Source organism: Tauraco erythrolophus, chromosome 13 (genome assembly GCF_009769465.1).
Source record: "Tauraco erythrolophus isolate bTauEry1 chromosome 13, bTauEry1.pri, whole genome shotgun sequence".
Lineage (NCBI taxonomy): Eukaryota > Metazoa > Chordata > Aves > Musophagiformes > Musophagidae > Tauraco > Tauraco erythrolophus.
This window is the reverse complement of record NC_141477.1, coordinates 8,510,090-8,572,530: the sequence shown is the minus strand read 5'-3', so window position 1 is coordinate 8,572,530 and position 62,441 is coordinate 8,510,090. Positions and strand designations below refer to the sequence as shown.

The 62,441-nt window shown below is 47.7% G+C and overlaps 1 protein-coding gene across 1 annotated transcript; it reads left to right on the top strand.

The window, feature by feature from the left end:
• The first annotated feature begins 4,393 nt into the window (after positions 1 to 4,393).
• Positions 4,394 to 24,131, top strand: HPRT1 (hypoxanthine phosphoribosyltransferase 1). The gene is made up of 9 exons (XM_086619562.1): positions 4,394 to 4,440; positions 6,479 to 6,585; positions 8,068 to 8,251; positions 13,751 to 13,816; positions 14,803 to 14,820; positions 17,131 to 17,213; positions 19,517 to 19,563; positions 21,777 to 21,853; positions 22,495 to 24,131. The coding sequence occupies exons 1-9, from the start codon at positions 4,414 to 4,416 to the stop codon at positions 22,540 to 22,542; spliced, it is 657 nt and encodes a 218-aa protein (XP_086475688.1). The 5' UTR covers positions 4,394 to 4,413; the 3' UTR covers positions 22,543 to 24,131.
• Positions 24,132 to 62,441: the final 38,310 nt, after the last annotated feature.

Genomic DNA, 62,441 nt, shown 5'->3' with positions numbered 1-62,441 from the left:
TCAGAGCTGTCGGGTGGAAGGTGAGCACCCCATGTGCTCGGTCACGGCAGCGGGGCTTGGGCTACTCAAAGTCTTGGGTGCCTCCAAGGGCACAGGGCCCCATGGCACGGGGTTGTGCCAGCTGCTCTGCTTTGGTGATGGGATCTGCCTTTGCTTGTTTTCTGCCATTTTAGGATAATCCTTGTTTACATTTCTGCAGGCCCTCAGGCTAGCTGGACCTTGGCAGTGCAGGGGTACTCAGTAAATCCCATCGGGCAGGACTTCGGTGTGTCTTTAGGTATGCGTAGTGCCAAGTGCCAGCCTCTCCGCTGTGTTGTGACAGATGCTGTCACGTGTCTGGTCCCACATGGCCGTGCTGAACCAGGACCACTGGGATAATTCTTAACGGATGTCTGCAAACGAAAGCAAATAAATGCCATAAATACCAGCCCGAAGCTCGGCGTTGCCTGCGGCAACCTAGGGCAGCGTTTCTGAGGATGGCTGATGTTTTGTGATGAGCCAACACGGAGTGTTTTGTAGTCATTGTGTAATTGTTGTGACAGTGACCATTCCTTGCGCTACTGAATAAAGTGCAAAATGTCTGTATTTCCTCCAACCTCCTGCCCAGAGTGTGAAAGCATTTTTCCAACGAAGGTCAACGGAGGCAAAGCTGTACATGAAAAAGGAAGTTACTGACAGCTCCAGAAGAGGAGTGCGTAGGGTCAGAGGTTTTACTTATTTTCGTTTTGACAAGTAAATTGTCATTTATTAGCTGGGCAGGGAGAGAAATCTTGGTAAACTCTCATCATCCAGGAAGTCCCAGTCTTGACACAAATAGTTAGATAGACACCATTTTCCAAAATCCATGGAGACTGTCACCACTGAGAATCACTTTGATGACTAATTTCTGCAAAAGTCAACAAGTCAGAGAACAGGAATAACATTATTAAAAAATACATTTTGCAACAAACATCATCTATTCCCTATTTCTTAGGAAGGATGTGTCTCTTTTTAAATGTTGTTTGGGTACACTTGGTTTCCTCTGCCATTTGAAACATTAGGCTAGAAAAATAATTTTTGGCTATTTAAATTACTAGTCAGAGTGGAGGGATTTCTCTGTAGCCACGATGAAGATGGGATGCTTGCATGCTAAATTCATATTTTGGTGAATGCTCTATGTATCATCTAATGAGACATTCCTTTTTGATATTCCTCTTGATTAAAAATGTTGGTGCTCATCTCAGGACTGGTTTAATATGCTTTAAATTGTTGATTTTTTTCCCATTCTGTCTGCTCAGACTAATTTCTGGTCACAAGGAAGTCCTGCTGGTCTCAGTTGTTAATCTGCTGAAAAATCATTGTGCTTTTTGTATTTTTAGGCAGCTTGTCTCATGAAAAAAAAAAAAACAAACCAAAACAAAACGACAAAACCAGCAGATAAATTTTGCAAATTCACTGTGAGTCACCCAGCAGCAATGGCAAAGCTGGGAGGAAAAAATGGGGGGAAAAGAGGGATCGGTGAATGGGTGGTGACCTGAAGATCTGACTCAGAGCACACTATTTCAAGTGTTTCCAAACAACGAATACTTCTTAGTTATTATCTCCAGGTATCCCACCACTGGGGGCATGTGATTACCAAGCAAGGGGTTTTAAAAGTCTGTTAAGGAAGTTACCTACAACTGGCACTCATATCATCCATGGTTCACTGGGCCTGAGCACTGAGATATGCCTGACTGGCAACAGAGGACAAAATAATCATAAAATCAAGGATCTACTCAGAGACACAACATATTTATGAAATTATTTTGCCTTCTAAAAAGCTGTGTGTACCAGAGAAATCAGAACATTGGCTCTCCCACCTTATGCATCATCTAGCCAGAAAATGTGCAGTTCCCAGATACCTCTGAACCCCCTCCCTTCACCATGCCCTGCTAACCTTGGTGGCTCCCGTACCAACAAGAGCAAAACCAGTCATCTACTAAATCTGCTGCTGATCTCAGCTAACCGACTTCCTGTAATATCAGCAAATATTTCTGCTTTTGCAAATCTGTTCTTCCCTCCATAACGGGGTGCCAGCGGGACCAGGAATGCTTTGGATGTAGAAATGAGCTGGTTGGCAAGAGGAACAAAGAAATTGCTCACCCAGAAGGGCAAAACAGGACTAATGCTTTTGTCTGCTGGGGAGAAATTGCACAGGAGTCAAACCAACAACTTTTGCATGTGATCAGGAAAGTGTCATTGGATGCTACTTTTGATGGCAGACATTAATATCAGTCATTAATGAGAATGTCTTCAGTAACTAAAATAAAAGCAGATCCTGAAACGCTTCTGTGGTGGAATGGTCTCTCAACAGATACTGCCCACTGCCCAATAACATCAGGCTCTCCCTGAACTTGACAGGGCAGCTGCTGTTTTTCCCAGCCTTCTGGAAGTAGGCCAGCTATGACATGTTCCTGATATTAGCTGCAGGGCGTATTTCGTTCTGCTGCTTTAGGCAATTTGATAAAGGCTCCTTCCTCCCACTCCAGAGTTAACCCACCCAAACTGTAGCCGAACACCTAGCTGCACCAGTACTGCGTTTGCCAGGGATCGTGCCTATTTGCTTAGTTAAAACTTGCTTAAATTGTTTGATTCATACAAAGGAACCCTAAATTGATTTCATCGTGTTTTCTGAGCTGACTGTAATAATGCTAGATGTATATAAGGAGATGATTGCTACAGCTCTTTATGTATGAAGTTATTTTTAAGAATCATTATCCTTTTCTCGACACCAAGTATTTATGCAGCATAAAATAAAATTTGGTCTCCACCCCTTAGAGAAAGAAGGGGAAAGTCTTCAGCTGATACATAATTGTTTAAGCTAGAATATAAGAAAACGTGAATTTCCATTTGTGCTGTTGCATTGTCCTTAACTCCAGACCTACAGGAAAAGTTAACACTGTTTTGGTTTTGTTTTTTTTCCCCACATTTGAGACCACTGAAACTATCCAGGCATTTTCATGCTTTATTATTATTATTTTACCTCAAGATCAAATTTTTACCTCAGGTAATTAAAGATATGGACAGCATCTGGAGGCACAGTTCAGCCTCATCTTCCATCAAAAGGAGATGTACTTAATAAATGCACTTAGTAAGTGCATTTTCTATCCACCCCATGCGGGGGGGGACAGGGGTGCAGGGGATCCCTTGCGCGTGGGAAAGTGCCGCCTGTCACTTTCTTTGCTTCGTGAAAGGCACAGCCATTACCGACTCGGGCCCACTTTTAAAACACACCAGCTCCTTGCTCCGTCCGCTGTGGAGCGGCATCCGCACAGGCTTCCCCGTGCCACGCCAGAGCGATGGCCGTTCGCTAGCTGTGACCACACCAAGGCTGCAAAAGGAAGGGGAGGAGAAAAATCCCACGATATCTTCAGACAGTTGCACACCCAGGGACTGGACCCCTGCAAGCAGTCAACTGGAGCCCTGAAGCATGAGATTTGGTTATCACAAGTGTCCCAACACGACGCTGCCAGCATCGTTAGCGTGCCAAGGTCACGGCGGGTGACTCTGCCCTGCCCGAGGCCCCAAGTGCTGGAGGTGCCCTGACACCCCAGTACCCCCGTGTGCCCATCTGATGGGCTTTTAGGTGTATTTTCCCCATGTCCTCAGCTGCCTGGGGTGTGTGGGGGGGTGGATTTTCTGTGCTTGGGGAGAAAGGCTCCAGCACATCCTGTGATTCCCAGGAAGACCCAAAGTAACGCAGACAGTTCTTCTTTCCTCCTTTGAGGTGCACAAAGCCGTGGTGGAGGACAGGCCTGCCCTGGCGATGGAGAGGAGCCTGGGCAACACCTGGCAGGAGGGCAGCGTTCCTGCCATGCGTGGGGGGTCTGTCCGTGGAGCCCCTCCAAGGAGGCGAACACCCGTGGGAAGAGAATCCCCCACCCCGTTCCCCTCTGGGGACAGGAGTGATTTTCCCAGGGAGACAAGAGGGGACAGGGGACACCCCCACGTCGTGCCGGGGAGGGAAGATCGAATCTGAAGAGCCAGGGCCGGGAGCAGGGGCCAGCCCGGGGGACACCAGCAGCGAGCAAAGGGCACCCGCCATGGCATGGAGAAGGCCTCGGCCAGGAGACGGAACCCGCCCCGTACCTCGGGGGCAGCCGGGGCTGAGGGCGGCTCTCCACGCCTCTGAGGCGGTGGCTGCCGGCAGGGCCGCCCCATCCCCATCCCCGTCCCCGTCCCCGTCCCCGTCCCCATCCCCGTCCCCAGCCGCCGCCGCTGCAGACCGCCAGCCGCGGGAGAGGGCGGTAGCGCCGCGGCCATGTTGAGGGCGGGGAGCGGGGAGGCGGCGCCGGGGCCGCTGCGGGGCGCGGCGCCTCCCCGTTCCTCGCCGCCCGCCGCCGCCGCCGCTCCTCCTCGCCGCCCGCAGCCGCCGCCGGCGGGCCGCCCCGCTCCATGGCGACCCCCAGCCCCTGCATCGTGGTGAGTGCGGCCCCCGGCGCCGCCACGGCCCCTCTCCGCGGGGAAGGCTGCCCGCCGCCGCTGCGCGGGGCCGGGGGCTGCCGGGGGCAGCTCCCGCGTTGCCGCCGCCGGCTGAGGACGGGGGGGGTCCCGCCGGCCCCGCGAAATCCCGGTGATCCGTGAGGCAGCGGGGCGGGCGGCGGGGGGGGATGGTGTCCCTCAGCGGCGGCAACCGCCGCCCCGCGGAGTCACCTTGAGGGGAGCCCCGGCCTTCCGGCGCCGGGCACGGGGCTCCCTCCGCCGCCCCCTTCCCCCAGCGGCGCTGGGGCTGCCGTGCCCCGTCCCGCCGGCGGGCAGCGCGGAGGCGGTTCGCGGTGTGGGGAGGATTTCAGCGCTGGGGACGGCGTCGGGAGCCGGAGCTGCCGCCGCAGAGGCGAAGGTGAAACAACTTCCCAGCGGCTGCGAGCCCGGCGCGGTACAACTTCCTATTCCTGTTGCTTCTCGTAGCGCGGCTCCGGAGGCACCGGGGCGGCCGCGGGAGCCGGGAGCGCCGTGCCGGCCGCTGAAATGTTTGCGTTAGGCTGTGTTTTTGGAGGAAGAGCATTCGGGGGATATTTTTTTGCGTCATCGCTGTATCTGCTAAGGCTCTTACATATTGATTTTTTTTTTTTTTTTTTAAGCCGGTGCCGGGTGCTCATGTAATACATGTGGTGTCTTACGGGTGAGAGCTGCGCCTCTAAATCCCTGCAGTCGGTAAAAAAACAGATAAAATCCGTAGGAAGGGCCCGTTTCCTACCAAATGCAGAAAGAAAGGTTCAGCAGACGCGCTGGATGTAACGATGGGCCTGAACGACAGGAAAACAGCGCGTGTTTCGGGAGGGAGCTGTCTTACTACTTAAAATAGCAGCCCGCTCTGGATTGCAGGGACCTGATTCCCGAGCCGGGTGCGTTGAGAGCTCATCCAGGGTCCGCTTTGGGCGGGAGGGTCAAGTACTAATGAAATTTCCCATGTGGAATACTCATTAGGGGTCACACAACAAAGAAAACATGTCATCACTTGGCTGATGACAGGCCAGGTAAGTGCTTCCTTGGGTACAAAAATAACTGTCCTGCAAGGGCAGCAGTAGCCAAAATGGAAGCTTAAAGTGCCTGCCCTGGTGAACTGTCAGTAGTAAACTTTGGTTTTCCCTCTGAAATTCGTAACTTCATTTTACACGTAGTAGTATTCAGCCACTTAACCAGAGAGTGAAGTAATTAAAAACCACATTGTCGCTTTCAAGTTGCAGCAGGGTTGAGGCTCCGGGAAGGCTATTCTTGATGCTATCGCGACAGGATGCCTGAACCTCAGCAGTGTTTGGTATAATTATATACTTATGCTAATCCCTTGTCCTAATTAATATACACTTGCTGATATTGCAGGCTGTTTCATACAGGGAATATTCCCATGCAGAACAGGTTGCAGAAATAGAGCTTTAATTTCAGATTCAGAAAGATCTTGAACCTCTGCAGCTTGCAGATGGTGGTCTGAGAGGGCTTGCTTTACAGCAACGGAACTTGTCATGCTCATGTAGCTGTTTTGTCTTGTCCCGAAAACTGGCTCCTGTGTTTTGTTGTGATTTGGTGTTTGGAAGGTGTCCATGTCAAAACCTCTGCTTGCTTAATTGCAAATGCAGGTTTTGCATTACACTAGGAAAATCAAAGGTGTTAGAAAGCTCCTTGACTATTTTCTTAATGGAATACAGAGATTCGTTGAGGTGTAGTAGTTTCATTTTCCCACTTTCCAATGTAGGAGAATGTCGTTAGGACTTAATTTCTTCCCCACATTGTACCGCACAAGAGCTCGTGGTATTTCAAGCAACTCTTGTGACCTGTAGGTTCTGTTAGATTACACTTTATGCTGTGTTCAGTGTGACTAATGTTTTGTAAAGAGGGAAAGTAAGGTGATCCCGATGAGCATAATGGGTTCAATAGTTTACTGAATAACGCAAAGGACATGGAGTCTCTCAACACAGACTTTCTATAAGGCTTTGTAGAAATCTCAACCTTATTTCCTTTTCAGATTGGCGATGATGAACAAGGCTATGACCTGGACTTGTTCTGCATACCTAAACATTATGCAGATGATTTGGAAAAAGTCTATATTCCTCATGGGCTCATCATGGACAGGTTGGTTTGACTTCAGACAGTACACTGCTCCAGCTGATTCCACGACACTGGAATAAACAATCTTCCGGTGATAGTTTTGCTGCTTGGTGACTGCCTAAATAGATTACATTTAATTAGAGACTAAGAAGTACAAGTGCTAATTAACTCTTTCTTGTTTGGCTTCTAAGAGTTTGTACATTTGCAGTTATGCTGTTGTTTGGAAATTTGTTGTAATTCTCAAGCGAAATTTTGTGGTACGTAGCAATCTACGACTTTCTTTCCAGCTTTTCTTTGATGTTTTACCTTCTTAAAGCTTAATTAGAAGATGTTATTTGTTGTGCCAATTCAGTCTGAAAACAATTGTAGTCTCTTGCATTTCCTAGGATATTAATAAAAATAAACTATTAATTGTGTCATCTTAGACTTTCTCTCGTTTGTATGGTAGAGAAGTAATACCCAACTTTCTTCTACCTTCTGGAATGACATTAGCCTCTGTAAATACCAATCTGTCACTTCTGTGGTTGCTGAAATCCGTGATGTGCTGTGGAAGTTTTACCTTGTGTGATCACAAATGGGTGCATAAGCCTATAAGGCTTTTTTGTTTTACTTTGTGGTTGATAGTTGCTAATTCCCTTTAAGAAAATGAACAACAAATTCAGTGGAGGAGTTGTTGGAGACACACAGCCGTTTAAGAGTGGTGCTGGGTGGATCTACCTGGAGGTGTTGTAGAAATGCATCTAGATTTTGCCTGGTGCTGTTTGATTAGATACAGTCAACATTCCTATATATATTTTTTTTTAATGTTGTAAAAACCTTTGCACTGGAAGTCCATATAGAGGAAAAAAATGGACAAAGTACATGTCATTAAGTAGTTGAGGAAAAGTTTATAATGATAGGCATTCTCTGAGAAACCTGCTGTCAGCTGACACATGATAAATACATACCATGCTTTCTAAAATAAATTGCAAGATAAATTTAGAAACAGTGATTGCAGAAAAACGGTGCAGTGTTCTCTTGCTCTGCATCTTGGTATTGCATTTTGCGGTTAGGACAAATTTCTGGTGTTCTAGCTTGGCAAATAAAGATAAGCTCTTTAGTTTACAATTTGACAACTTTCCTGCTCCTCAGTTAGTGAGTTAGTACTGCCTTTTTGGTTGTGTTAGCTTATGTTGCACTTTGCATGGAACTTGAACGTGTCTTTGGGAGGAGAAAATATACCTTCACGTCACATCTGAAAGTGAAACAGCTTCAGGGTATTAAGGTTTGCTTTGGCTGAGTGTGACGTATGAAAACAAAGGTGTTTGGCAGTGCAACTGTTAGATTAACATTGAAAATCAAAGCTTTGTTGACCGATAATGTGTAAAAGTGACTGAAGTGGTAGACAAATATTTCTAAGGAAATGTGTTTCCAGGTTTGATGCGTCTATTTGCCACTGCTGCTAGCAGTATAAAATAGTGAGCAAATGAAATGTGTTACAACTGACTTTTCCTTGATTTCCTATAGGACGGAGAGGCTGGCACGAGAAATTATGAAGGGCATGGGAGGACACCACATTGTAGCACTCTGTGTACTCAAGGGTGGCTATAAATTTTTTGCTGATTTATTAGACTACATCAAAGCACTGAACAGAAACAGTGACAAATCAATCCCCATGACTGTCGACTTCATTAGGTTGAAGAGTTACTGTGTAAGTATCTCTGCCATACTGTGCAATTTTTATATAAACTTGACTAACTTCAGATTATTAACAGAGGTGGTTTAATATTGTTACTGCCAGAATGTGCTAATATTAAACTAATAATTAAGGGAATTAGAGTCACAAGCTAATTTACACTTTCTCTATCTTATTATATAATGTTTTTTCTTAGACCTCGATATCTCCGCAGCCCAGTAAAATCCTTATGCAGAACAGAGAGACTCTTTCCATGTCCTTTACTTGTTAAACAGTTTCCTGTCTGCCCTCTACCCCATTTCTAAAGCTGTAGTTCCAGAATAATACAGAGGATTCTCCTACAACTATGGTTAGAAAAATTTAATTCTAAGGATCTTTGTGTAGCTTCGACATTATTCATTGGACAGGAAGGCTTGAAAGCTGCAAAAACTGTTAAACTCGAGTTCCTTATCTCATCTTTTGTTTGACTCAACCAAACAATGAACAAAATTAGTTGTATTTGGCCGTGAGTAAATACTGGATTCGTAAATCTGGATTAATGAATATGGCACTGCCTTTTCAAGACTAGGCATAGGTTGCCTTGGGTTTACATTTTTGGAAAATAATTGGTTTTCATTCTGAACACAAGGATTTAACGAAGGATTTAACTCTATAGGGAAATTGAACATTTTGTAACGTGGGGTAACGGTGTGTTTTATAGAAGGAAGCGCAGGTTATGTTGTGCAGGTCAAAGGAAGAAGCAGATGTATGTTAGTACTGTATGCTTCCTGACCTATCGACAGCCTAGTTTTGTGTTTTCAGAGTGGTATTTGTGATTTTTTCCGTAAGACCATCTATAGCATGGAAATAATTACATTTTTTTTTTGTTTCAGTTTAGAGTGTTTGAATAAATTGTTTTGTAAGGCTATGCTGTTAGTTCTGTCTCAGCAAGTTTGTATTCAAGTCAGCAGTATAGGCTGCTTGTCACAGTTGTAGATGAGTACCTATGCCAGTAGAAAAAAACAGGGATTACTAAATTGGAAACTCCACCTCATCCTTAATTTCATTCAACTGTGAAACCAGAGGTGGAGTTATTTGCAGAGTTAGTTTGGACTGTTGAAGTACATAATAAATTCATGATTGCTGTTGAGGAATCTGTTAACATTTCCCAGTGAAGCCCAGAACTGTGTGGGGCTTTGGTCAGGTCTGTTTGCAGGGCGAGCGGCCCTGGCTGCCTGAGGCATACACACGGCCGGCCATCCAGGGGTTACCTGGAAACCACGTTCACGTTTGCTGAACACGAGGCAGTAATTTAGCTGTGGTCTTTAACAGAAAGGCTAAACTGGGCAGAAGGTTTGTTACAGCCTTTGGTTGTGTCTCACAAGACACTCTCTCTCTTTGTGCGCCGTGTTTAAATCAGTGGGCGAGAGCCGTTTGACAGCCTTTCCTTCCACTCCCCCCCAAAGATCCAGGCTTCTGCCACCACTCTAGTTAACCACTAAGTCACCGTGCCTGTATATTCTGCCTGTAAAAGCCACAACAGAAAGCCGAGTGTCTCTGTTACAGGATTATATGTTAAAGAATAGGAAATGATGACTCCCACCTTTTTTTTTTTTTTGTGAGGAAATTGTGTTTCTTCTGCTTTCTTCAAGGAACTCTTCCAATAGCTTACTTCGTTTGTTTAAAAAGCAATGTGAAGACTACACCCTTTCGCTTTCTCCACTTTCTGACTAACTCAGAAAAAACTATTGGAGAAGCAGTTTGAAACACCTGAAAAAAAACCTCTGTTAAAAACAAGGCTGCCTTATAATATGCATGTTTTCTTTGCTATACTGGTGTGCTAGCCATGCTTTGGTTCATTTCTTTCCTACAGCTGCTTTTGTTTATTACTCCCCAGAACTACAGTGCCATGGTATTAATAGGGAGTGAGCAGCAAAATAAGTTTTATGGAAATTAAAAGCCTGTTTTTGTAGTAAAAATGCGTAGATGAAGAGAGAAGTGGAGAAGTTTAGACCGAAAGCTGTCTAAGCAGAGTGTTTTCCTTGAGGTGTTGCCTTCAGGGTTTTTAGTTTTGTCAGCTAATTCTATAAAAGAATGTTTTCTTGTTTTAGATGAGTGAGGAGCTGTTACCTGATGCCTTCGCTACAGTATTTATGAGCGTTTCATTTCTGTGGACTCTCTTGGGTGGTTATTAATATCCAGATTTATGTCCCTTAGATTGCATAACTTGATTGACTGGATAAGATTGTCCTAACATGAACATCTGTGACAGATTGACTAGGTCTTCTGTCATTAATAGTGTCAGAATGCTAAATCTGCTCTGTAGTTTTTGTTGGTGCTTTACTAGGTGGAGGGATCTGCCTTTAGAGATGTGAAAGCCATCACAGACTGTAACGGACAGCTGGAAGTCGAGCTAGCTCTCTTGCTGCTGTCTTTGGATGCGATTACTAGATCGTGCTGCCTGCCTTTATAGGCTGGATAAAAGATGTTAAAAATACCCTGGTCGCATAAACAAAGCAGCTGAACTTGTGTAGCGGTTCTGAAATGAATGTAATTGAGGCTCTATTCTTGTTTCGAACCGATCATTTAATATTTACAAGCATATGGGGGCTCTTTGTGTTGCAATGCAAAGTTCATACTGTTCTGCACTCAAAAATAATTCTCTAAGAATACTGACATGATCAAGCTGTGATTAAACTTTTCTCGTAACTCCAGCTTTCCGAGTCCTTACAGATGAATTCTAATGATCTGGCAAGCTGTTAGGAAATGGAAGGTAGCGCTTGTGAACATACCCAGATCTCGCTATTCTTGACAGACAGTTTATTTTGTTTGTGCTACAAGGAGAGTGGCTTTTCACCAGTCTCCTGCATTTAAACTTGGGAATGAGCAAACGTTGCTTATGTAGTCGTGAAGGGCAGCCAAAAGACAATGGATGTGTTATACTTGTCACTTGGGAAAATAGGGATTTTCAGTGGAGTATGTGGTAAACTCTCATTAGGCTGGTCACGGCAGTGTTCCGAAAGATCTCTGTTAACCAAGCCTTACAGCAAATACTGTAACGAACTTAAAATGCCTTTTGAAAAGGTGATCTTGGAGTCACTTGAGTCAGGAGTTACGATCCCATAAAGCATTATCGTTTTCCAGCAGTGACGATGGGGAGGCAGTGAAAACGGATCTAAACAGTAAAACTCTTATGTGTTAAACCACAAAGCATTAAAGTCTTACCAGGACTGAAATCAGAAATAATGCTCCTGAAGATAATTAAAACATTGCTTAATTATTAAACAAAGTTCTTTCCAATGGAAATCTGGTTACAACCAGTGTCGGAAATTCTTTAACTGTTTTTTATCCTTTAATTGCTTAGGAACTTCTGCATAGGAATGCCAATTTGTATGCCAATGAATATCCGTGTTTTGTGTTAAAAAGTGTAGCAACTTGTACGGTTTGTGGTGGGAAGGAGAGTTTCTGGAGGTTAGATTGTTTTTTCTCTGCTGATCGTCATATTTAATATGCATAATCCAAAGGTTTACAGTAACCTACAGTTTTGTGGTGTTCTTGTTTGAGTATAATGTGTTGCTTTGTAGCCAGACAGAAAGAACATCAGGAACCTGATCTGCATATTCCAAGGAGTACGAGTCTGTCATCTATGCATATAGTTTTGATAGAACAAACACCTGTAACATCTTCTCTGTCGTCATTTTGTGAGGAATGATATTTTTTTTACATCCTTCCTTGGAAGGAGGATGAAATCCTATTACGTAGGAACAGATAAAGAGAGAATCCAGTAACATAAACAAGGAAAAATTTGAAGAAGCTGCCATTTAAGATAATTTTAAGATAGGGTGAACACGGGAAATGTCCTTTAGCTTTATGAGTACAGTGCTTAACTGAATCACATTTTCGTGGTTGATCTAGCCAGTATCTCAGGCATTCAGTAGCAGTGTGTATATCCACTGGGTCAAGCAGCAATCATTTTGGACACCTTTTTTTTTTTCTTTTTTGACTATTTCAACATAGTAACATTAACGCTATTCAGTTTAGTTATTGTTTGTGCTGTTACGGGAGCACTGAAACAGTTGACTATTTTAATAATCAAAAAAGAATGTGCCTTATGGTAATGAACCATGGCACTTCAGTGTAATTTCAAAGTGATACAACTCAAACTGACGTTTTCTTTAAAACACATGGGTAAGACTGAAAAGATACTTTTTCTAATAATTTACTTTTTTTTAAAAAAAAAGTTGTGTCTTAGGAATCTTAAAAGCAAAGTGGACTTATTGTCTGGTTTTACATACCCAGAGCTGTCAGTGCTTTTTATCCTGGATCATTGACATCACTGTCCAAAGGATTTGAATAAGTTTTCTCTTTACTATCATCCCAGAGTTACTGATTGTGTACTTGGTGTGTGCCCCTCTCAGATCATCTGTTTCCCCTTTTTTGTGATAACGTTTCTAGTTTTTGCCTGCAAGTCGTAAAGCATGAGTATCTGTCTTCACATGGCTGTAAAAACAGGAAGCTGTGCGTGACTGTCTCTGTTCCCTTGTGGTCCCCTCTCCATTGCATCTGTCATTTCTGGGAATGTTTCAGTTTTGGGAAGAAACTGCTGTTTTGCTACGTGTCTGCGTAGTTGCGCAGCATGCTTGGGCTTCAAGGTGCAGCAGCAAAACGCTGCTGTTTTTCTAAAGGGAAGATATGTGGTAACGAGCTGCGAGAATAAAGTTTGATAAGTGATATTAACCTTTGGCTGAAATTATTAAATTGTAGGGGAATGCCATCATCCGTAAGTAGTACAGTAATAAGCGTATTGCATCTAATACGAACTATGAGACACTGTCAAGGGGTAAAGTCAGTTGAATGACTTTCGTTCCACTGAGCAGCTGGTTTTAACTTTCTTATATAACAGTTCATTTATGTTTGTATCAAAGTTTAGTTTTACTGAAGCAAAATGCTGTGTTGTAGTGATGGTGTACCAATGTTGCTGTTCAATTACTATAAAAAGTAATCTGATTTGTTACTGATACTTGTTGTAAACTAGGCAAACATGAACTTTTATGGCTATTTTTGTAGCTTGTATTTCTAAATATTAATATGTGCCTTGCTTGCTGGCTATTCTTGTTGGTTTTATGATTGCTTATTCTTATTCAAAGAGAAAGTCTTTCTAAAGCATTAAAGTTTAGAATGTAAATTACCAGCTATATAGCAGCATGCAGCTTGGAAACTGAAGTGCTTTTTGTCTTATTTCCATATCTGTAGGGAATGCATGGCAAATCGTATCTTTTTAGATACATATGTATATATAATGGTCGTAGATGAGGGGTGGTGCCTGCATTTATGCAGATTTTTTGTCAGACAGTCTAATCTGAAATAGCATCTTTGAATTTGATCACTTGTGATTTCTTAGTTAATAGAGAGTTGGTGCTGCGTTTCTGAAAGCGTTAACATTCACTGGTTATGTACTTCACAGTTTTGATATTTACTGGAAGAAGAAATTACTTTAAGTCCGGTAATACTAATGCTCACCCTCCTCTTTCTTAGAATGATCAGTCAACTGGAGATATAAAAGTCATTGGTGGAGATGACCTCTCAACCTTGACTGGAAAGGTATGGCTCTTTGTATGTTTAAAAACAAACAAACAAACCCTCTAAAGAACCCACATACCTGCTTTAAGTCTGCTCTTTTATTCTGTGAAGATTACAGAGCTCCAAACAAAGGAAAACGGAAGAGTTTCATTTAAATATTTGCCACTGCGTAATAGGAGAGTAGATAAGGTCCACCAAAGCATTCGGTTTAGTCTGAACTTAACAAAAAAAACCCCTATCCTCCGTCTTCAGTGTCCGCAAAGTTTTAGGCTGTTGGTTTTTTTTGCAGTGCCTGAGAAGAATAATCTTGTGGGGGTTGTTGTCCACAAACTACCTTTAAAAGAGGGCAGCATTATTTATTTGCTGTATTGGTGTTTCACTGAAGTAGTGATAGGAATTCATATTGTCGAGATGTGTGATGTGCAGCCCAGGTTAGAAACGGAGGTTCCAGTTACAGGCAGTGACGAGAGAGGGAAATGGGATGATGTAAATGGGGAATTGCTTCTCTCCAGTGACTCTATGGAGATCATTGAGCCAGATGTCTGAGGTTAAAGCATCAGTGTCATCCTGCCTCTGCACATTACTTTCCCCTTTTCCTTCCACATATGTGATCCTTAAGGCATGTATGTCACAGCTCAATGTAGAGGGTGTAGGTGTGACAGAATTGTCCGTGTCTGTATTGTATGACATTATTTGCTTTGGAAGGATACGAATTGTATAGACTCTCTTTTGCGTATATCTAGAATTCTCAAAGTCTAAATTATTTAAAGACCACTTTGCACTCAGCATGAGACTGTGAGAATCTCATTGCCAGCTAATTGTTATTAGCTGTACACTATATACATAGAATACGCTGTTACATATGTAAACATACGTAAGTGGTGGTACAGATACTGAACTGCAATGAAAATAAGTTATAGAGATTAATATATATAAGAAATGGCATATTCTATAGATATTAATGTTTTTCTTTTTTTTTTTTCCTTTCTTCTTTTTCTTCCCGCCAGAATGTTTTGATTGTAGAAGTAAGTATTACATTTCGCTTTGAAGTTCTAATGTGTGACTGGTAAAATAGTTCTAATAAAAGTTGTTCTTAAGCCAGAAAACCTACAGTTTCTGGTTTCAAGGCTTCCAGCTTCTGATTTCAGGCCTGAATTTTGCGAGTGGGCTCTTGAATTCGAAATGGTCTGTGTTTTGAATTCTCAAACTGAATTCAACTGCCAAATTTAACAAGGAAAATATCAATGTAAAATCGTTTGCATTTACTTTCAGCTTTCTGGGATTCTCTCAATTCTAAAGTGTTGTTTATATAGATTTTATTTTATTTTAAAATTTTAAAAAGTAGCCTGAACAAAGTGATATTAAGCATATTGTGTTCTGGGTTTATAACAGCAAGCCAGGAAATTGAACTGCAGGGTTAGAAGGAGGTTCCTAGTAGGAATATCCTAAAATAGGTGAAAAACAGATCTAAGCCAAATGCCCCTGTGTATAATTTGTTTTGAGAATAGTGACATAGCTAATTCCTAATTAGCATTTTGCAGTTGCTAAATTCCCATTCCTCTGTCTTGTCATGGTTCTTTGGATGATATTAGGTACAGTGCACTTCAGTTTGATTTCCTAGTAGGTACTGTTGCTTAATTCTTGCTTTCGTATCTCTTTCTTGATGGACAGTGTTGCTTATGTTCAGTAAGTATGGCTTTGACAAAGGATGTTCTCGAGTAAGATTGCCAATTTCAGGATAGGGAAGCAGCAGCAGTAGACGGGAAAAATGGACGTGCAATCTAATAATGTCTTAAGGCTCTAAAGAATGGAAATGGCTTGTTTGTAAGCAAAGAAACAGCTATGGCAGCTGATTCAGCAGCCAAAGGGATGGATCTTTCCTCTCATAAATTGTGAGTTTTAGGTTTTTATTTCTTTGTTTTGTTTTTTTTTTTTAATTTGAGAAGGTTATATTATTCCACAGGAAGCACATTTAGTTCCAAAACTCCTCCTAAAATAGTGTGTATACAGCAGTCATCTGTGTGACCAGTGGTGTCCTTTGAAGTATGTTTTGCTTCAGATAGGCAGATGCATTTAATTATGTATCTGCTCCATTTCAGATGAATGTATGTCTTTAAAGTCCCAGACAGCTAACTAGGTTAGTTTCTCGTTTGTTCCATGAATCATCTATCCAATGATTTGTCTTATATGTTGTTAGATGTGAACCCTTTTACCGATGGCTGTTTTAACTGTCGAACAATAAAAATGCACGTTTATTGCAGGTTCAATATCTTGTGCACCACTAGGCTTTTCTGTACAGCATCCCTTTAATGTGCAAAAAAAATTGGAACAAAACGGAGATTCATCTCCAGTAAACAGATAATGACATAATAAAAATCAGTAATAGGTTCTATTTTTATTTTACAGTATGGAAGTAGCTACTTATGTTTGTTCACCAACTTTTATTTTTATCTATATCTTTAACTTTCCTTGAGTTTACAACACGTTTAAAAGCATGAAGTGTTAAAGATGGTATAGCTGATGGGTATTCTGTTGAGGTTTTTGTTTGATTTTTATTTTAATGGGGAGTCATGGGAAAGTAAGCTGAAACAGGACATTGCTGCTTCTGTGTTATCTACCTCCTTCCCTTCAAATAGACTCGATTTCAGGCCAGAGTAAGGACTGTCCCTCTCAAGATTGTGTGATTATTTCAGTCCAGGTGAGGAGTCCATTTCTAATGCTTCAGTTGTAAGCCATGTAGTCTTTTTTCTGCTCATATGTGCAGTGGATGGGATTAAAATGATGTGTCAAAATTAATTTTAGTGTGTTTAAGTATAGACTTTAGAACTGCATCCAGATATTCCCAGTGCAATTTCTTTGGCTATTTCTTGGATCTGTAATGTAAATTACACTCCTTTTTCTTTAATTGCAGTAATGGGTTGTTCTGACTATTTTCCCTTCTTACTTTTCTTTCTGTTGGATACATCTGTCTCTGTAACTGAGCTCAACAGCAAGACTAATGTTACTCTCATGATATTTGAATTAAAACATTGTTTGTCTGATAGCTGCAAGGAGCACAAGCCATAAAATCTCCAAAAGGAGCCAAGGTCGAGGTTCAGTAACTGCTTTCAAAGTCATAGTTACTGCAACAATTAACTATTGTCAATGTGTGTGATCACTTTACGGAGTATAGTTGCATAAACACAACATTATGTTACATGTCGCTGTATTTGATTACAAACAGTATTTTGGCATATTTTCATGCTGTTATGGATGAGCAATTTTTGTGGTAGAAACTTGAAAATGCTACTCTGAAATGTTTAATATTCTTTCTTACTTGAGATTTTTACTTTCAGGATATAATTGATACTGGTAAAACAATGAAAACGTTGCTGTCTCTACTGAAGCAGTACAATCCAAAGATGGTGAAAGTAGCCAGGTAAATTTTTAATGATGAATATTTATGCTGTATTTCGCCTTAAGAGAAGGACGCACAGTGAAGTAAAAGAGGAAAAAAAAAAAAAAGATAGAATACATTTCCATGGAAGAGAAATGTGAAGGAACATTTCTGCAGGAGTCATAGGAGTCATATATGATGCGATTTGTGTAAGCTCCAAAAGCACTTTTGCTTGTTATGAGAACAGACGTTCGTTAAGGCTGGCGGAAGCACTGTTCGTTCCAGTCTTATTGCTGGAAGCATTTCAGTGCTTCAGAAGAGGACGGCTTGTGCATGCCTGGTACCTGTCTTGCCTTCTCATATTATGGTAAGGTTTGTGGGGTTTTACCACTGAAGTCCAGGTTAGGCTTAGAACTATATGAAAGAATTTAGAATTTGGGGCTTAAAAAAAATACCCTTTCAAGTTGGTAGAGGTATTTTCAACACAAATTTAGTTCATAAACGTAGACTTTTACTAGGGATGGGGATTAAAAAAATCAGCGGATGTTACTTACGTATCTGTAGCACCTATCCAAACATGTTTGTTTCTGCTTGCACTGTCTGCAACTTCAGTATACTGCAGTGGTGTACCTGTGCAATGGAGGCCTTTAAGTTTGCCTTGTTTAATTGTAGAATTAAATTAGTTTGCACACTAATATTATTGTTTGTGTAGTGTGCATAGTGCAGCTGAGCTTTAGAGGTCATTCTGTGAGAGTCACCCAGCCATATGCTCTTCCAGGCTTTTCTACTTAGTTACATCTTTACTCAATTAGTTTCAAAACATTTTGTAATTAAATAACTTACAACTAACAAGAAATGTTGAGGATAATGTTAGATTATTAACTGATATCAACATTCTTCCTACTTCTTTTTAAATTGCATCTTTTACGCTGCTATGCTGGGGTTGTGTGTTTTGCAATAAAAGCATAATGATTGCTGAGGATTAGAGATAAAGCAGAGCTGTGTGTAATATCTAATCAGTTGTGTTGCCATAACAATGTCAAAGCAGTTGTTAGACGTATGAGAACAGCTCTTCCTGCTGACAATGTAGAGGCAACCTGCTCAAGGTGAGGTTGTTTAGGATTTCTCTCTGGCTGGATCAAGTGTGCCAAATTTTAGACATTTGTCACTGAATAGTGCCCTAACACTGCAGTGTACATTGTGAATATAATATAGTATGAGCAAAGTCCAGTTTCCTGTTGTTTAAACCTGTTGCAGTAATTTGGGTCTGCCAGAGACCTTAGCAGGTAAACATGATCAATCTAGATAGACTTAAGTGTAATGTTCTTAGTTACTTCCCTTGCCAGTCTTCCTTTTTTTTTTTAATTTTCTTTCTTTCTGACAATTAAGCAGGGAGATGTGAATTAATGCTAATACGATTTTAGGTTTCTTTGATCAAATCCTACATCAATTCTCAAAAATTAAGCCTTATAACTGGAAGTTTCAGTAACTGTCTAAAATTGAAACTGTGACTCTGGCAAATGAAGCCCCACCTTCAGAGGTGATCCAGGAGGGAAGGAGGTCTGTGCTTAATGCATAGAGTTACGCTGACCTCTGTCTTTACATTCAGCCTTCGACCACCTTTTTTTTTTTTTCCTCCCAAAGTCCCTGTATCTCAAAGACAAATGTCAGGCCTGTAGAGTTGTCTTTTAAGAGGTAGAAGTGCTCAACTGAATAAATGAAACTAGCAGTCGCATTTCTCTCTACTACAATACCCCCAACTCTGTATCTCCATGCTTTTTACACCTCTGACTATCAATTCTGGCAAAGTGGAGCTGGTTCGCATCACCTGATCCTCAGAACCAATTACATTTTCTTTATGGGGGTAATTAGTACTGCCAGTGGAAGACAGTTGAGGACGTGTTGCACAAGTGCAATTGAGGTAGCATTTAAGCAGCTGAACCTTTGCTTCATAATATTAAAGCTTTTGAAGAGAGCTCCATTGGTCTGGCCAGATCCCAAGTCTTTACTTATAAGCTAAACTGCGCCTGAAGTTCCTAACACACGTAAAACCCCTTTAAGTCACTTTTCACAATGAAAATCATTCAGGTCAGTATCTCCTAGCCTCTTTCTTGTAGACCTGTTAGTTATCCTTTAGGCTGTGAACCATTCACGATTCTAGGAAGTTTTGATTTTGTCATGATCAGCTGCACCTGCAAATAAAAAAATAGTTTAAAATATGTGTAGTTGTGCTTTCGGTTATGCACATTTAGGCCAAATTCAGCTTGTCTGTCATCAAAACAGTCTGATGTATTTGTACCTGGTGCTTTTCCATGTTTCAGTTTTACATTGCTTTTATTTGACAGTTTGTTGGTAAAAAGAACTCCTCGAAGTGTGGGATATCGTCCAGACTGTAAGTGACTTTTTGGCAGACATTATTAATTTTAGTATGTTAATGTATTGTGTACCCTTTGGTCAAAGTCCCAGGATGTTCCAGGTATGTTTTCACTAATGATTCTTGAATGATTTTTTTTTCCTTATTTAGGGAATTTAAGTATTTGAAATGTATTTTGACAGCGTTAATCTGTATTTGGTCTGGTCCTTTTTCTTAACTTTTGGTAACATTTTACTGTATGAAAAGCAAACTTTGATATTTTGGTCCAGGTTACAGCCTTTTCATAAGCAAATTCTCCCAGCTTGCATGTAATCAAATGTTTTGGTCAGGAGAGTCTGCTGGATTCACTTTTGACACTTTTGGGAGTGATTTGAGTGTGTAAACCTAGCCACCTCATGCCATTTGGATGTCCCCAGGAATGTAGGAGGACTATGTGGGGTAGGGCTGATAAAAGTTTACAGTGATAAGATGCCTGAATTGGCACAAAACTGGTTATGTGTAGGCATCGGAATTACTCCCATCTTGTCTTCACCTGTCTGTCTCAAGACCATGATGAAAAGAACAGGATCCAGAGCAGACAGTGGTACCAGAGTGACAGCTCCTCCTACCTTGCGAAGGGCTGTGTGTTTTAACCCCGTTCCAGAAGATAAATTTCTGATAATCTGGACTAGATACTTTCACTATGAAAGTGGGGTGAATTTAGCAGCAGAATCACATCCTCTTACTCCTTCTTTCCAAGGTTGTACAGTATTCTGGAACTGAAATTTTTCAATGCTTCAAAAGCTTAATTGAGGTGCTCCCCTCAGTCGAGGATGCCCCTCATTCCTGAGATCTCATTATAGGCTTAGCTGAGTTAATGGTCTGCCTTTTGAGCATCTTGCAGCAGATGACTTGTTTTGCCATCTGTCCACAGAGACAACCTGTTCAGTGCAGGACACGTGAGCTCTGAAAGAAGAGACAACAAGGCAGTAACGGCGGGGCCTCTCTTTTATCCTGGTGTAATGAGGCCAACTGGAAGCTAAACATTGCCTTAATTTTTCCAAAAATGCACACAACCTTTCCTTTGAATTATATGATTTATCTCCCTGTTTTCCTGACAAGGCCTAGTTGTAGCCAAGGAGAGAAAAACAACACAGCTTTTGTGCGCTCAGGAGTCTTTCATTATAGCATGAGGGGAGAAAGCATTTGGAAATTTTATATTACTTTATGTTTGATATAATTTTATATTTTTGGTTGGTTTATAGTGTGTGTGGACGGGTTGGATTGCTGCTACTTGACCACCTGCTAAGTGTCCTGTCTCTTTAGACCACCTGTGGAATAGCTGATGTGCTCTTTTTAGGCAGCTTCTCTGGGAGAAGAAAAAAACAGTACAACTCAACAAAAGCCCGCACCTGTTTCTGAAACCTGCAGGTGACTCCATGAAGAACAGAGTGCCCTTTGCTCTCCTCTGTTCTCTATACCAGGGGATCAGGATCTAAGCAGAGCTGTCCTGCAGTCATAGCATGTTCCTGCGTATCACGTCATGGCTTGCGAGTCGCAGGAGTGGGATTCACCTGGGCAGTTACTCAAAGGCAAAGGATTGATTTCCTTGCAGGAACTGTGGTTCTGATGCTCACATTATTCTGTGCTGCTCTCCCGGCCCTTTACTGGACTTGCACACCTGTAGTTTGGAAGGAGCTGACAGCTGAACCTGCCTACTCGTTACGCTCTCGGGTACCTTTCCTGCAGCCCTACCCGAGGTGCAGGTCCAGCTCCCAGAGGTGCTGCCTTTTGGGGGAACTGGTGAGGGTGGCTTGTGCTGTGCCCACCAGTTCCATTGCTTTTGCGCTAGCACATCGAACATGCAGGCAGGGAAGTATCAGCTCTTTTTCTGTGTATGTACAAAGTTGCAGGAAATTTTCAGGGAATTTTACGTTCTGATAATAATACCCTGTCTGCAGCTTTAAGTGCTTCCATTCATTTCTTGCAGACTGCATGCTAGCACCACGCTGCTGCGTGGGAACCCAATAAATACATCTATTTAATTTTGCTTTAATTGATGAAATAAATCAACAAAGTAAGTTAAAATTTTAAAATTACTCAAATATTAATCTGATGGTACTTGAGTGGAAGAAATAAAATGAGTCAGAACACGTACATATCTATAAAATTGCAGAGTGCCTCTGTAAAAAGGTCTAGTGAACTCTAGCAAGTTCTTTTCTAACATACTGGTGACTTACGGTCTTTTTCAGTTGTTGGATTTGAAGTGCCAGACAAATTTGTTGTGGGATACGCCCTAGACTACAATGAATACTTCAGAGATTTGAACGTAAGTAATTTTTCCCGTATGTTTTTGCCCATTTAAAACTAAGGAGGAGGAAGGAAGGGAAATCTCCTCACATCACTCTCCCTTCTCTGTAAATCATGCCTCGTGTGCAAATCTGTTCGTTGGTGATGCAACGATGAGAGCAAACCCTAGAGCAGCAGGACAGCGTTTTGGAGCTCTTAAGAAACTAAAAATTATTTTGCTACACGCAGGATAGAGGCTACGCATCTCCTGTAAGCTTTGAAATAATGTGAAGTTGGTTTAAAGTTTCTTATCTTACCAGATGTCTACAACAAATAAATGAATTTGTTTAGTTATGTAAGAATTAGAGAAGAGAGACCTTGGAAGTTAAAAGGTGTTCACTTTTTATTGTAGATGATTACTTCTTCATCTGGGTCTCACCAACCTTATATCAGACATTGGGTGGGATAATTAGAGGGAGGAGAAAGAAGGCAATGTTGAGATTTTTGGACGAAAGAAGGCTTAAGTTGTTCTGTGAAAACAGTATCACAAGATTCTTTCATACTGAAATGTGTATAGCATGCATATATTTTTTTCAGAAGCACATTATTGAATACATATGTAAAACATTGGTCTCTTACATTACTTTTCTAACAGGAGCTTTTCATTTTCTTTTGTTTCAGCATATCTGTGTGATCAGTGAGACGGGGAAGCAGAAGTACAAAGCGTGAAAGCATAGTTCAAGTGCTATGACAACAAAGCTTTGAAATGTTTTGTTTACTGAGTCCTATCTTTCACAGGCTTCAACTCTGGTACACCAGCTAAAATTATAGAATGCCCCAGCCCCATTGTCATATGCTTACTGTAATTTATTGCATGTACAATATAAGATCTCGTCTTGTTCATTTATATTTTAGAAATGTAAGCAACTAGTGCAATTCTGCACTCTTTATTTTGATTTGCACTATGACTCTACCGACTATTGCTGCCCCTGGTTGGGTTGTGCTGTTTGTGAGCTCCAGAGTTTAACTCTTGCAGTGGTAAATTGCTTAAACCTCATCAAGCCAGAACTGAAATAGTTCAAGTACTGTAAATGTAAAACATTTTATGATAGGGAAGTCTATTAGTAATATTTTTAAAATCTGTAATTTAAGTTTTATATTTTAATGCACAAATTGTGATTGTGATTAATGGATAGTTGCACCTTTGGGTGTTATAAAGCATGAGGAGCAGCCAGTTACAGTATCTGTAATCTCCAGGGAGTCATTCAGATCTCCTGGAGTTGCCTTATTGCTGTAAAGGAAGTCTAAATGAAAAATGTCTTTTTTGTTTGTTTGTTTGTTTGTTTTTTTAAAGGAGATGGAATGACAGAACAGAATGTTTAGAATCTAGTTTTAGTTGAGCTGCCTGTTTCTGTTAGTTTTTTTTTCTTTAAAAATATCCATCAGCCAGTGGAATTGCCTTTTAAATTTAAACAATTTTAATATATTTCTGAAAAAGTATTGTAATGTTTACTTTATAAGATCTACAAAACAAAGTACTTTAAATAAAGGCTGTCTCTTTAAAATAAGCCCCATAAATCTATGCCACTCATTCTGTATATTAAAGTGTTCTTGAAATTCTCTTCTCAGCAATATTTTTCATAAGTGTTTCTGACAGTGAAGGCAGACTCTCCAGTTGTTGAGCTTTTGGTTAACATAATCCTGTCTACAAGAGAGATGATAAAGTGCTGAGGGAAAATATTGAAACATTTGCATATTCCATAACCAGAGAAAATGGTTTAAGCACTGTCCTTTGTTCCGTTTTGGCAAAAATGAAGAGTGGAGATTGTATGTTCATTAAACTTAATACACGTGGGGAAAAAAAACCAAACAAACCACAACCATTTTGTAAGTAATCATTTGGGTTTGTTTCTTTAACACCTCCGTTCGTGAAGAGTTTAATTCTAACCGTGGCAGCCCCTCTCACACCTTGTCCTGTGCCATGCTTTTCGGTCCCTTAGCTTACCCGGTGCGTGTACTTCTGCGTGTGGATTCTTCCACTGTGCGCTCGGATTTAACACTGCTCAGTGCTTAATACACATGGAAGTTTTTGCCAGCCTGCTTTGACAGATTTTTCTGTGGTTTTGAAGTTCCAGTCATCTTTCTGTACTTAGTCCTAAGTATTGCACATTGTTGTCCGTCCATGGTGTGCTCTGTTGCAACTGTAGTAGTTAGTTGCAGACCAAAAATATGAATAATTTACACGATGTAATTTAGATGAAATGACCGCAATGTGTAGGAGATCGATTTGTAAATCACAATTCTCATTTTAACAAATACTAGAATATTCATCGTGATTATACTATCTTTTTGCAATGTTATAGTTAATGTTCCAAAGAGCTTTTTTTTTCTAAATGCACTACAAAGACTGATTGTATTTCTCGATGCCCTAAATCACGTTTGTGTGTATGCCTTTTCGAGAACCTGTACTGTCCCTGGGACGACTCGTTGCAAGATACGTGATACGTCTCCAAGAAGAGGAAACACAAAAGCAACATAGAGAAACATAAACTCACATGAGAATTGTTACATCCATTGAAGTTTTCACTAGTTCTGGCTGAACTTAAGGTCTAATCTCAAAAAGTAGTGTTTTCTTCAACCTTCTTAATAGTTCCTACTTCACCATGTGTTTTAAAATAAATTAAAGGCTTCTGGAGATTGCACTAGAGAGGTGACAAACTACCTATTGACACATGAAAACAATGAGAACTGATCATGTTCACCGTCTTTTAGGACTAAACCTCTAAATTACTTTGTCCTGAAATGTTTTCCTGTCATGGTTAAGACTGTTATTAAAATGCTGTGATTAGGGAAAGGGAGGAGAGGTGGAGTTAAACCATAGCTGGAGTGGGGAAATTACTGGTCTGTTGGGGTAGGAGTTGCAGCTGCATGGACACGTGCACGTGGTGTAGTCGCAGAAGAGCTTTGGGAAGATACTCTTGAGCTACACTGACCCCAGGAGTGATGCTGCAGGATCACAGGTCTGCCTTCTAACAAACCTCGCCTGTATCTGATAGAAAAGGTCAATATTTTTTTAAAAAAAATAATTTTACTGAATGTTCCTTCATTTCAAATGCTGGGGAACAGGCACTTTTTTTTTTTTTTTGTACTTCCTTCCCATAGGCACTTGTCAGATGAAGTTTATCACCACAGAGGGATTCCTGTGAAAATTGTTGAGAGAAAAAGTTACCCGCTCTGTTGTCCTTGCTAGAGCAGCTCTAACGTACCGCAGCCTTTTACAGCACCTGCAGGAAGATAAATTTGTACTTGAAAACAAGTTGAAAATGCGATCGTTACTTTTTATTCAGTAATTTTCGTTGAAAGACTAGGGTTTTAGTCACACCTTTGCAAGTTAAATGCAAACTTTATGCAAGCCAGGCATATATTGTTAAAACATTATGAAAGCACAGAGAAAAATCTTGTATTTCAACATTTATGTGGCATTTGAAATTCATTATAGTTCCACATTTTATGAATCACAAATGTGTGCTGGAAAAATAATTTTGAATATTTATAGGCTTTAATATAGTGTCTCGCCCCATGACGTCTGGCATTTCTGTACATTTTGATAAAGTCTCGCCTGCCACAGACCACTGATGCTGCCTGGCTCCATACTGCAGATGTGTAGCTCTGGTTTGGAGTATTCACTCTTCTTGCTTGAAATCCATGCTGATCAGAATCCAAAGTGCTCTAGACAGAGCTGGGAGATGCGGTTAAAAGTCTTTATGTGACCTGAGCTGGCAGTTCACTTCGGGTGGTGAATCCTGGTTTTGAAAATTGAGACAAATAAGGATCTTTAAGTTGCCTTGAAATTGTATATCCTGGCTGATTAAACGGTGGTGATGTTTCGTTGTCTATTATGCTCTGAAAGTCCTGTCAAGCGTGCGTGAACCCAGCAGTGAGGATCTCACACCACTTCCAGGGAGCTGGTCACTCCTGATTTGTTGAAGGACCTTGTTCCTACCATGTCTGCCTGCCTTTAATTCCCATTCAGGTTGCACCTTGTGAGATCAGCCCCGAACTGTATGCAGGTGCCTCTATAAGCAAATGAGATATCACAGTAGTATTTTATTTTTTTCCTTTTTTTTTCTCTTCTCTTTTTTTTTTTCTTTTTGTACTGTTTAAGGACTTGAAATTTACTTAATTTCACAAGCAGATGTAGTTTGATGACTACTTTGATGGGGAAATTGCTTCCTAGGTCTGTAAAGATGCCAGTACCCAGTAAGGTGGTAGTCATTGCAGACGCCAAGGTGAGGAGAATATGGCTGGAAAAGCACAAGGATTCAGCACGACGGAAGAACTGGCAGTGAGAATATGGGAAGCTGAGAAAAAGGATCATGCTAGCAACTGCCAAGTGATAAAAGGCTGGTGCAAGGTGTGTGTTGGGGATAGACTTGAACGGCTGCAAGGCTTTCCTCCAGGCTGTTCTGCTCCGGTAAAACGACGACTGGTGAATCGAAACAGAAGGTGGAAGTCCTTACAGAACCAGGTAGGAGAGGCAGGTCTGTGGTGGTGAGTAAACCAAGCTGCAGGTAGATTAACCTGTTGCAGTAAGAGGCTGGTATTCATCTAACGAGTGATTATTGGTGGCATCTTTATTCTTTCTCCCACTATAACTAGAAAGGGACCCAACCCTCTTGTGGCTTCTGCGTATCTCCAGGATGCCTATAGCAAATCACTGTGTGTGTTAAGCTACATCTTGGGGCACTGGTGGTGGTGGGGAGTGTCCCAGACAGCCTGTGCCCTCCTACAGCTGGTGATCCCCCAGCCCCTGCCCCTCACAAGTGTAGGCAGGAAAATACCCGAATAGATAATCTCTGTGTGTATAAAAAAGGAACTAGCAATTAAATAAGGAACCAGCTATTTTCAGCTCCAGTCCCGGCTCTGTTAGGTGGGCTTCTTACAGCTGGGTAGCTCGTCCCTGCCCAATTTACAATCCTGAAATCTCAGGAGCACCGGTGGGACTGCTACACCATTGCTTTTGGAAGACTTAGACAAAACTTAGTTCTCCCACAATGTTTTGCTACATGTGGCAGCAGAGTAACCCTCTGTATTTCACCCGTTCCCACCCTGCCACTGTAAGCACTGTGTGTCCCCATCGATTCCGCATGGCAGAGCGTGCCAATACCCTGTATGTTGTGCCGTGGCTGTGGATGCTGGCGTGGGGCTGGGTTTGCTCCTCAAGCCCCAGTGTCCACCGGGAAGGCCAGCACAGCCGGCATGCAGCTTGCAAAGCAGCTGGCACAGGGTTTGCCATAAGCACTAGGTGTTGGCTTAGCTGTCCTTGATTTCAGAGAGGGATAAAATCCTTTTCCCTGGGAACAGACTCTCTGGGTATTGAAGAAACACGCTGCCTTTCCCGCGCTTTCTGCTGGGTAACCTGCAGGGGCCAGGAAGCGCCGAACCAGCGATGCCCATGCTTCACTTGCCTGTTTCCCATCTGAGGAGCTGGGATGTGATAAAGCCAGCCTTAAGGCAGGGAGGAGGAGGATAGAGAGGGAGGGCGTGCACTTTTAAATGCGCATGGCAGTGCCTTGATCAGGTCTTTTCTCCTCAGTTTTCTTTCTTGCCAATTTTTTTCCCTTCCATTCACAAAATGTGAAGTTCTCAATAGCAATCAGAGAATACAAAATACAAGGTAGAAATATCCTTTGCAGTATAAACTTCTTACACTTGCAATTAGAAAACCATCTTGTGCTTTCTAGTAAAGAATAACTATGTTAACCCCCTCTTGTCTGGCTGCATCTTCCACACCACCTAGTCCCCTGCCTGTCACCAGACCTTGCACTCACTTAAATAATTTCTTTTCAGTATGACGGGGAAGCTATTTCCTGTTGCAGAGCATATAGCACGAGAACTCACTCTGGACAGTTTGTAAATGAATATATGCTCTCCTTGAATCGTATTTTGAGTAACTTTCAATATTCTGTTACTTGAACAGCACACGGTTTATGTGAGAAATTGCTGAGAGCAATGTCTTGCACTTTGCTTCAGAAATGAAAGGACTTGACCTTGTATTTTACTTCCATGCGATCAATTTGTTGCCAAGAACCACTGAGTCATCAGTGCACCAGCACCATCGTTTGCTCTGGTCATCGTACTCTCGCCTTAGCAAACCCTTACTGGTAGAGCAGGTGAGCTGCCTTCTGCTTTGCCATGCAGCTCCTACCTGCCATGTTTCATTTAACCCAAGGAGATTTTTGTCCTTTGTGCAGTTTTACATCAAGGATAGTGGCAGCTTCCCACTGAAACCAGCAGCGTAACTGGGTGCAGGCTTAGAGTTGCCTCACTCAGCCAAAATTACCCTTGCTAAGAAAGCGAGACACAAACTGTTTCCTCCCTCCCTCAGTGCAAAAAGTAAGACCTGACCTTATTAACATCCAGCACTGGCAGTTGCTGTTGTGCAAGGCGCTGCACGAACACCTGCAAAAGCTGGTCCTGGCTCGGAGCTGGATGTGAGCTGAGGCGAAGCAGAGGAGGTGGGTGGGCAAGAAGTGCAAGGAAAGCAAGATAAAGCTGGATACCGCAATGAGCTGCTAACCTCTGCCAAAAATTCCTCTTGCATCAAAGGAGGTGAGCGGGAAAACGCTGAAGGTAGATAAGGTGGCTTTTCAGGTTGGTTTTTTTTAGTGTTTACAGGAATCTGCAACACTGTGTTTGGCTCCCACCGCCTCTCTACTGGAGGTACCTGGTACTGTGAGCGGAGTAACAGACCCTCAGTCTTAGTCTGTGGGAGGGCTTTGGCTTGGGAGAAATTAAAAAAAAAAAAGCGTAGAAGCGTGCGATTAATAAGCTTGTCTAGTGCCTATCTGCTAAACCCGGCAGCCACACAGCGGCGTAAGGCTGCGCTGCGTGTATTTACCTACCCCGGGGAACTGCCGCCTTCCAGCTCGTTTACAAAACCACACCAAAAAACTACTGAGGAAGTTCTGAGACTTTTCCTCCACAGCGGGCACGTACGTTCCTGATGCAGCACACTTCGCACTTTAAAAAAAATCTCCCTCTTGCTTCAGCCCGTACAGACGAAGCGTGCCCGAGCTGCTGTGCAGGTGCCGCTGCCCCAGCGCTGCCCCGGCGCTGCAGCACCCACGACAAGGGTCGTGACAAGGGTCGCGATAAGGGTCTCCGGGTGACTGAAGTCAGCCCAGGGATGCTCTGCAAGGGTTTCTGGTGCTTCCCCCCCACCCCCCCGAGTGTTTTCTGCTCAAATGCCGTAGTGAAGACAACCTGCATGTTGAAGGCAAACTTTTACGTTTAAGGGAAAAAAAAAAATTAAACGACAGGAGCTGTCCCAGCTTCTCAGATAGAAAAGCACAGCTGGATGCCTACCCCCTGGGCTTTCTGTATCAATAACTGGCAATATCCTGAAATACCTGGAGCGGAGCAGAGCAGAGATACTCACAAGGCGCTGGGAGCAGCAGGCAGGAGCTACCACCGCTCGGCTGGCACCGCGCTGCTCGGCTGCACCCTCAGCCCCTGCTCCCGACACCCCTGCGCCCCAGCTCCGGCACATCCATCACCCTGAGCCCGGGGGGGTCAGGCAGGGACCGCTCCCATGGCTCACTGCTGCTCACCCGCAGCACCGCCACATTTTTCCTATCTCCCCTGGGATCGTTTTTCCTATTGCCTTGGTTTAGACTCTAAATTTTATTCTTGCCCGCTGCTCTGAAACCTGTACGGTGCTTTTACTCTCCCGTTATGGTCAAGTCATTTTGATCCTGGCAGGAGATTGGAGCCTGAAAGCAGTTTTAGCAGGAATTTGTGAATGAGGTGGAAACCTCTTTTTCTAGCTGAGTAAAATCAAACCCATCACAATGGAAAGCTCTAAGAAGGAGGAATAAACCTGATTTTCAACTCTTACACTCCACCTAGAAACGCTAACAGAAAACTTTTCTAAAAAGAAGATGCACAATTAATAAAAGTATAGAAGTACAGAACTAATCACCTTACTGAGCAATTTCCCTGTAAACCAAGTTATTAAGTTGCTTTCCCGAGGGAAAGCACTACTTATACTGTGATTAAGGGCTTGACTTGCAGAAAGTGAGAATAAACCATTTTACAGACACAAGTGAAAGACCCATGTCTGATTTGAAATGGGTCAGTTGAGTATCCAAATATTGTGACTTTGACCTGTTTGCGGGTAGAGGCTTTTAAAAGCTACTCTTAGCCCTGCTCACACCTTTTCACCTCCCCTGAGCTAGCAAGGACGTTTGTGTGCTGGGGAGGGGTCCCTCAGGCCAATCTCCTGGTGGTACCAATGTTCAGGGCAATGAAGCAGATTTATTAATTCCTAAAAATCAGTTGAAAAAACAAATGTTCTGGGCTTCACAGCCACCAAAGCTCAACAAGAGACCACAGGACTGGGGCTGCTAAGGCTGCACCCTTCCCAGCAGGACAGGCAACCTCACTCCCACCACAAGCGATGGATGCTCAGCCAGGAAGGCAACATCCCAGCCCTTCCCAAGAGGAGCATCCCTGACCCCATGGTGGTCCCCACATCTAACCCTTGCTCCTGCTAGGGTTGGGAAGTCATGAGTGGTGTGATGATATAGGCAGATGGAGGAAAATCTTTTCATCTTGGGGCTGAGCTTGCTCTGGAGGCACTCGCTGCTGCAGTGAAGGGTCTGTGAACAAATCCTTGGGTGCTCCAGGCCCTCCAGACTCACCAAACTCTTCCCACCATAGTCCAAGGGTCTGACCTGGGTACCGCAAGGGTGGCTGGGGAAAGGTGATCCCTCTTATGGCAGGGCTTCCCCAGGAGCACCCCAGGCACAACTACAGGGTCCGTCCTTCCTTCCCCCGTTGAAGCTCCCCTCCCACCAGCCCTCACCCCCTCCCAATGTCCTCCACACCCCCTCCCCAGCTGCTGGAGGAAGGATGCAGACAAGGGGAAGCAGCCAGGGACCAGCATTACCTTTAGAACCCCAATGCCTTGTGCACCTCCCAGGCTCTCCCTCCCCACCAGAGATGCTGGGGAAGGGCTTGGCACCGTCTCCCGGCCAAGGCCCCCATGTCCTAGCCTGCTCCAGTGCTGGGGCACCGGGTATCCACCAGCACAGGGGTGTCAGGGTGCAGCCCCCTCCCCTCATCCCCTCCCCATTAACGACACCAAACCCTTGTTTGTTGCTGCCTCCGCAGTGGTTTATTGGTGTGGGAGACGAGACCCACCCCCCCCCAGCAGCAGTGTGGAAGGCACTGCGGGGGTGCCCAGGAGGCACCCAGAGAGCCAGAGCCCCCGCTCCTGTGGCAGGGACCAATTTCCAGCCTCACTAAAGCAGCAATGCAATACTGGAGAGCAACAGGCAATCCCAAACTCCAGTATTTACGTGCTGCTAGAGCACTGCTGACAGCTCTCCATCCTACTGCCTTCTCCACAGCCTCCAGACCCCTCCTTTCCCTCCCCAAACACGGGCCAACAGAGCACCTGGCTGATCCTTTGCCAAGGAACAGACAGAAGAGCAACGCCCACGTTGGAGAACAAACCAACACGGCCATGCCCATGTTGGAGAACAAAAAGGACCTACAAGTCCTTCCTGCCTGCAGGGCCAGCCCTGCTGAGACACACACACACACACACACTCATGGGGAATGTCTTTGTAGCTGTAAAGGATGTGCACAGATACAAGCACCAAGAGAACTCATCTACACATACCTGTTAACTGAACTAAAGAGATAGAGGGGAATGTGCTAGCTTCCACATCTATGATAACCAGAAGCTCACCTTCTTGTCTTATCCTTGAGGTAATGAGGCAGCCCAGAATGGTCTGTATCTCCTTGTCCCTACAAACCATGATGTGCTGCTACATCTCCTCAAAGCCCACTGAATGTTGACATTCCAAAGGGTATTTTGAATATATATATTTTTTTCTCTAAACCATGATATAAGGCACTGAAGAACGCTCTACAATGAAGACATTTAACGTGCATGCATTACCACCACAGGACATAATTTTTTTCTTCACAGGTCCTATCAGAAAGTCTGCAACTATAAGAGAACAAGCAGTTACACAGTGCAAACAAAGCAGTTTCAGAAACCAAATCAGAAATAAACTCTTTCCGCCCCCCCCCCCCCCCCCAAAAATATTTGGGCCTCAGCAAATCTACCCTTTCAGATCTAGCAGACCTGCTGCTTTTGCAGCAGATCCTGCAGACCTCCCTGGCCCTTCCAAATGGCCTGTGGGAAAACATTACCTTGTACTTTCCTCTTAGGGGCTGCTGAACATCAAGGACTTTCCAGTCTTTTTTAAAGACTATAGCTTTTGCTCACTTGAATGGACAAACTATTTGAATGAACAAACCTTATATGATCAGAAATTCAAGACACCCTGGAACTTTTATCACCTCCCCTGCCTGTACCAGAGAAGAAAACACCAGCGCACGCAGCTGCCAGAGGCACTTACACGTCAGCCCACGAGGGCTGTACGGGAGCCGTGCAGATAGCCTGACATTTTTTGTGTTTCCTTTCGACTTTCTTTTTTTTCTTCTTCCCAGTTATATGACAACTTCCTTCAATTCATTTTCTTAAAAAGCAGCATCACAAAAAACCCCGAACAATGTCAGAAATGACGCCATTAGTTCGAATGCTCGTGCCGTCCCCTCGCGCTAAACGCGCCGCTCAGCCGAGTTCCAGTTTGTCCTCCTAGTCCCTGCCTGTTCAGCAAACTTAAAAATAGGAATTTCAAAAGCTCTCGTGACCCGTGCCAAATCATTGCAAATTTTAAATCAAATATTTGCCAATAAAAAAGGTGGATTTTTTCACCACTTCAGTGTCCTCAACTCTGATAGCACCAGTTCCAACTCTTTAACGAGCACTGCAAAGCCAAGAAGTACCCAGAGAAAGTTAAACCTGTACAAGCCAAAACAAAACAACCCCCCACGTAATTTTACCATTAATTATTTCTGTAACAATGTTTTACTTGACTGTACCTGTGTAGTCTTATTTCTTTCATCTCTTCAAGTGACTCAAAAAAAACGAAAAAAGCAACATCAAACAAGCTCGGCTCTAGAATCCATTTTGATTGTGTTTAAGGCTCATGTTTTAATTAATGTTTTTATACATATACATAAATATATATATATAAAAACCAGACTTCAGCCTAGTTTGACAAGGAGGGCAAGAGCTCTCTTCAGCAAGCAGGGACTTTCTAAAGTATGGGTTCAATACACCTCCACCAGCCTATTCTCTAGCACAGAGGAAAAAGAAAAAAAAAAAAAATCAACATTCACACTGAGTATTAGGCAAATGGAAATTTGGGATAGGCAGCGAAATACGCATCTGAGAAAATATGCGTGTTTATGACATGACTGTATAATTATTTTAAGCAATAGAAAGCTCCGTGTTTGAATCATCCCATCTCACACTTTCGCTTCTTTCAAACTTTGTGCTTTGGATTCTCGACATTAAATCGGAAAGATGGCAGCTGAACAGGAGGATTTGAGCTTATCTCAACCTCTCCCAGGTGCTACCTGCAGTGCCCTAGAAGGGACACGCGCTTCGGAGGAACCTGCGTTTATCCAGAGGGATGCAGATGCTGCAGGTATCTCGGAGTGGGCCGGGGACTCGCGCTTACCTTCCCAACTCACCTTTGACTGCTGGCGCGTCGGCTCCTTCCGCGTCAGCTCCCGGGACACGAGGCAACGCTGCTTCGATGGGAACTACAAAGCAACACACAGAAGGGTTTAACGAGGCACCGCGGAGGCACCGCTGTGCTTCGGGAGGGGGGACCGGGGCCGTCGGGCACCCTCAGGGTGATCCCCTCCCTAAATGCACGCAGTCCACAACAACTTGGATGGGTGCAATGTTTTTAAAATTAGGGGGGAAATAATCAAGTTTTCACCTCCAAATAGGGCAAACTATGAAGCAGCACCTGAACAGCAATCGTATCGCTCCTCTCCCCATTCCTGCAGTCTTCTCCCCTTTTCTGCAGCCAGGGCTACTGGCCCCGTTGCCACCAGGAGCATGACTCCGGGCAGCGGTACCCAAGGCACGCTGGTCACCCCGAATCGTAACCTGGGTGCTGCGTGGGCAGGAGGGGCAACACGGCTCCTGCCAGCCAACACCAACGGCAGCTCCGCGGTCGAGCAGGAAAGCCACCACGTGCAACCATGGCCAGCAGCAAGCCCACCTCTCCTCCCAAAGCGGTTCAAACAACAGTGGCAAGAGCAACCTATCGGTCTTGGCAGACCAGAAACAAAGGAAACATCTTCTTTATGCTGATTTAGGTGATAAACCACCCTCAGGACAATGCAGAGAGGCTAATTAGGGGTTGGGGTTTTTTTGCTGGCACCATCAGGCACTCAGCCCCTCGCTGCCAGGGGAGGCAGCATCCCAGGAGCATCCCCAGCCTTTGAGCAACAACCTACCACGGCTGGGAACTGGGGGTCGCCACTGTGCTGGTAGCACCAAATATCAAGAGGACGTCCCCAAAAGCTCCACCTCCATGCAGAGGCATCATAACAGCTTTTCTGCTGCCACAAGCTCCACGCCCGCGGTGTGTACACCAGCTATTTCTAGAAATCAAGACTTCTACCTGTCATCTACATAAGTGAGCCACCTACAGAGGTTTAATTAAATCCCCCAAATAACAGGGGAATTTGAACATGCAGAAATCCATTAATGTAGTTCGCAAAACAATGCAACTTCTGCTTGCCAAAGTATATTGGGCAATTAAGTAAAACACACACCCCCTGCCCCAAGCCCAAAGACACGCACAAAACCCAAAGAAATTCACCCTGAAATACAGAGTTCCCTTAAAACACAACCTAGGACCTCCTTACTGACGCTGTAACCAGAAAAAAAAAAAGAGAAAAAAAAAGAGTGAGAAAGAGCGCCATGGGAAAGGAAAGGAAATAAATATACGAGCCCATGACAGGACAGATTTGCATACAGAGCCTTCACTAACTTGCATGCTTCAGGGCTAGGTAAGCTCAAAGCCAAGCAAATATCAAGCATTTCCTATATATGTACGTAGAGAGAGATATATATAAAGCACAGGAAAAAAAAACCAACAAAATTCTGCTATCGAACAGTTTTTCAGGAGACACACAAGCAAATCCTGAAGTCATTATTCTCATTCGAAAAAATTAAAAAAAAAAAAGAAAGAGACTTTTAGTATTTTACAAAAAGACTAAAATAAATTTTTCTTCTTATAGCTGAAGGTCTCAGACATTAATTAGCGAGACACAATTACAGTAGCAAAACGAAAATAAGGGGGCGAGCAGCACCACCGAAACACTTCCTATCTGCCCGGGTCTGAAAATCACACCACTTTCATTCCTGCCTCCCTTTGAACAATGAAATCTAAACAAAAGCCACGTATTAATATTTACAGATGTGGCTAATAGCTGGAATCAGCCTCGATGCTTGATCGACAGCCACCAAGTGGTTCCAGCTATTACGTTTCCGACACGACTTGCCTCGCAGGGCCGCCGAAGTCGAGCGAGGGCTGCGGGAAGAGAAACGACTATGAAAGAGCACGAAGAGCCCGACGTGGGAACTGCACGCAGCCCAGTCACTTTCATTTGCACGGGCACCTACGGCGCAGCTCCTGGGCGCACACACGTCGCGCGAAAAACCGCCGTTCCGCGTGTCTCACATTTCTTCCCGGGTGGCACACAATAAAAGCATCAAATATATTTCCTCCCTGTTTGCATGTCAAAGCTGCGTGAGAGCAGATAATTTCACATACGCTTTATTAAAAGCATTTTTTTTCTCACCAGTCCACCCAGAAAGAGGTCAGAGGAGCAGCACGTATTTCACATAAATAAGTATATTAGAGCTACATTTTAATTTCGGCACCTTTGGCACGTTAAACCGCACGACGCTACCGTGCTCCTAGGTGGGGCAGAACACCCGAAACCAAACCACAGCTACAAAGGGCAAATTCGAATAACGCCAAAAATTAACTCGTTAACTTTTCTTCATCTGAAACTGGACCCCGATATTGTCACCAGCGGGATCGGCTGTATTTATCGAGACGGGTCTGTTAACACGAGGGAGAGCTACTGGTGCTCGCAATGGCCTGCACGATAAGACTTCAACTTACAGTACTCCAGAAAACCAGTAAAATCCACAGTAAAATTCCAGGATCCACAGTTTTTTCTCAACACTGCTGAGGAGAAGAAAAGTATGATGCTTCTCGTTACTTCCATTTTTTTTTTTTGCATTGTCATCTCATCCAGTTTTAAACAACAAGGGACGGATCTGGAAGCCCGACTCCTATAAAGTTTATTTGTTAAGAACAGAAGAAAAACAAAAAAAATTTTTTTTGTCAGATGAACATTAATTCAAAACATAACAAGCACACAGTAATTTGTTTAATTTTTTTTTTTAAATATATTTGGGTCAGTTTGCCTGAAGCACTACTTAAAGCTTCCCTGTTATATTTCATAAATGTTTATTGCATTAGAAGTTCAATTTTACTGTATTTCCCACCAAAGTGGATTAACTAAATACAGACTTTCACAGTTGATGGTGAGCAACGGATTTCTTTGGATTTCTTCAGAGCAGAAGATGATGAAACTTGGCAGATGGTCCCTCACCTACACACGTATACACGCACACAACACACAAGCACAATTGATTTTTTTTTTTTGGGGGGGGAGGACGGAGTCATGTTTTAACCTTGGAAAACTCCATCTGTCAACGCACAAAAATTGTCTTTATGTACCTGATGCGCATGTGGGAAAAATACACTGTTTAGAACAAACTAAAAAGGGAGAAACCCCCAGCGCAGCGCGCGCTGCTCCCATCACCGCAGCTCACGGAGCGCAGCGAAGCTGCTCTTGGAAGTCGGCCTTTGCCAGGATATTCAAATTTCCTGTACAAAGCAAGTAACCAGCAAAGGAGAAAAAATACAAACCAGCAAAAGCTAGGTGCCTTTTTTTTTTTTTTAATATTTCAAATTATTTCGCCAAATTATTTTTTGGTGATACTACTAATTTTTTTTTTTTTTTAATGCATGAAACTGTTTTCTCACGTGCGCCCGCGTTGGCAGCGGGGGGCGAGCGCGGGTGGCCCTGGGGGCGCGCAGGCCCGAGGCTAGAACGAAGCGGGGGCCGGCAGCCCCGGGGCTCCCCGGTTTTTCTTTAAAAAAAGAAGAAAACGGGCGAAAAAAAAAAAAAAAAACAACAAAAAAAAACCCAAAACCCCACCAAAAACCCAACCCGGAGCCACACCTGCGGGGGGCGGGCGCGGCTCCCCGCAAGGCAGAAAAATATTAAAAAATTACGGTTAATAAAAAACCCACGAGGAAAAGGCGCCCCGGGGGGCGGGGGGGGCGGCTCGGCGGGGCGCCCCGCACCCACGTGGGAACCGTCCCCCCGCGCGCCGCTCCCCGCTCCCGCCCTAACGGTCCGCCGGCGGCGGGGGGGGGATGGGGGCGGGGGGCCACCGCCCCGCCCGCCCCGGGCCCGGCCGCTCCCGCTGTCACTGCCCGCTGCGTCACGGGCCGCCGCTCCGCCGCCGCCCCCCGGGGCCACCGACCCCCCCCGCCCCCCCGGCCCGGTGCCGCCTTTGTGCTGCGCGGGGCGGCGCCGCGCGGGCGGGCGGGGGGCGCTGTTGGTGCCGCCGCTCTCCCCCCCCCCCCCCCCCCACCCCCGCGAAAAAAAGTTTTTTTAGAGCTTTTTTCTTTTTTTTCCCCCCGAAGTATCACCCAGGACCGTGTTCCCCCCCCGCCCCACGGGGAGCGGCGCGACCCCGCCCACGGCGGCGCGGGGGGGGGGGCGGCGGGAGGGGGCCGCGCTGTCCTCCCCCCCCCCCGCCCCGTCGGCGGGCAGCGCAGCGCGCTCCGTCCCGCCGCCCCGCTCCGTGCCACCCCCCCCGCCGGGCCGAACCGGGCCGAACCGTCCCGCCCGCGGGGGGGGGAAGGAAAGGGGGGCGGCGGAGGGCTCCCCGCGGCGCCCCGGCCCCGCCGCCCTGCCCGCCCTCCCTCCTCACCTCCGAGTCCACTCGAAAATGGCGCCGAAACCGAAAAAACTTCGCAAATTTCATTGTAGGCGGTTGCAAGGGCTGCTGGGAGCGGGGGCGGTGGCAGCACCGCCCGCCGGGGCGGGACGGGGATGGGCACGGCCGCGGGGACGGGCACGGGGCGGGGCGGTCGCAGTCGCGCTCGGAGCGGAGCGGGACGGGGCGATGGTCCCGCCGGGAGCCGGGCGGGCGCCTCCCGGGGCCGGCCTCGGTGGGGCGGGACGGCGGGGCCGGGAGATGGGCATCCCTGGGGGCACGTTCCCGCGTGGGTGTGGGGTCGGCTGCCTTTCGGAGCGGCGGAGGGCAGCCTCGCGGGTCGCACCGGGGCCGGGGAGGCGGGAGGTGGGTTCACCTGCCCCTGGCTCTACCCGTGAGCCGGGATCTGCTCCTCCGCGGCAGCCGAAAGCTCCATGCGGAGTAAAGTCTCTGGAAGTTTTCTCCCAGAAAATGGGAAAATGAGAGAAAGAAAAATAAATCACAAGATGTGCATGGGATGGATGGGTAACCTCAGCTTTGTCCTTCGTGTAAACAGGCTCGTTCCAGTGCTTCAGTGGTTTACGGCCTCTTTTAAACCATCCTCAGGAGGGATGATGCTTTTCCAGTGCTGGGTGGGAAAAAGTTGGTTTCTTGTTATTTGGCGTGTGCTTCTGTCCACACGCTGTACACAATACCAGACTGAGGTGCAGAACTCGAATTCTGCACAAACACCGATCCGCAGCCTTTCCCTCACCCATAGGCTCAGGAGATGTTCCCCTCCACGTTCCCATGCGCAACTGGCACAGCTTTAAAACCTGCCTGGAGTGGCACGGGAGCGATGGGAGCAGGGGTTTGGGGCCCACATTGCACATCCTGGGTGTGGACTGGCATCACGACATGCTGGCAGGGAAGACGGGTGGTTTGGAGACATGGTTTTCTGGAGATTTTTGAATCTGAAGAGTCAGAGCTTGGGAGGATGGTAATTTGTGCTGGTAGGAAGCTGAGGCCTGGGGAGAAGTGACGCTGGGGCAAAGCGGTCCCTTCTGAAGGGACAACCTGAATCTGGAGGTCAGGCACTTCCAGGTTTGCCACATCCATCGTTAGGAATGGGCAAAGCTGTGAAGTCTCTTGTTGACTTGGTGGGTTCGTAAATCTTCCTGGTGCAGTTTTTACTTCTACCTCCGCCCCAAACAGCAAAAAAAAACCCCAAACTCAGTTGCTAAATAATTGCTCTGTTCTCACAGGTGAGCAGTGAAGCTTAATTAATTACGCTTTGTGAAGCACTTCTGATCCTCTGATGGAAACATGTGAGGGCAAAACACTATTATTTTGCAACTTGCAAAGGCTGATAAGAGCGGTGAAAACGGAAAAAGCCTTACCACTGAAGGGTATTACAGCCCGCCGCTTTTTTCCACTTGAGATCTTAGAAACTGGCTGCTGGCTGCTGCTTTTCATTTAGAAGGGTTTTTCCCCCCCTTTTGAAAGAAACGCAATCACGACCAAGTATTCTGGAGGGACTTCATCTTTAAACAAATAATGTTTTTCTTGTTGGGTGTGCACTATTATTTTCTTAATTATTCCTGGATTTCTGCCTGTTCCACCAAGAGTTTTCTCAGATGGCAGAAACAATTGGTCCTTTTTTTATTACGCTAATAGCAAAAAGTATCCCTAATAAAAAGACTCTGTACATCCCATAAACTCAAACAAGACATGTTTTGCCAACAATCACACCTCTTCATTGAGGCATCTTACGTGCTTTTTTTTTTAATACTTTTTTTTCTTTTTCTGTGTTTCTAGTATTGTTTACTACTCGGCCTCACTGGCTGGCTGCATTTTGGTGTCAAAACGAAAGGAATCGAGTCATTTATTTAGCACCAAAGCCCTCCCACTCACCCTTAGCGTGTACGTGAAGATCTCAGCAGATGTGGCAGGGAATGAATGGGCGACGAGATTCACCTACACCTCTCACATCTCCTTGTGGGTGGCCTCTAATTAGTTTGGCTTCGAGGCTCCGCTGCAAGGTAGATGGATTAGGAAGTCTGGCCGGGAGTCATCTGTTTGAATCATACCTATTCTATGGAGAACTCCATTGTGTAGCTGTGTCTGACGCGCACCCTTGTGAGAACTAATTAAAAAAAAACCAACCAACCACCAACCCCACACTTATTGGAATGTCAAATATAAATGTCAGCGTTTCAAATGAAATGGTATCTTGGGAGGCTCCTGCACATTTAATCAGCCGGTCGCGCCATCTATATCATGCACTCGAAAGCAGCAGCGAGAACCACGAAAGGCACTGGCTTAACATCAGCAAAAGTGTTTGCCAAGCTTGGATTATGTCACTGCTTTATGATCTTGCTTTGTAAAGGGAGAATACTCTTGGGGAGAAAGGACTCGGCCTGCTGGGTCTACAGCGAGAGCAGGGAATGAATGCTGCTCGCAGAAAGCAGGGGGGAGGGCGAGGGACTGTGTTTGCTGGGGCATTTTTGCAGACGGATGCTTGACAAGCAGAGATGCGCCGCGCAGATCACTCGGGCTGCAAGCAGAAAGCCCAAAATACCCCAGCGAAACTGTTTGCTGCTTCCCTCCACGCTGCCCTCCCACGAGCACACCTGCCGGGGTCCCTGCCTGGATGCGGTCTCCTCGGCATCCCGCCGGCTCTCCATGTGTCGCCGTTTCGCTCCGGAGAGTGGCCCACTGGCTTTCCCTTGCCCACAGGATACAGACACCCAGCCGGGCTGGAGCTTGTCAAATAGTCCAAATGTGATGCCTTTGCAGGGGTGGCAGCGGTGGAACAGGTTGAAAAAATAAATGTCCCTGTGCTGCACGTATTAAACACAGCCCTCTGAAATGCTTCTGCTTCTTGTAGCAGGGACAGGCTGTGGCCACCTCTTCTGTGCTGCAGGTTTGTGGCAAAGGTGGGAAACTTTCTTTGGAGAGACCCAATTCTGTCTGTCTGATGCCAGGGCTTGCCTTTGCTGTCTGTAAGTGGAAGGAGAGTAATGGGAAAATCTTGGTGGTTATGTGCCCTTTGAGGAATGCTGGTGGTGGGACAGGGGACATCGGAGGGAACAAATGGCTGAAGAGAGACATGTCTTCAAAAGTAGCCCCTGGGGTTTGAGGGGCTGCCCGGGCTGCCCTTGCTCTCCCGAGCGGACTCTGCTCCCCTCGCCCCGGCTCACTGGCAGAGCACCCTACCCAGCCTGGAAACTTTCCACAGCTACCGGGCTAATAAACTGTGGCTGCTTCTGAATGAGTGTCTGGCCAGCTCCAAACCGCATCCTGACACTGGGGTTTGGCATGGAAATGGGGGTCCCTGTGTCTGCAGGGGCTGTATGGGGCACGGTGAGCACGGGTGGGGAGTCTGGGGTGTCCAGGGTGATGGCAGGGAGCAAGCGTGGGTGTGCATGGCCACAACATCTCGTGGTTCCCCACGTGCAGAACGAGGAGCCGTGCCTTTGATGTATTGCGTTACTCTACGCCGTGCAGTAAATTGCCCATCTTGAGCTCTGGCTTCTGCACCAACTCTTCCTCCAGCGTTTCGGTCCCTTGCAGCCAGACCGAGGGCTTGCGTTTGTGTTCGGTGTCTTTGCGGATCTCCTTCACCTGACCTTGTGCACCAGCCCTCGCATTTTGCAATTCCTCCCACCTTTGTGCATGGCGTGACAGTCCCAACCCCGGCCTCCTGGGCACCGTCAGTGTTTGTAGCAGCCTGGCCACTCTCCGCAGTGTGGAAAACGGGTGTGGTGGTCGCGCCGACGGGTTTTTGGCAGCACCTCTTGCCTTCTCTTGGCTCAAAGAGTGCCCGGAGCATAACACTGTCTGGACAGGGATTTCATTACCCGCCATCCAGCCTGCCAGCACAACCTTGTCATTGCAATTTGTCACACATATTTGGTATGTGTTTAGTATCTCGCTGAGGGCGCGTTTGCCAGGCGATTCGTCTAATCATCAGGCCGAAGAGCGGCTCGGCCTTTGCTGGGCCAACACGCGGTTGTGCCGTGGGGCTGTGCCGCGCTCCTGGAGGAAGCGCTGGCCCTCCAAAGCAGAGAGGTGTGAACCAGCAGCACGAGATTCCCTATCATCGGCCTCCTTTCCCCACCAGATGAGGGCTGTTTTTGTAGAAAAATAACTATTTTAAAAGATCTTTTTGTTGTTCGAGGATGGAAACCTTCTGCAGGGGCACCAGCTCCCCGCTCCTCCCCTCCTCCCCTCCTTGTCTTTGCAGTTATTTGCTCTATTTATTTACTACAAAATTTGCTGTATTGCCTGACATTTTTCGGTTATCAAAATATTTTGATTATGTGCAGGGGAGGGGGCGGGTTGATAGTGCAGCCGACATCTCAACAGAAAATTGCCTGTAAAATATTCTAACTAAATGCAGGACAGGGAAAAGTGAGATACTCCAGCCTGTCCTCAGCAAACCCTCAGCATTGCTACTGCGACCTGGGCCTGTGCAGAGCCCTGGGTCAGCTCAGACCCATTTTTCTGGATATTTCCAGCCCTTTTGGATTTGCGAGCTTGGCTGGAGCTCTCCCATGGATGCATCAAATACAGCAACCACGGCAAGGAGGGCAGAGGAGGAGATGCTGCTGTGCAGGACATGACTTGAAACTGCTGCGGGGAGTTCGATGCAGCGTGAGAAGGGACAGAGGCAGGATACAAAAAGCAGAGCTCGGAGGGGTGGGAGGGGAATTGCACATCAAGGTCACTCCGAAAAGGGCTGGAGCACTTTCCACTGTGTTTTCTGTCATTCGAGAAGCAGAAGCACAGCTCTTCGTGGGGTAAACACCAGCATGCTGGCAGTGGAGATGTCTTCTGGCTTCGTGCTCAAATAAGTGCCATCAGCAGAAGATGGGCTGACCCGTGAGTGAAGAGCTGCTCGTGTCTTGAAAGCAAAGCTACTCTCACGCATTTGAAATTATATTGAGAAGTCGCCTTTTATAGCAGCTCTCAGGCATCTGGGTGCAAAGCTGTTAGCAGTTTTGAAGATCAATATATATTCAAATGGCATACGGTGACTCTATCTGCTGTTGTGATTTTTCTGTGTCTAAACAAGCTCATCTTACTTCCCTAAAGCCAGCAGGTTTAAAACTTTTTCTGACTTGTGTTACCAAACTTGCAATTTGTCATTAATACGGTGTTCTGTCAGAAATGCAGTACTGTGGGCACGTACATATAAATATTGTGCTCTCCTGGCAAAGCAAAATGTCATGATAGGATGATGTGTTATTTCATACAGAGCTGTAGATTAGACAGGGACATTTGCAATACAAACCAGTCCTAACAGCAGACATTTGCAAAAGTCCTTGTTATGCTGCTACAACAGGAAAACTGATATTTGCAGCTGAATATTTTTTATATCGTGCTCCTTGACCATCCCATGGACCTCTGCCATATGACATGCAGTATTAAATTATACCGTCCGAGAGTTATTGTGTACAATTCAAGGCAATAAGCCCAGGAGACATCCCTTAGACATGCGAGAAGTCTGTGAAATGGTATGTTAGTGGTTGTCTTTAGATGCCTTGGCCCTCCTCCTAGGAAAAATGGTCTGGCTCCTGACTTTTTACCTGGAAGACATATTAATTCCTAAAGGCCAACTCCTAGAAATGGTGAAAAGAAAACCCAAGCAGTGGAGCCGTGCGTCTCTGAGAGCTGACGTCCAACAAGCTAGCAGGAAAACACATTTCTCTGAGCTGCGAGTAGCCCATGGACTGCTCCTGGGCAGGTGCTCCCAGGACAACCAGCTCCATACCAAAAGCAAGCAGGTCCATGGCCAGCCCAGGAGCACCAGGAGGGAGCTGAGGAGGCTCCCGAGCAGCCCCTGCCCACATGCTGTCACTGTGCTCTCACGGCTGAGTTTTAAGTCTCTTGGTGTGCTTTTCCTTGAGAGAACCTTGCCCTTTGCTGTCTGTGGGCAGCTCAGTCCCATGCTGGGTGTTGGACTGCAATCACTGGCTTTCCAGCAGGTCTGGAGGTCCCTAGCACTGGTTTGCTTTCAAAATTAAGGTTGGGCTTGCCGAGGACAGGAGCGAAGATCCAAGTGCTGGAGAAAGCCTGACGGGTCGGTCCCAAGCACTCTGACTGCTGGCATGTCCCTGGTTTCCCACCCTAGAAAGGACTGGAAAGGCTTCGGGAGAGGACATGCAGCAGATCTGTGGCCCTCCAGCCTATGACCGCTTGATTTGATGGCTCTCAGATCCTCACCTGTGGGAAGTTTAACTCCAGGGCCTTTCAGGGGACCCAGCTCCCATAGTGGTCTTCGTTGCTTTTGAAAATCCCCATCCTGCTTTTCGTTGGTGACATTCATTTTCCCGAAAAGAAGTGCTGCCTTCTAGTAAGGCAGCTTTGAGCGGGGATAGATGCTCCACGCAGAGGCACCCGAGCCCAGCTTCTTGTGCGGTGTTCCGCGAGTGGAGAGGAAATCATGGCACCAAGTGTGCAGGTTGACCGTGCACCAGTTGTCCTGTTAGCAGAGTTTTAACAGAAAGATGGGCATTGCTCCTGGGGATAAACATTGATGAGGTTTCTAGATGGCCAAAGCACAATGTACCTTTAAACATGCTTTTTAACCTGAATTACTCAATACACTGTGTTGCACTTGTCTCTGCGGAGGACAATGAAGAAGCGTTTCTTGTACTCCAATGTCAACGCTGGCAGAGCTCATGGGGAGGCACTTCATTCGCGTCTTCCCTTTTCCAGGGCTCTCTGTCTCACGGGGCCTCCAACTTGCAGGGAGACTGCAGGGGTGAATTCAGGAATTTAAAGCCACACAGGATCTCACTTTCTGTGCAAAACTGCAGGTTTGCACCAAGAATTAATTCAGCAATGCACAGTGCAGGAGCAATGGCAAAACAGGCTTCAAATTGTATTTCTCATGTTGTCCTAGGTGCAAAGAGGAGATGTTGCATGTGTGGGAGGCCAAAACCTGCGTGCAGCATGGAGAGTGATTGCACTACACGCTGCTTTGCAAATGCGCTTAAGATAGTGCCATTTGGGACAGAAGACTAGACACTCACCTGCCACATCTGGTCCAATTCCACTGAAATCTAGTAACAGCTTTATGCTTTCCATTGAAACTGCAAACTGTAGCATTATTTGTAGGGAAAGAAGTAATAAAAGGAAATAGTTGCTTAACATCATTGCTGGACATCTATCTTGAAAGCTGCAGTCGTTCCTGGGGCTTGTGATGTCTCTGTGCTTGTCACCTGCCCTGACTTGTGCTGCAAAGCGGCCGGAGCTCTGCGTGCAGGGGAAGGATGCCACGCAGCCTGGCGAAGTGAAGGGAAGCTCCTGCCCTGTTCCTGAGCCAGGGGCAGCCGCCCGGGCTTTGGGACCCCCAGGCTCCAGGGCCAGTGCTGTGGAGATCCCTGCGGGGCTGGCTGTAGGTGCAAGTGCACTGGGAAAGGCGAGAGAGGAGAAAACGTGGGAGAGAGGGGAGCGGCAGCAAAACCAGTCTAACCCAAAAGGCAGAACGCCAAAATGAGACCACCCAGAATATGTTTAATTAGTACGTTTCCTAAATTAGTGCTTCTCTCTGCTCTCAGTGCTCGTCAGCGCCTTCAGGAAATGTCAAGTCAAATGGGTGTGATAACACGTTGCCCTCGTGGGGAACGGGAGAAGGGTGTGCAGGCAGCCAGGAGACGGCGTGGGCAGCAGCTCTGGGCTGCCCTCAGGATGAGGTGCAGGATCAGGCCCCATGCCAGCCCCGGAGCCGGTCGCGCTGGGAATGGGGCTGTTTCCAGATGGTGCTGTTGAAGGGGGCACTGCTGGGTTCGACGGGACGGAGCAGAGCTGCTTGCAGAAACGCACACGGACATCTGAGCTGCTGCGTGCTGCAGGGTCGCCCTCCACCTCGTGAGCCCCGTGATTTAAAACCTGTGGATGGTATCTCAGTTCTCCCAGTGTGATTTGTGTCAGTGGATGCAGAAAACTGCGAGAAATAAACAGTGTCTTTTAATGGGGGGGCAGGGAGATCTCTGCTTGGAGAAGGAAGATCGGGCTCTTCAAAAACGAAGCCACGTGCCCATCGCTTGTGGGATTGCTGTCGCAGTGGTTTGCAGAAGGGCCATCTCTGTGCTCAGAGGCTGGTTTGTCAGCCGGGCGGGCAGTGAGCAAGATGCAAAGGTGGATGTCTCGTGGGTCGGCTCCCACCGCTGCACCCTGGTTGCAGCCCGGGACAGCGGTGGAAGAGCCGCAGTGGCATAGCGGGCATCGGCTGCCAGGGAAGTGGCTGCTGATGCACCTTCCCTGCCTGCATGGTTGGGAACGATGCAGCTTGGCACCCTGCCCCAGCCAGACCCTGCCCACAGGGGGTGCATGGAGCAGCCCAGAATGTGCCGCTTCGCTGCGGAGGAGAGTGCTCCTTACCCTGTGCTGCAGCGCAAACCTGGCCCGAGGTGATCCTGCCAGCGTTGGCTCCCCTCTCGCCACACCAAATGTCACCTGCCATCACGTCACCCACCTTGTGCAGTCACCTTGGCCATTCGCTTCCCAGATAGCTTCATACCCTCCACAAATCACGCACCCCAGGGCGACTGGCTCCGCACCCGGGGTTAGCTCAGCACCGCTCAGACCTTCCCGGCAAGCCCATCGCCTGGGCAGACATGTGCATCGCACGGTCCTGAGCAATCCCGGCTTCACGGGAGAGCGTGGAGGGGGTGAGAGACGTGGAAACCCGCAGAGCAGCAGGGCTGTGTGAGCCACGGGGTGCAGCCGAGGAGGGAAGTGAGGCGACCGCCTTCTTTTTTACTGGTCTGATAATGTGATTTGGGATGAGATGGTCTGCTGGAGCTGCTGCCTTTTAGTTTATTCTTTTGCACTGAATGAATCTAATAAAATATTTTAATAAAACGAAGAGTGGTATCTGAATCTTGCTTCTGGGAACAAGATCTACACTTCTGTACTCCTTACAGGAAAGAAATCCAACTTTTCTTGAAAGAAAAAGAAATTTCAGCCTCTTGGGGAAAATACCTAACTGTAAAGAGACAGAAGAAAAAGCTCAAATTAGTTTCATGATGTCAGTAAATGATACCATGAATTGGGAAATCCACGAGTTTCGCTGAAACCAGCCACGGTTTCCACCTCCCCCTGCCTCTCATCTGCTTTGAAACACTTTGTTCAGGCTCGGGGCTGGAGGAGTGCAGAGGTAACTAAATATTTCCACATCTGGTTTGGGAAAATTTGGAAAAAATAATTTCACTGAAGAATTAACAACAGTAATGGACTTTATTTGTGTCTCTCAGTACATGGCAATATATTGTAACGTTTCTCCTCGAGCGTGTGTGTTCCAGGGCTGTCTGGCCTGGCACTACCAACTCACCTGCTCCTTGGAGAGGAAGGTTTGCTGCCTCCCTCAGAGATAACGGGGCTATTCTCAACCATGGAAAAACATTTACTGTTTCATTTTATCGGCCTCTGGTTGGGAAGGTTTCACCATCCGAGCCCTGGTTCTTCTACACTTTCACTTATTTCAACTTTGCGGTTTCATGTACTGAAAGGAAAGCAGCTGTCAATGATACCAAGGAAAGTTAACACGGGAGGGGACTACATGTGTTTAACCGTTTATCTGCATCCACAAAAACGCTCCCAGAAAGAAGAGGACTTAGTTTTGAAAGTTGTGGGATTTCTCTACGGAAAATATTTTGCCTAATGAGTTGTGCAAAGCGAAAAGGTCAACGATGAGGCTTCACCTGGAGAATGCCCCGTGGCGTGGGTCACCGCTGCGCCCGTCCAGCCTGCTATGGCTCTGCAGTGGTCGGTCAGACGCAGAGCTTCATCTCCTTGTAGGCAAAGGCTGATTTGCAAAATGCAGAAGCAGCTGGGGATGCTCAGGGATGACAGGTGGGTGCCTGCACTAATGGGTGGCTGGCCCCTGCCCATGCCACTAAGGCAGAGCAGGACACCTAAGAGGCCCCTGGGGCATGGGGTGGTGGTTAGATGGGAATAGCTCCATGATGCACAGGAACCAGCTGAGCTCTGCATGAGACGAAATGTCTGTGGGGCATCACCCAGCACTTGCAGATGGTGTTGGCAGAAGCACCGGCAGCTCCCCCCGAGGAAGCTTCAACAGGGTGCCCTGTAGCGAGGTGGGTGCCTTGGGGCTGGGGAAAAGTAACAGCTCACGGTGCCAGTCACCTCTGGGGACCAGCCATGTCAGTGGAAGGCACCAAAACTTCTGGACAGGTTTTGTTTTCTCCAGCAGTTGCAGTTTACAAACTTGAGCCAGAGCTCACCTCCTCTCCGCTGCCTCTGCCGTCCCCCAGGGAGGCCAGTGGGCAGGGAGCCACCACGCTCAGGAAGAGGCTTTGTTGCAGGGCTCAGCCATTGAATTCTGCGACTTTCAGAGAACCCCACACTTGTTTTAAAGATTTATTGTTCTCTCTGGAAAGCAGCTCTGAAACACCAAGTCTGCACACCCCGAACACCAGCGTGCACCGTCAGGAGCTGCTGGGCTGATCGTTTCCCCCAGCGAAGGCTGGATGGAGCCACCCTGATTTTGGGGTGGTGGTGGCAGAGGCCAGGGTGCCACGTGTGCCCAGCACAGCCTCTGTGGTCGGCGATGCACAATGGGTCACTGTGGCTTCCCGGGGTGCAGTGGCAGTGCTGGGGAGGAGAAGGAGGCTGCATGGAAAGGAAAGCAGCATTCTTTTATGTTGTCGTTGTTCAATTTACATCCTTTTCCTTCTCCCCTGCCTTGAAGCTCCCCATTGTGCTGGGCTGTTCCTGGGGCACAGTGAGGGTTTCAGCTTACTTGGGGCAGGTATTTCACCTCCTCTGCTTGGTGGTGGCTCCTCTCCAAGTCCCAGGAACTTCAGGAGTGTGATCGAACCACGGCAGTGAGTGGGACAGCTGGAAATCACTGCGTGTACAAGGATGGGGATGGTGACATGGGGCTTGGAGCTGGGAGGGCTGGTTGTGCAGCAGCAGCCTCCTGTGCCGGGTCACCCTCCAGGATGTCTGGCTGAGAGGAGGCAGCCTGATCCATAACCAGGCTTTTATGGGGCCTTGGAGAAGGTGTCTTGGCAGCTGTCATTTACGCCGTGCAGAGTGCAGCTCCCCCACCTCTGTCCCTAGTTGGCAATAACCGCTAGAAAGCAGCCTTGAAACAACAACCAGCTTTCTAATAAAGCTGGCAAGTATTGCCAAGACAGAAAATGCAGGAGAACCACATGCGATCATGGAGCACAGCCTGCAAACCAGACCGTGCGCTGCCGTGTCCTCGCCCGATTCGGTGCTTCCTTGTCCCCATCAACCGCACGGTGGTTGGAAGCCACTGAACCTCTGCTCCGTGCTGGTGTCCTCCTTCTCTGCTGGTGGCACGTTGGCAGCCAGCTGTACCTGTGCGATGTAAGAGCGAGGCAGGTCACCTCCGATGGTGGTGGGGTGTTGCACAGGTTACACAAATAGTGCAAGCTGTGGAGGCGTTGTTGCAAAAAGCTGCACAGTGTGTTTGTAAAAAACGGGTTCACAAATCCACAGTGTCCTGTCTGTGCCGTGTGTGACTTTATTTAATAAAGTGATCTCTGCAGTACCAGTCCAGTTTATGTAAATACTCATTATAGCTGTGTGTTGTAGTATCACTCCCAATAGCATTTTTTAAAGCTTTTATTTTGGGGAGAAGTTTTTGTGCTATTTCTGAGGATGCGTGGATCCTGTCTGGATCCTGCGACGCCCTGCCCGGTGCAAGCCCAGCAGCACCCCTCTGCCTGGCTGGCACCGGGGACCTCTCCTTTGCTGCACACTTGCTCTGAGATGTGCTTTGGGGTGTCGTTGGCCCTGGGAAGCTGGGGTGGCCTGAGGGCTTGGCAGCACTGGAGTGATGCTGGAGTGGTGCCAGTGCAGTACCAGCGCAGTGCCAATGCAGTGCTGGAGCAGTACTGGTGTGGTACCAGAGCAGTGCTGGTGTGGTGCCGCTGCAGTGCCGGTGCGGTGCCAGTGTGGTGCTGGTGTGGTGTTGATGTGGAACCGGTGCAGTGTTGGTGCGGTACCGGTGCAGTGCCGGTGCAGTGCCGGTGCAGTGCCAGCGCAGTGCTGGTGTGGTGCCTGTGCGGTGCTGGTGTGGTGCTGGTGCAGTGTCGATGCGGTACCGGTACAGTGTTGGTGCAGTGCCGGTGCAGTGCCGGTGCGGTGCCGGTGCGGTGCTGGTGCAGTGTCGATGCGGTACCGGTGCAGTGTTGGTGCAGTGCTGGTGCAGTGCCGGTGCGGTGCCGGTGCAGTGCCGGTGCAGTGTTGGTGCAGTGCCGGTGCAGTGCCGGTGCGGTGCCGGTGCAGTGCCGGTGCGGTGCCGGTGCGGTGCTGGTGCAGTGTTGGTGCAGTGCTGGTGCGGTGCCGGTGCAGTGCCGGCGCAGTGCTGGTGTGGTGCCTGTGCGGTGCTGGTGTGGTGCTGGTGCAGTGTCGATGCGGTGCTGGTGCAGTGCCGGTGCGGTGCCGGTGCGGGGCTGAGGACCAGCAGAGGGAGCACACGAGTGCAAAAATCCCACCTGGGAGCTGGGGGGGACGAGGGCTCCGGCTGCACCGGCGTGTGCTGGTGTGCACTGGTGTGTGCTGGTGTGTGCTGGTCCAGTGTGGGCCCCACGGCTGCTCCGCGGCCGCCCCCTCCCGGAGCCGCGGGGCTCCCTGGGGTCGGCCGGCGCCGGCGGGACCTCCAGGAGACGCCCGGAGCGGTGCAGCAGCCTCCATCGCTCGGGGTCTCCGTGTGCTACCCCCGGAGCCCCGTTATCGGGTGGCAGACAGCGGAGATAACGGGTCCGAGCCCGGGACGGGGCCTCTGCAGCTCCCTGTATGGCAGGGCACGGCCCGAGCTCCGCAGAGACATTGCAGGCCCCTTGGCTCACATCTCACTTCAGATTTTCTGTCCCCCAAAACTGGGTCCTTCTCCCCCGAACGCTGCCAGAGCAAGGAAACTCCTCCTGCCCCAACCTGCACCCACTGCCAGGGCTGGGAGTGAGGCAGCAGGTATGTGCTGAGCCCCAAAGCACCAGGCTGCCCTCGGGGCTGTGCAAAGAAACTTCCACATCTCCGAGCCTGACTTGCTGGGGCGAAGAAAAAGACACTGTGGCAAAGTCTGGGGAGTCGTTTTTGGTGGAAAACTATATTCAAATGAAAACAGTGCAGCCATCTTACTGTAGCCAAAGGACCAGGCGATGTCCGTGCTGCAGCTTGGTGCTGCCTTTCTTCCTGCAACACTGTTTCTCCCAGAGCCAAAGACACCACAAGGCTCTGGTTTCCACCAGGTTATTGACACGGGGGTGTCTGCTCTCGCATTTGGTGTCCACAGCCTCCCCGTCTTCATCAAATACGTCTCCGGCTGCGTTTACAATGCGATGCCTGTGCTGGGACCTCCTTCACCACCCCGTGCCCCTTGCACCAAACCAGCTCTGCCCAGGCCAGTCAACCAAAACAGACTTTCACAGGGGCTCAGAAAGTGAAAATACAAGTAATTTCCAGCATGTCGCTGCTGGTGGTAGGGTACCAAGGGCTGGTTTTGCTTGCTTGCTCAAGAAGAGGTGAATTCCACCCGGGAGGAATTCACTCCTTGCCTTGTGCTAATATTAAAAATGTGCTGGATGGTTTAATTTTAGGCCCAGTTATCTTTCTCGCTGCAGAGTGTAACACAATTGCGTGGCAGGATGTCTGCAGAGGTCAGATGGGAATAATAGAGGTGTTAGTCACTCCAGAAAAGGAATTAAATCGCACCGGGGAGTTTGCAAAGTTACTCCTGGTGCTGCTGCAGGGAGGATTGCTAGGTCTTGTCTAGCAAAGCTTCAGCATTTATTTAGGAAAGCATAGCCAGCATATTTTACGTTTTCAGCTGCCTTTCATAGTGGAGCAGTGGGTCCGTGTTGCAGCTGCTGTGGGGGACTGTCCCACTGGCGTCCAGGCGCCGAGGGAGGGTTATTGTCCCATTGTGCGGAAGGGAAATGTGAGCGTGGAGACGCAGAGCTTTGCTCGGAGGTTTGTGACGTCTGAGCTCAAGTCTCTGGGGACCTCGGGCCGAGCCTTAACTACAAAACCATCTCTTGCAGTTCTCCATGTGCGGGGCAGTGGGTTTCAGAGCAGCCATCTCCCTGCTCGTGACCCTTTGCCAGCAGCTTTCCTGCACTTGGTGTCCCTCTGGAAACCCTGCCGCTCTCTCCAGCTTAGCCAACAGTATGGATAAGCCTCCGTTGCAGAAGCTTGAGTCCCAGCTGAGCTCCAGCAGCGTGGAGCCAGGCAGGGGCTGGCTGTCCCCGGCACTGATGCTCAGCTCCAAACCCTGGCAGCTGGTCCCTGGGGTGTGGGTGCAGGTGACACCGTGCATGAGGTCCATGAAGTAAGAGTGACCTGAGGACCTTCTTGGTCCCAGGGACCTCCTTGACTTAAAACACAAGCTGCAGAGTGAAGCGCACATCCGCCCCAAGCTGCTACGGAGGAAAGGGACTGACCTAATGCTGGTGGGAGGGAATGGCCTTTTTGGAAATGTGTGAGTCACGCTTGGGTCTGACATTCAAGATAAAAAGGCTGAGATGTGCAGGCTGTGCTGGTTTCCTCGGCGGCTCCTTGGCGGGCGAGAGGGCTCTGGTGGGTGCATCCTCGCGGGGCCCGGCCCTGCCACCCCGGGGCATCCAGGCACACAAGAGGAATTGTGGTTTTCTCGCTGTTGGGCAATGAACAGGGCCTGAATATTGTTGTGGATTTCAATAGAAAATGCTTCCAGATTGAAATGACCTTGATTACAGCTGGTTGTATAATTTGTTGTGAATAAGGTTCTGTGCAAAGTTTGGCATTTTTCGTTTTCATTGCATAATAATTAGCGATTACATTTTTCCAGTATTTATCCAGTGCTAATCTTGATATGAGCCTGAAATTCCAGCAGTGCGATGACAAGAGCCAGCATCCACACCAACCAGGGTGTTACTTTCTTTCTATAGGCCAGGAACATCAAGCAACTCAGAATTGCTTCCCTTTCAGAAACATACACCTCGCTGATGCCCATTTGGCTATTTTTAATTTTATTAAGGGCTCTGCAAGTCCCCCTTGGGGTTCAGATGCAAATGGAGAGATGTGTTTGTGTTCTGTGCACGCTGTGAACAAAAACTTTCTGCAAACATGTATTCTCATGTAAACCTATCTATTCCCACAGTGTTCCTTTCCATCGTTATGGGATCATGGTTTTAGTAATGAAAATGAGGATGAATAGTCGTTGGTATTTACACTGACCATTTACAGAATCAGAACTTCTTGCCTTCTATGCAATTTCTGGCAAAAATAGGTCAAGATAATTATTTAGCAAAATAATAGTAAAAATCAGTGATTATTCATAGAAATGTGATTTACATTCAGTGTATCTTTTTGCACATGATATGACTTTAAGGACACATGGAATTGCACTGATTAAACTACAGATGCACCATTTAAGGTGGGAAAAAACCTAAATGAGCACCACTGAGTTTTACTTTAAGCTAGAATATGTCTACTTTAAATTGTTTGGGAGGGGGGTTTTAAGTAAGCCACAAAAAAAGTCTGCTTTGAACCGACTTGATCGTGTCTGTACAGGAAGTTGCAGTAGTCTATTTAAGCTGATGCAAATTTGCGTGCAGACAAACCCTGCCTGGCGTGTCCTTGTAGAAGGTCACATTGCAAACTCTCAGCACGCTGTGCCTCCTGTGCTGACTGCAAACCAGGTGAGCACCGAGAGCTAGGGCAGAAGCTTGGGAAGGTGGGAGATCATTAAGATTTGTCTTTGGTGATTGATGAATCCGAGACCAAAAAAAGTTGTACTGAGTCATCAGCTACAATGAATTAGTCACCTCGTGTTTGTTTGCAGTTCTGCTTCCTCTGTTGGGTCTCACTGAACAGTAGCATTCACAGGAACTTTATAGCATTTATAGGAACTTTATAAATGTATATAGCATCTATAGGAAGTTAGTTTTTTAGATGAAACATGATTTCTTGAAGGATAACTGTGAATTGCAGTCAATAACATCAACGACTTCAAATCCTTGCTCTGATTGTCATCGTGGTAGGTTGGCTGACATGAAGATGAGCCTGTTGGTCTCTGTATGTCCTCAGACTGTTGTAAAGCACCAACAGGCCTCTGGGACATGCTGCTGCTCTGAACCCAGCAATGGAAAGGGACAGCTCCAAGTATCCACATGAATCGGATGGGAAAGATGTTGCTGGAGCATCTCCAATGGGGCATCACCAGGGGTTGTGCTGGAAGATGGACTTGTGCCTTCCCAGAACAGGCAGATGCAAACGCAGAGCTGAAAGGTGGATTTGCAGCAGCAGAGCAGCCCTAGAAGAAGGGCTTGTCCCACGCAGGGGTGGGAGATGAGACCCTCTGGCTTCTCCAGCTGAGAACCCAGGGGAGTCCAGATGGCTCTGCTGAAAATGTTATTGTGCATTTATAAACAAGAGCAGGCTGGAGGGATGACATGGCTGTATTTATCCCAGTGGCATGTAAAAGTAAACACCCTGGATGAGCTGATCATTAACTCGCCTCTCCTGCTTTGCTTTCGTGCCTTCTTATATGAATGGAACATTCCCTCTTGACTCCTTTGCTCCGTCTGTTTTTGTTTGCTCTATCTCCACAGGGCTGATTTAATAGCCCTCCTTGAACTCGGAGAAGGCTACCATTTGCTAGCAGGTCAAAACAGTGCTGGCTGCCTTACATCTGCAAACCCCCCAAATTCTGCTTTACGATTGAGATAAAAATCCTCCTCTCAGTTTCAGAAAACAGGCAGCGAAACTTCGCGTGGTTTGGGACAGTCCCACGAAAACTGAGACTGTACCGAGAGCTTGGGGGCGAGCCAATTCCATGCATTAATCTCGAGAAATAAATCACATAAATAAGAGATAAGCACATGTTTCTCCCCAAGCAAAGAGAGGCCACTTGGCTGTGAAAGGCGTGTCCTTCTCAAGTAATGAGAGGGAGACTCTAATTTCATGCTTGGCAGTCAGTGCTTCTTTAGGAGAGGAGTAGCTGAGCGTTATCAGCCGTCCATCGAAAGGCTGTACGTCTCGCACAGCTCGCACAGCCAGCAGAAAAGTCAGCGTAGACTGTTTTCCCACCCACACGCTTTCACAAGCAGTCAACGGCGCCACTACTGCACAGGTCTCGTAAAGGGTCAAGGATTTATTTTTCTTGAGCCTGTAACAAACTTCTTTTTCCACCAGCAATAATATTTTGTGACAGCGAGGCACCATCCCTAGGAAATAGTAGTCTCTGATCCAACGGATGCCGAAACTGCAGGCACGCTGCTGGGCGAGCGCCCGACCTTCGGTGGGGTGCAGAAACCCCTCCTTTGCACCAGGAAAGATTTCAAAGACAGGTGCTGGAAAGGTAGGAAACACCTGAATTGCTGCTTGTGAAATCTTCATCCACCTCCTTCCCATTTCATTGCGTGAGCAATGATAACAAGGGCTTTGCAGGCAGCTCCAGGGGTGTTGGGAGAGACAGACCGATGAGGCCAGTCCCACGCTCGGCACTGGTGGGACAGGAGGGGTCCCAGGCAGAGGCTAACAGGTACTGGCAAAGACCGAGGCTGTCGGATGGGAAACTAGGCAAACAGTCTGTTACTCTGCGTCCATTTTTATTTTCCCATTGGACAGGGAAAAGCCAGGGGTTTCTGTATGGAGAAGCCACACAGGTGAGGTCCAGTGCAGATTTCAGCCCTGAGCCCGAGTGCTGTAACTTGACATAAGCAACTGCAGCAGCAAACTCTGGTTTATCTGGAGTTCAGCTTTTGCAGCTCAGAAAGGAGTTTCTTGAAAACCCCAAACAGCCAAGTCAGACCAGGGCAAGTTACAGATGCTGCTGAACAAGCATCTGCGAACTCGGTAGCCTGACCCTTTGCTAAAATTAAGTGCCCTGAGATGAGCTTCTCTTCTCTTTGCCTGTATAATAGCACCTTCCTAAACTTCTCTCCTTGATTTTCCTCCCTCTGCAGCATCCTCAGAGCTGAGTAACACTGCAGTTCCCCAGGGCCACCTGTCCCTGGCTCCTTGCTGGGCAGCCCCATTTCCATGGTGGCCCAAGGTGGCCCGGGCTATGCTCCTTGGCCCCAGCATTTCGCCTCTCCATCCCACAGCCCCATTGCAGCCTCTCGCTTATTCTAAGCCATATTGGCAGCTGGCTTGACTCTTGCGGAGCTACCAAACCACATTTCATGAGGACCGATCACAGAAGCCATTGTTGTCCTGCGTTAAGCCAATTATTTGCTGGTTAATCCCCAGGGTCTCTCCAGAGGGAGAGGGGGAATGTGGACAATGATGGGAGCGAAGGGACCCTACTCGGCACAGGCTTTCTCAGCGATGCGAAACCCCCAGCTGACCACAGCATGCTCCCACCCAGACATCGGGCTGTTACCTCCACTCGGAGCCCGAATGCACTCTGGAGAACTGGATGAGCGTTGCTATTGCAAGCAGCCCGAGATGGGCACGTGGCACCGCTCTTCCCCACTCGCCGGGCATCCATATCGATGTGAAATCAGGGCAGATGGCAGATCTGACAGTCTTACCTACAAAGGGCTCTTCAGAACATCCTCTGGCAAGGTCTGGGCTGATAACTGGGTTGTAGCACCAGTGCAGGCATTCTCTGTTCAGTGCTACCAGCGCTGTGTGCAGCTTCTCAGCTGCAAGTCCCTTGTACTGGACCCGCAGGTCTGGACGGGCACGGGGAGCGAGGTCCTATAGTTCTGTGCTGTGTGTGCAGGGACGCTGGAGGTCTGTGAACATCACGGAGCTGAGCCGTGGTTGCTCTTGGATGCATCGCCTCACGCTGTCAGCTCACATCACACCTGCTTTGTGGCGGCTCTGCTGATGCACAGGGCATATAGGAAAAACCAGGGGTCTAGAAAGCGACACACCATTGCTTTGCTCTGCTTTTAGTCTCTTCATTCTCTTCCCTCATGTGCAGGCAGGGACGTGCAGGAAAATGGTTTGACCTTCTGCTCAGCAGAGCAGCCCTGACCCCAAAACCAGCTCCACAGTCACCTCCCAGCCAGCCCAGTCTCCCTCGCCCGGCTGTAGGAACCAGCCCCTGAGGAGGAGCCATCCTCAGGGGGGAAGCCCCCATCAGCTGGAGCCATCTTCTTGGGACAACATTGATCTTGCTCATCAGGTCCCAGTGTGCAGGGAGAGGAGTTACTGAACCACTGACCCTGGAACACAATCATGTCCTCCAGGTTAAAATAGAAGGTCGAGAATAAATACTCTATTATAATAACCATAATAACCGTAGCGAATGGAGTCTCCTTTGGGGAAGAGAAGGGTTTCTGAGCAGAGCTGGGTTGCCTTCGCACACCGGGTGCTCTCCAAGAGGTCTGGGCAGTGCTTTCTGCCAGGGCACTGCCAGTGACCTCTGCCATGGGTGCTTGTGTGCCTGGCTGCCAGGGCACAGGGAGGCTGATCCTGCGCCTGGACCGGGAACATCTTAAACAGGAGACTGAAGAGAGCAAATAATGAATACCACACTGCGGTCTGAGTGTTTTGGATGAATAGTCATTGCTGTTGAAATGTAAGAGACTCTGTGAGTCTGGTCTCCGAGTGTTTTCACCAGTATCCAGCAGTTGTCCAAACACAGACAATGAATAACAGGAACCACAGCAAATGCAACGTGGGGAAGGGGAGCAACAGCTTTGCTCTGCCTGCCCGTTCTGTCACCAAGCAAGGGGACAGGGTTGCATTAGGTCTTTCGGCAATGCTGTGGCCACAGCATGTCCGGGTCGTGCAAAGGATGTTTTGTGCCCAGACCCTTCCCCAGTTCCCGGTCCCCTCTCCCCGTACCCACCCCTTCTGCTGCTGGTGGGCTGCAAACGCAGGTGTGCTGGCTCTGAGGGGCTCCTGGACACACACAACTGCCCAGTCCATGTCCAAGTGCCATCTCTAGTACTCAACCAGAGCTTTTTCCATTAGGAAATAGCCTTGAGAGCCCTTGGCTGTGACAAGACGGTTCATACTGCCATCAGCAACCTTCGGGAAGGGTCCGTAGCCAGCAGAGTCCTGAGCTGCCACCTCCAACCAGCAAAGGAGTTACCAAAACACAGACAGACAGCAGGGTATGACCCGAGTGCTTTTTCATTACCATAATTGTGACTTAGCTATCAGGAGCATCTCTGCTGCTGTGGCTGTAACTCAGGCTGGGCTCCCTCTCAGCCCTGGCTCGGTGGCACATGCTGCCCTGGCTGTGGTCTGCGGGCAGCCCCTGCACCTTCCCTGCTGGAGCTGGGACCAGGCTCCGTATACACAACCGTAGCAGGAGCAGTGGTGCAGGGGCTGCTGTGTTCAGAGAGGAGGGGAGGGCAGAGGGGGTGAGAGCCCTGTCTGAGACCCACATCCCACAGGGAGGGGGAAGGAGATGGGCCGGGCAGCAGGGGACACAGGGAGGTGCTAGAGCTGGTGGGGATGGGGACACTTCAGGCCAGGGCCCAGCACCCATGAACTGATCACGGCAGCAAATCTGCTGTTCCCCAGACCCCTGGCACCACTCCTCACTCTGCAGGTTTATTGAAAGACACTGCTGCCGGGTCACGCAGGGATCACCCCACTTCTCGGAGCTTGCAGGCATCCAGGTTGGCATCTGGGTTTAGGGTGGGCAGCTAAAGGGTCTGGGGCCTCATGCAGCACCCACAGTGCCTGGTCCCGCATGCTGCAGGAGGTAACTGCCCTGGCCACGCTGCTGCCTGCTGCTCTGCAAACCAGGGGGTTGCAGCCCCTGGAGCTGCCCACCCACCAGCTGTGCCCGGATGAGTCTCCCCACATTTCTCATCCCTTGCCCCGGGCTTTGCCAGGGACAAGTCTGCAGGGTGGACATGTGTCACTTGTTCTTCAAATATCACCTGTTCAGGCCCCTCAGTCACACCTGGAATCAGTCGGAGGCTGATTTCAAATTTAAATGGTTGCTAGATGAAAGCAAGAGGGATGTACCGGTGATGACAGGAGAAAGATTCATTTCTTGCATGGCTGGAGAGAAAATATGTCCCAGGCAACATCTGGTTTCCTTCAGCAATTTCAATGGCGCTCTGGATGTGAGAAGGATACGTCCCCTTACCGTGGAGCACGGCACTGCACTGTCAGGGCTTCTCTCTCTCCCAAGCCCTGCCACTGCAGAAACGCAGGCAGGCAAAAACGTCCAGGGTTGGGAGTCACCACCGCTTGTTTTTTAAATAGTTTGGCCATTTTAAATGCTGACAGTGCTTGTTTGTTAGGCCACAAGTTTCGCACAGCCTCCCGCCCGTGATCCACCTGAAGCAGAGCAGCTGGTGCTGGCAGAGGCGCTGCTGCCGTGGCACCACGCCGTGACGTCTGCCAAGGGGCACGGGAGCCGTCGTGGCACAGCCTTAGCCAGAGCCTGCTCGGCCCTGGGGCTTTCTCGCCTGTGTGGGAGCCACTGGCTTGTGCTGGTGGCTGCTTAGGTGGCCGTGCTGGGTGACTTCAGCTTAGCCAGCAAACTTTTTGTTCAAACCTCAGCTGTACCAAATGTGCACGAAGCAATTCTCATGCTGTCCACATGCCACTGTTTCTAAAAATAGTCCAGTCTAGTCCATTTTCCCAGCTTGTTGCCTTTTATCAGTAATGCTTTTAATAGTCTTTGCAATATTTTAAGGAGTCCTTTGTCCACTTCAGGCCAGCAACTACTGGGAACAAGAGTCCTCCCCAGTTCCCCCATACTCCCATTCATGCGCTACACAAAAAAAAAGACCAAGAAGCTCTTTTTTTGCACTGGAAAACAGAAGTTTTAGTGCACATTCAGCGGGAGCTGTGCTGTGCTGGGTCAAGTCCAGGCTTTCCCAGCAGAGCTCCCCGGCCATAAAAGCTGCCGTGAGTCCTTCTCTTGATGCTGGTGAAGCCCCTGGCATGGGAGCAGGACGTTGCTGAGGGTCACCAGCATGATGGGCTCCTGATCAACCTGGCCAGGAGATGGAGAGCCATAGGATGGGATGGAATGGGTTGGTATGGGGAGGGATGAGATGGGATGGAATGGGATGGGTTGAGTTGGGATGGAATGGGTTGAGTTGGGATGGGATGAAGCTGATTGAGATAGAGATGGGGTAGGAGAGGGCAGGATCAGGTGCCAGGCCAGTATCCAGGGGCAGTTCCCTCCTGCTGCCAGCTTAGTGGGAAAAGCTGTGGCATACACTGGTGCCTCAGTTTCCCCATGTATCAGTGAGTATAACTGTACCGCTTGAGAACATAGGTGTTTTGTGGCTGGAGGTCACTGCATCAGCAGCGCTGTTATGAGTGCCAGAGACACATACCATCTGCGACGCTATCCTGCTTGCTAATACTTTATTTCATGCAAAATTTATGCCATTTCTGAAGCATTTCTGCAAACACAAGCAGCTTTTAAGTACCTTGGCATCACTTAAATATCCAGCGACGTTCTTGAACGTTGTGGCTTTTCCTGTGTTTATTTTTCCTCCTCCTGGACCTTTTGATCAGCAGACGGGCTTTTTCTCTTGGCTCTGCCTGCCTGGAGCGAGTGTCCCGGGAGGTGCAGCGTTGGCAGAGCCAGTGCAGGGCTGTGTTGAAGCCCCAGGGGTGGTTGCAGGGCTGTCCAGGGGACCCGGGCTGGGGGCTGCTGGCAGCCCTGCTCGTGCTGGTGGCAGAAACAGAAACTTGAATTTCCTTGGTGGCAGGTTGATGGGATCCATGGCATCGCCACTGCCCACTGGGGCAGGTAAGCAAGCTGGGAGACCCGCTCCAGATCCCCCTTTCCCAGGGCTGCTCTGTGCTTTGGGGTTTCGGTGTGCCTGGCAGCCCTCCCAGTAACCGGGGTGAACTGGCTCTGAGAAATCCCAGGCAATCAGCTTGGAAAATCCCAGGGAGGCTGATTTACTTGCAGAACATGTTTGCGTAACAATACAATGTGGGAGCCCTATTTTTGGTACAATACATCTCTCCATGTGCCAACATGTGCTGATACTCCCTAGCTCGGGCAGGCCCTGGCACAGCCGTGCCAGGGTCATGCCCTGGCTGCCCGCTCTTGCCCTGCAGCTCCCAGGGCAAAGAGGGGTGCCTGGAGAGCTGGAGGTGGCGGGGACCAACGCTGCTGCTTGCAGGGCTCCTCGCTGTCCCCTTTTGGGCTGCAAAACCTCATGAGCAAGAGTAACTGGCATCCAAGGTCCGGGGCACGTTACTGAGCCAGCTTTTGGGGGATGTCTGGAGAGATCATTGAAAACCACCAAATGGTTCTTCAACAGGAAATATGGGGAACTGGTGGGAAATATCGCTCAGTGGGTGGGGTGGACTCTGTTGGGCTCCACTTTGTAGGAAACCCCACTGTGTCTGAAAGACTTCACCTCGCTGCAACGTCCACCCCTGGTTTAGCTGTTTGCTTGAGTCAAATTTGAAGATTTTGCTGTGGAAAAGGGCTTTGCAACACTCCAGCATCAGCCCTGGCAGGCGGTGTCCCACAGTGGCTGCTGGACCAGCATCCCCCTCCAAGCCACCCCTGCCTCTGCTGCGGCCATCCAGGGGCAAGCCTTCTTCCCAGAGATGCTGGCAGGAACCAGGGGCTAATTGCAAAGACATTTGCTAACGAGCACGTCCGGCTGCAGCCGCCACCTCGGGGCTGACCTGCATTGGCACAGCTTCTCCAAGGGTGGCCGGCGCATTCTGGCCAAGGGACGGTCCTGCTGCCTGTGGGCTGGAGCGTGTCCGGGTGACCCAAGGCTCACTGACAGCCCCGGCACAGGCAGCTCGGGCCCTGGCAGGGGCCACACAACTTATTTCCAGCCATCCCCGCAGCAGCATGGGGGAGCTGGGAAACACCCCTTCACCCCCGGCTCGGCAGTTCTGCTTCTGATTACTGCTGGCCTGAAATAGCTGCTCCGCGCGGGTGGCTGCGGGGGCTCGCTCTGCTCCAGGCAGCCTCCGGGCACGGGCCAGACAGGCAGCTGCTGGGACCCTCCTCCACGGCGTCCCGGGAGGATGATGGGCGCCTCGAAGAATTAGTGAAAGGGGAGAGCAGGAGTAGGGTTTTCCTGCAACATAACCACCATCAGCCAGCCTGGCTGGCCCTGGGGTTGCCCTCGTGTATCGAAGTGTGATGGACCAAGCTGCGCACATCTGGAGAGGCGGTGTGGGAGAGAAACATCAGCGTTGCTCTGAATGTGGCAGCATTGCTTTGGCTTTGCAGCTGTACCGGGCGCATACTGAGACCCCCTGGCAGCAAAGGTCTGCCTGTTCTCCTTGCAGACGAGCCTTTGGGGCTGATGGACACTGCCATGCACCCAGGCATCTGCTCACACATGGACCAGCAGCGAGACATGCCGGCTGTGCCATGTGGGAAGGGCTGCTGGTGCAGGCTGTGCCCGGGAGGGTTCACAGGGGCTCAGCCAGGGCACGCAGTCCTGTTTGCCTGCCCGGGTCTCCTCTGCCAGAGCTGGCTCCCATATGCTGCCCTTTATTCTGCTTCTTCTCAGCAGCTGCTGGGAGGACACGGAACAAACAAACGCAGGAACAATGCTTTCCAGGAACCGTGCGCTTCCTCCGAGAGCCCCAAGGTCAGGGTTACGAGCACCGCAGAAACAGCCCGCGCACGATGTGGCCAGTGAGCTGGAGCAGTGAGGATCCCGCCAAGCCATCCTCCTGGCATCCTCGTTAAAAAAGCAACAGAAAAAAAGATTTGTGACTTATCCCCCATCTTCCCAAAAGA

Excerpts from the sequence above, each read along its gene's own strand:
- HPRT1 (XM_086619562.1), top strand. The coding sequence starts at position 4,414 with ATGGCGACCCCCAGCCCCTGCATCGTG. Across the intron at positions 19,564-21,776 it reads TGTGGGATATCGTCCAGACT|TTGTTGGATTTGAAGTGCCA; the intron begins GTAAGTGACTTT and ends GGTCTTTTTCAG. Across the intron at positions 21,854-22,494 it reads AATACTTCAGAGATTTGAAC|CATATCTGTGTGATCAGTGA; the intron begins GTAAGTAATTTT and ends CTTTTGTTTCAG.